At 39.3% G+C, this 72,089-nt stretch overlaps 1 long non-coding RNA gene across 1 annotated transcript; it reads left to right on the forward strand.

Annotated features, from left to right (window-relative positions):
- The first annotated feature begins 364 nt into the window (after positions 1–364).
- Positions 365–45,657, forward strand: LOC134529180 (uncharacterized). The gene is made up of 4 exons (XR_010074487.1): positions 365–409; positions 18,062–18,240; positions 33,824–33,950; positions 43,433–45,657. It is a non-coding gene; the product is annotated as an uncharacterized LOC134529180 (long non-coding RNA).
- Positions 45,658–72,089: the final 26,432 nt, after the last annotated feature.

Below are 72,089 nucleotides of genomic sequence, written 5' to 3' on the forward strand. Positions count from 1 at the left end.
TCATAACCTAAAAATCCACGAGTACCCTTTTCACTTTTCGTAGTAGTACTGCATTCTTTCAGATCGCATTATTTCTTCGCAACATGTGCCAACCGTACATATAAAAATTTAACATCCTTTTTTTCAATAATGTTCTTTAATTTTAATATGTCATAAATAAATACATTACCGTCACGGTAAATATACATCTTGGTTGTTACGGTAACTGTAGTGCAAATGTGGTAGCTACCGTGCTTTTGTAGTAATTATGGTATCGACAAAGAATCTTTAGTTCTTTTTATGGTAATAATCTTAAGATAACAATTGGGTTTGTACTCTAGTTATGGAACGTCATCCATATTTCTTCGTAAGTTGTTGTTCATTTGTCTTTTCATATTTACGTGCTCCATTACTTGGCTGCAGATTTAAGGTGATTTTTACTACTGTATACTATCGTTACTGTTTTTATGGCGGTTTCTTTCTAAGAAATTGTTATTTCTGCAAAATCTTTATGATTAAACGATCATCTATTATCATTTATAGTGACGGGACCACATATTTTGTACGATCAATGCGGAAAAAACGATAATTCGAACATCGGTACAAGCAGACTTTTTTAACCATAGTTGTATGGCAATTTTGCAGGGACCGTAGAAAGTATACGATAAACACGGACAATCGATACATGCGAGTTCGATAGATAGAGGTTTGACTATACTATATTTCTGGAAAGTATACAACTAAGCTAAGTTCACATGCCATGTGTGGTTTCGTAGATATCCAGCTAGAAAATTTTAATGCATATCAGTAAAGAAAATAACTAATAGGGCCATGATATAGGACTTCACACTGAATGTTTACCAAATGTCAAATTTATGCATCATGCATTAGCTGAAGCATTATTTATTTTGGTGTAAAAATGGATTGCCAATATGTTTTTGTATCTTTTTTGTAAGAAGAAAAGTGTGCTTTAAATGCTCTACAATTTCACGCCATGTAGGCGAACCCCATAAATTTAAACACTGAAAAATAAACACAAAAACCTACAATATACATAGTGCTTAGTTTTATATATAGTCTGTCTAACACTTAGATTGCAGTGTAGAGCAAGGACACAAACTTACCAGCCCACACAGTACAAGGACGTCCCATAAATGTCCATATGATATCTGGCATTGATATGACGCATGTCCAGTGTCCTTGCTATATCTACAAAGTAGACATTGGGATATCCTATGGTAGTTCCAATGACCACATTGTGGATATAACCAGCAAGGGTGCCCAAATGATATTTTGTAAGGGGCCCTAGACCTGAGGGTATGTTTTTTTTTTAATATTTTGGAAGTCTTTTGGTGACTTAAGAAGCCATGAAAAAATTCCAGTTCCAACCCTGTTAAAAATTGTTGCCCTGTTATTAAAATATTAGGCCACGTTACTCATATTCTGTAAAAAAGAATAACATATTATATTAACTGCTTGATTGAAACCAGTACATATTTTACAACACAAATTCAGGAGCAATGTTTTAATACTTAAACCACTTCTACATATTATTGAATTTTAAATAATTTTCTTGAAAGAAAAACACCTGATTACACTAAATTTTTTCCTTTATCTGAGAGCTTCCAGGCATGGGCACCCTTGATAGCCAGGACATTCACGAAGGACATCACTAGGACATCCACAAAGGACATCAGCCAGATGTCCATAAGGGAATTTGCCTTATGTCCACAGAGGAATCTGTTATGAATTAAATTGGGTCTTGTGGTAACCCTGTTACTTGCTATCCACTGTTGTCCAATTGTCATCTTTTTGGAAGCAACTGGAGTCTTATGATGGCATGACTTTCTTTTATGGTGATTGTGAAGAATTTTAGAGTAAGTTTGTAGAAAAACAAATTTACTGTACTTAACAAATGGTGCACTAAATTATTCCAAACACAAACTGCAATATTCTACACTAACAAAATGGTTTTATTCTGTATATTTCTGTATGGTCTGTAGCACATTTGTAACCATGAGGTAAATGAATGGTTATGGCTTATTATGGAAGAAATATTGAATGATGAAAATATTTTGATAAATATGGGCATCTCACTGTGTAAGTGAATAAAAAAAAGTTAAATGTACTTAGTTTGGAATGAGCATGTATGAATTGGTAATGATTCTGACATTTCCTGCTAGCTATGGTCTGAAATGCACATGCATAAAATACTTGTATAGTTTGAAAGTTTAATAGGAAATTTTCTTAGTTCAGAATATCAAAGTCAACAAAAATGGATAAAATTTAGATGGTGGTTAATTGAAGGACTTAATTTTTATTCTTTTTACCAAAATGCACAATGGCAGACATTACATGATGAAGCAAATCTCTGATCTTCATAACACAAAACACAAAAATAAATTTAATTTTTCACTGTACCAAGAAATAATATGAATTTTAGAACTTCCCGCTGTTGATGATAAAGAGAACCCTCAGTTACTTCATAACTGGGTATGACTTAGAAATGCCGCGTTCCCAGGCATGTAAATTTACGTGGTAGAAAAAGCTGATACAGAAAACTGTGGTAAAAAAATACATGTTAAATTGGCAAACTGTCATTTGGTGCGAGCAGTTGGCAACGCTGCAAACAATAACTGAACGACTACCTTCCTGTCTCTTACTTCAGACCAATAAAGGTTTTTCAGAACCGAGAAAGTTCATTGTTCCAACTCCCAAAACACATGTGTTGCTCTCTGGCGTACTGTAACAATCACGAAACCTACAGGAGCATTTCATCAAAGTTCTTGAAACAATATTTATAAAAATTACTAAAAAAAACTCAGAAATATAGCATAACTAGAATATTAAAATTACTTATATTCTGACAAAAATTTACACAGCTACAATCAGTAGTTTTTACTTAAATTCTCAAAATGTCTGTATCAATTAAAATAAAGTATCAAAAACCATTCAGAAATATTAAAAATTTCTAATGCACACAAAATTAAGGTCATCGTAACCTTGAACCTATACATCAGTAGACATTAATGAACTAACCCACTATATCATATTAATCTATTTGGAAAATATACTTAAATTGGGTATAAATAATAATGACTAACACACAAAATTACCATACTGCATTATTACACATGAAGCACTATTAACTATGGTATGGAATTTCTAAACAAATATAGAAACCATAAAATTTGTAGGAAAATTATTTAATAACAAGAATTATTTTTGTGCAATATCTTTTCGAGTGCCGACAAACAAAAATCGAATGTATTAAAATATAGAAATTATTTAATAAGTACAATAATTATTTATGATTCAATTTTAAAGACAATTGGATTTTAAACTATTCTCCATTTTAGGATTGAAAATGTCAAAAAATTACAATTATCTTTTTCTTCAGGATTTTCTGTACTTCTAAAGTCAATCTAAAATATATAAAATTTAAAACGTAATCTATTCAACTGGAGCTCTTGGAATAGCTTGTAATCTTTGCATTCTTGTGGAATACATGAGACACATCTCACGAAGAAGTATCTATTCCCTAAAGATTACATTTTGACAGTTCTGAAACTAATTTTATCAAAACCTGCAATATTGCTTTCATCCAAGATTTAAATTACACTGGCAAAGTTGAAAGTCCATCACAGCTACAAAAACCAGATTTTTAAAGTACTGAAAAACCAACTTTGCAGTATTGCAGTTAATGGCCCTTCAAAATGCATATAATCATCACAACTGCCCATGTAACTGCAATGCTCCACTGCATCTTGTGCTGATGAACTTGAATAAATGAGCATCACTACATGAATAGCACTATTTCAATGAAAAATAAGTTAGCACAATATCAAGTATGTTCAGTGTTTTTAGAAATATTGATTTATAGTAAATACAGTTTATTTTATCCCACAATCGCAGATTTCAATCTTTAACTCCAAGCTATTCACGATCTGAAGTGTAAGATAAAAAAAATTAAACAGCTTGTTTACATTTCACATTTTAGGGACTGGGTTTTAAACCAAAGTAGCTATAGTCTCTTTAATTAGGTGTTTGTGGAGCACAAAATAAATGAACACATGAAAAAGCATAGATTTGACATTTTTATCTTATTTAAGGGGCTTAAACCTGTCTTGCAAGTAATCCATCATTGTGAAACATTTCAGGATTAGCCATAACTTGCACATTACCTCCTTTACTCTGATTTCTGAGGAGCTGATCTCACCAAGGTACAGAGAAGCCGGATGTACTTAATACTTTGTTCTCAAAAATGATTAAGTGAGATGATACCAAAATCTGACAGCTTTGCCAAACCAAACCTAACAGTGGGACATCATGCTAAAAGAATGAATTATTAAAACCATCCGAATACTGGATCAATGAACAGGGAATCTATAAGCTACATAAATAAAAAGAACCAAGAGCTGAATGTTGCAGAACAAGTCCTTGTTTACTTTATATTTTCAAATCATCATTACAAAAACATTACTTCTTAATTCTACATTAACAAAGTTATAAATATCTTAAAACTGGCTTTACAATAAAGTAACAATATCTCCTCTTATTTACAAAAATTATGTTTACTTCAGACATTTCTCCAGAAGTTTGAATAAATTAAAACAAGAAGGGTACCTGCACTTTCTCACTGCCAACAAAACATACCTGAATTTACTGGGGCAAACAAATAAACTAAAACCAATACCTTCTGCAAATATCAAACAATAATAAAAACCGTAATTATTACTTTAAAATTCTTAAATTATGGCTGAACGATGGTAAGGGGGGGGGGGGGGGGAGAGCAAGAGAGAGAGAGTGAGACAAAACCACTGCGGTCACAAACTAAGTTTCAACTTAAAATAAACAAACAACACTTCTAATACAGGTATGAACCCTTACAAACTTTAAGAAAAGTTAAATTCCTATACTCAAGTCACAAATCAGAGCAACTTTTATTCTTTTAAATATTTATTCTTTTCTTTGAAAGCGTAATAGTTCCACAATAAATCTCCATTTAATATTTTATGTTACTTGTTTACAAAAATAATATTCCATTTAACATTAAAATTTTAACAAACAATATAACAAATTCCTGACTTTAGTGTACTTCAAAATACAAAAGAGTTATCTGACTGGGATCACACAAAATGACTCAACCGATGTAATGTCTTAAAGCACTCTGTGGTTGTGAAGACCTAACAGCAAACTTTGCTCCAACCTTAACAGCCAGGATTCCCATACATCAGATGCTGCTTCCACCATCCATCAGCCAGGTCACTCTAAGATCCAGGTCACATGGCACCAAGAGCAGTGGAAGTTGCGAACCTGAAACATTTTTATGACAGCATCAAGATCCTACAAAAATCTCTAACACCTGCTTTGTGAGGCAACCGAACTGAACTTGCAAAAGAAAAATGTTTCAGAACAATTGGGAGTATCATTATCTTTATAAGCAACTGCAAGGACAATTTGCGGAGTCCAGCCAAAAATACTCAAGATTTTCCTGAGTTCGAATGGAGTTTGAGTTTAGTTTGAGATAGAATCAGTTGTGATTTCACAACATTTCTTAGCACGTTGCAGAGTCGTCGAACTGAGATTTCTCAATGCTCAGTTGAATTGGTACCTCATGCAGAAATGGAAAAACATTCCTCTCTGTGTTCAGTCTTGAAAAACGTAATATTTGTCATTGTTATGATGGTGACATCGCTCAAAACATCAAAATATTTTTTCCTGTATACTAATTAATTTAATTTAAATTGATGGAGCTGCAGGTGATGAAGTTCAGTGCTGAAGAAAAGGATTTACTGTGCAATTTGGTAGACGTGTGCTATTATATATTTTATTTTATTTGACTTCAATAATATAATATAGAACGTTATAATGATGTTTGACAAATAGTGGGTGATATGTATAGGGACAGAAAAATTAACATGAGTGATAAGAGAACTTTTTGAAAGACTGGTTGTAGTACTGTGCCAGAAATTCGGCATTTCCACACTTTTTTTAAACTTTTATTATAATTTTAAATTATTTTTGGAAATTTTATTTTTTTAATTTATTTGGTTACAATAGGGCGATTTACTCTTTGTTAGGCTGGTGTACGCCACGTAGTTAAACTTTGTGCCAGTGGACCGAAGCACCTTTTTTCAGGGACCTACCTGATATTTTGCTAGTCTAATGTGGACGTGGGCAGCGGGGTTGAAATTTCTCTCGCCTGCAGTCACGTCCCGGGTTTGTAATATTAATTCCCTGCATGAACAAAATCGCATAGAGCAGCTTCTGGCCTGCAAGCTGCTACTTCTTAGAGGCCTGCTGAGACTAGCTAGTCTCGGCACAAACGAGTCTCCCGTGGACCTCCGTTCCCAGCTATCTCTGCGCTTTTCTGTCCACCCTCCCCTCTCTCTCCAACCCCCTTAGTTCTGAGAAATTAGACTAGGAGCATTGCCCTGTGGTGAACCCGCCAAGACGATGGCCTACTCCAAGGATATTCTCCCTTGCCCTGAAGAGCCCCCCCCACGACATCTAGCGGCAGAAAAAGTAACTTCGGCCCTGGTGGCCAGCGAGCGGAGACAACGCCAGTGACACCTGGCGGCGGGTCAGTTCACCGCCTCCGTTAGTTCCCCTTTAGGCCACCAGAGTGCACCACCGGCTACGCCATAAGGCACTGTGCTTTCTAGTCGCGGCCGGTTAAAGTCGATTCTTTGTAGTTTCCTGTTACCACCGGTAGAGAGCGCGCAGGTCGTGTTGTTGTCACGCCCGCCTCGGACTCCTTCGGAAATTTTAAGTCTAAAGCCGAACCTTCCCCCTCCTTTTCCCTAGGGCCCTAGCTCCCGTTTTAATTAGGAGCTTTGTCCGCCATCGCCGGACTTAGTACTCTGACCTCTGCTACTTACCACGTCTTCTCGGCGTCCTCTGTACTAAGAGGCTTTTCGCGGAAACGACGGAATCATCTTCAAATCAAGATGTAGTCAGCGGTATTGGGGGATGTGATCCCAGTTGTACAGTAGCCAGTCAAAAGTAGTCATTAGAAAAAGTCATGTTTTAGTTAAATGTTATTATTCTTCTGTTTTACTAAAAATTTGATTTCTGCCACGTCTTCCGTGGTTTTCTTGGTGCGTGCCATCCTGATGTCGGCGCGAAACACCTCCTGCGCCCTCCGAGCTGACAGTACATAACAGTGAGTGACTTCGATTTTTTTCCTCCCGAATTCCCGTTTGTTGGCCTTTCGCGCTGACTGTGTTTGACTGTCTGGAAGCAGGTCTAATTCGTTTTGAATTTGACTTGTGTTTCAGACAGGGTCCAAGTGCTGGGGAGACAAATTGCTCCCCGTATGTTCTTCGGGACCTCGAGCTCCGAGTCCCCCTAAGAAGAGAGGTTTTCCCACCTAGACGTCATATTTTGAAGACCCGGGTGATATGAGCAAATATTTTCCACTTGCATATAACGAACTAAATTAATTAAATACATACCAGCGAACAGTGCCTTAAAAATGTAATCGACGAGAATATGTAAAATTAAGGAGACTGTGATTTATGTAATCATCGAAAGAAGCTAAGAGGGTGGAATATTTTAATTTTTGTTCTGTGATGATGTTTAATTAGTATAATTTGTTTTAGATAATTTCGGGGCACCCCCTTATTTTTGTTACTTGCTAAGATCTTTATTGTGATATCTAAACAATGCGAAAACAAAACCTTTTCATAATAAACCAGGGAAACATATAGACCAAGCTACTTATGTAGTGTATTTATTTATCATATACCTTATTCTATTTAACGATCCACGAACTCCCAAGTTGCTTGCGTGCAGGGAGTATGAAATTGTCTTGTTCACTGCCTCGTGCCCCCTCTGGTAAATAACTTTAATTTTTTTAATATTTTTGAACCCAGCAGTTTCCAAGGTTTTTTTTTAATTAAGTTAAAAACAAAAAATTTTCACAAAAATTTTGATATATGAAGAATTTTGGATTTAAAAATTTGCTGTCAATGTGTTTGTCAGTTACCATTAGGTAGTTAATTTGTATGTAGTAATTAAGTGTTTACTAAGCATTTTGGATAGTACCTCAAATCATAGATTAACTTAGGTAAACTTGTATAACACACAAGCAAACATTTTGTAAAAGAAAAACATAATTTATCTGTGTGGGTGTTCATGATTGATGATTATAGAAATTTAAAAAAATATATATTAATTTATAAAAACTCAACTTAAGACTTACCTTTAAAAATTTTTTTGCCTCATTTTTCTTATATTCTTCATTTTCCTACTGGCCTTGAGAAAACATATCAATATTTCCATTATCTTTCTTATCATCATCTTCCTCAATTTTGCCATTTTTTCCACCTTCTTGTTCATCTATATCCTTCTCTCCCTCCTCTTCTGCCTCCTCCCCCTCCTTGCCATCCTCCATCCCCTCCTTGTCCATTTCATCGCACTCCTCGTCATTCACTTGCCCACTCTCATCCTCTTTATCATCCTCTTTCCCCTCCTTGCCCTCCTCCATCCCCTCCTCGACCGTCTCCTCGCACTCCTCCTCATTCACTTGCCCACTCTCATCCTCTTTATCATCCTCTTTCCCCTCCTTGCCCTCCTCCATCCCCTCCTCGACCGTCTCCTCGCACTCCTCCTCATTCACTTGCCCACTCTCGTCCTCTTTATCATCCTCCTCCCCCTCCTTGCCGCCCTCCATCCCCTCCTCATCCATCTCCTCGCACTCCTTGTCATTCACTTGCCCACTCTCGTCCTCTTTATCATCCTCTTTCCCCTCCTTGCCCTCCTCCATCCCCTCCTCGACTGTCTCCTCGCACTCCTCCTCATTCACTTGCCCACTCTCGCCCTCTTTATCATCCTCCTCCCCCTCCTTGCCCTCCTCCATCCCCTCCTCGACCATCTCCTCGCACTCCTCCTCATTCACTTGCCCACTCTCGCCCTCTTTATCATCCTCCTCCCCCTCCTTGCCGCCCTCCATCCCCTCCTCATCCATCTCCTCTAACTCCTTGTCATTCACTTGCCCACTCTCGTCCTCTTTATCATTCTCCTCCCCCTCCTAGCCCTCCTCCATCCCCTCCTTGACCGTCTCCTCGCACTCCTTGTCATTCACTTGCCCACTCTCGTCCTCTTTATCATCCTCCTCATCTTCTTTCATTCCAGCCTCATTCACATCTTCCATCTCCCCATCGCCCTCCGGCCTTCTCACCTCCTCCACTGTTGTTTCCATATTCGGGTGGTCATAGTCATTGTTATTCTCTTCCCAGTGATAAACTTCTTCCGAGTCATAACCTTCTACCCAGTCATAGTCCTCTTCCCAATCAGTACTCTCTACCAAGTCATGACCATCCTCCCAGTTGTTGTAACCCTCCATGTTCTCCAAATTCTCTAGATCGTTGAAATATTGTTCCCATAATGCATCCTCGTCTTCTTCATATTCCTCATCATCCTCTTCTTCTACGTCATCCTCCTCTTCCTCTAGGTAATAGTCCTCTTCCTCTTCATCATCCTCATCATCACCATGTTCCCCATTGTCTGCATCACTTTCATCACTGTCCTCGTGATTATTATTATCACAGTTCTCTTCTGAACTATCATCATCTGTATATGTCAGATCACTTTCATTACTGCTGCTCAAATTATAATTATGGCTGCTATAGTAAGTACCTGTAATTGTAAAACATTATGTTAGCAAAAATATATCCCTCCTCACTTCTGGTACATTAACACAACATATATTTTATAACCAAGATACTAAAAAAAAAAAAAACACAGGTAAATTCCTATACACATTTTTATAACTCCTCTATGGAAAACCATACCCGCAGACGTCACATGGAATTCTAGCAACAACAGAATCCCTATTTTATGGCTGTACAATGTAGATTACTGTGTTTGTTCGGTCTGTGGCTGCAATGTAAGTAGCTCTGTAGACTAATTATGTGAGTACTAGTTTTGCTGTAAGTGTGCAATTATTAATTTCTCAATTTTGTTGTGATATTAAATTTTTTTGTTTGTGTTTTATTCATCAATAATTAAATATTGGTTTACGAAAATACCAACTTGTCTTCATCTATCCATAACTCTCAACCTAACGTAAACTGAATTTTTAGGTTAAAAAATGGTTGCGCATAATCTTTAATACTTTTTAGCCTACAACAGTATAACAATGAATCTGAAACTTACACTATTACTTTATTTGGGAATTTAAATAATAATTAATTAAATAATCATTACCTATAAAGTATAATTACATTGGCAATAATATTTTAAAATGAAATACTATTAGTAAAGTTATGAAAAATAACAAATGGCTAAGTATTCGAATATTGAAAAAAATCACAGATATAAAATCAAAACTCATTTTAATTTTATGGTTACATTTATAGGCTACCTACATGTTCTCATGCAACACAATGGCACCCTTTCAGAGTTATCTTTGTAACTATGCTTCAGTAGTGTTGTATATGTGTAAGTGAAAGATGTGACATCAGGGATGTTAGAGGTGTGAGGTTGGCAGTCAGTGTGTGTAATGATGGCGGCGGGTGATGTACATGAGGTGCTTGTACAATGTATGTATCGAGAGACAAGTGTAAAATAAAAAGAGAGAACAAAACAAAACATGGCGCAGTCGGTCAGTCGTTTCGCCCGTACAATCTTTACGTGCCGGGGTAGTTTGAAGGCGTAATCGCATTTGTGGCAATATCATCATCTCCTGAACGTGGGCAACAAAGGCTAACATGGCGGACGCGGACAAGCCTAGCGGGTTGGACCTAACGGGAAATATCAGTGAAAATTGGCGAAAGTTTAAACAAAACTTCGAAATATTCATGGTGGCGTCAGGAAAGTCGGAACAATCATCGCCAGTTAAAGCAGCTGTTCTTCTGAATTTGGTGGGAGAAGATGCTGTTGAAGTGTTCAATACATTTCAACTTGCAAATGAAGATCGCACAGATTACAAGAAGGTACTTGAAGCATTTGAGGCTTATTGTAAACCCAGAAAAAACGTGCCATATGAAAGGTTCTTGTTGTATTCGAGAAAACAAAAAGAAAATGAACCATTTCAGTTGTTTGTAAATGATTTGAAAAAGCTTGTGAGAAGTTGTGAATTCGGTGAACAATTAGACGCAATCGTTAGGGACTGCATATTCATGGGTGTGAGGGACACCAAATTACAGCAAGAAATGCTCCGCATGAATAACTTAACCCTTGAAAAAGCGTGTGAGCTAGGCAAAGTGGCTGAATCAAGCATACAACAAATGCAGTGCTTACAAGGTGACAGAACAAAAGAAGGGATCTATGAACACATGCAGCCCGTGTCGGTAAATGTAGTAAGTTCAAAGCACAGAGGGGGAACCAGTCAGTGGGTGCAAGAGAAGGGTTTCAGTGGCAAGTGCAAGCAATGCAATCTCACCCACATAAAAGGCAAATGCCCAGCATATGGCAAACAATGCCACAATTGTGGGAAGCTCAATCACTTTGCGATAATGTGCAGAAAATCATGTGAAGTAAACAAGGTGAGAATGATAAATAAAAAGGAAGCAGAGAGCTCAGATGAAGATTATTTTGTAGTCAATGGGATAGTAATAGCAAAACAGAATGTTAAGCAGGTAGAATGTGTAAGAAACCAAGAAAAATCAACAAAGTGGTATGAAAACATAACAGTTGAGGAAAGGAAGATAAATTTTAAGCTTGACACTGGGTCAGAGGTTAACATTCTACCAGAGACAATGTTTAGGAAAGTGGATAATCAACTGAAGGTAAGGGACACCAACGAACTGTTGGAATGCTATGGTGGATTTAAAGTAAGACCCATTGACATTGTGAAGTTACGGTGTGAATCAAAAGACGTAGTACAATACATGGATTTTCGAATTACCAATGCGGACAGTACCCCAATACTAGGCTTACAGGCATGTGTAGACCTGAACCTGATCAAAAGGGTGCATCTAATTGGACTAGAGGACACAACAGTGAAGGTTATCAAACAAGACTCATCGCAACCAGAATCACCTCATAGCAAGTTCATGCAAGAAAACCAGGATGTCTTCACTGGACTAGGAAAATTTCCAGATCAGTGCAAAATTAGAGTCTGTCAGGATGCTCAGCCAAGAGTAGCACCACCTAGGAGACAACCGCAAACAATAGCCCCCAAACTGAAAACAACTCTAGAATCCCTAAGGAAGAGAGGAATTATTGAAAAAGTTGAGGAACCAAACTCGTGGGTACATAACCTAGTTGTCGTTGAGAAGCCAATTGGTACACTAAGAGTCTGCCTGGACCCACAACATTTGAATCCTGCCATCAAAAGAGACTTTTATCAAATACCAACGATTGAACAGCTAACAGAGCAACTGTCGGGAAAACTATATTTTTCAGTCTTTGACCTGAAGGATGGGTTCTGGCAAATTGAGCTCGATCAAGAATCCAGTGACTTGTGTACCTTCTCTACACCGTGGGGCTGTTACAAATTTCTCAGATTACCGTTTGGTGTGTCCTGTGCACCAGAAAAGTTCCAAGAACTGAATGAAAGTGTGTTTGGTGATATTGAGGGTGTTGTGGTGTACTTTGATGACATTCTTGTGACTGCGACATCACTGGAGGAGCATGATAAGTGTGTAGCAAAAGTAATACAGAGGGCAAGAGCTCACAACATCATGTTTAATCCAGAAAAACTGCAATACAGACTGTCAAAGGTTAGTTTCATGGGACATGTGTTATCGAATAATGAAATTCAACCTGATCCAGGTAGAGTGATGGCGATACAAAAAATACCAGATCCTAAAAATAAGAAAGAGTTACAGAGACTGTTGGGGATGGTTAACTACCTACGACCATTTATACCCAACATGGCAACAATCACAGCGCCTCTGAGGGAGCTACTAAAAACTGATGTGTCCTGGCAGTGGCTGAAATGTCACTCGCAGTGTGTAGCGAATCTTAAAACAGCTGTAAGCTGCGCACCTGCATTGGGGACATTTGATGCAACCAAGTCCATTACCATTCAAGGAGATGCATCACAGGATGGCCTTGGCTGCTGTCTCCTCCAAAACGGACAGCCCATATTGTTGTATCAGTTAGTCTATGGCGAGTGTGTAAGGAGGAGGTTGTCTTGTACTGAATGTAAACAAGTTGAAATACAAGATTATACAGAAGAATGTACGGCTGTATTAAATAGCAATTAGTTTAGACGAACCCACACAACATGGTGTCAGAAGTGGGATCTCGCGTGTTCGCCGGTAGAAGATTGTGATGGAAAAAAAAACCTGAAGTGTAACTTGCGCCCGAGATGATAAACGTCAACATGGCAGACGGCGGCGAGGAAAAAAAAAGTTGCGAATCATCACTAGTAATTGGGAAACAGCTTAAACCACCGGGGCCTCTGGATTTTACTGACCCTAACGCCTGGTTCAAGTGGAAAGTCCGATTCGATCGTTATCTAAATCTCAGTGGTCAGAACAAATGCAAGGATGAAGAGAAGATCGACTTATTAATGTATGTGTTAGGGGAGAAAGCGGATGAAGTGATAGTCACGTTCGAGAAACCAACGAGTGGGTGGACTTACAAAGAATTAGTGCAGGCCTTTGATAGACACTTCAAGCCTCGAGTAAATATAATTTTTGAAAGATTCAAGTTCAACTCGCGAATTCAACAAAAAGGGGAAACTGCGGAACAGTTCATTACGGCCCTGCATAACCTCGCCGATCACTGTGATTACGGCCCCTTGAAAGACGAGCTTATTCGCGACAGAATAGTGGTCGGGATGCAAGACGTCTCGCTAAGTGAAAAAATGCAGCTCCAGTGTACCCTGACCTTGCAAGATGCCATTAATATGTGCCGCCAGGGAGAGTTGCAAACATCACAGTCACAGCAGTTGCGTGGAAATCAAGAGCAGATAAATTACATACAGAAGAAGGGACCTTCCAGTAAATCAGACACAGGTCAGAATCGTAGGTTCAGTGCCCGTTTTGAGTCAAAAAATCTACGTCGAAGCTTCGATTCCGGGGAACATCAGGGAAGTGGTCAATCATCTATGCAGAACACTGGAAGTTGTGGGAAGTGTGGACGGACGCACAGCAGAAATAACTGTCCTGCCCAGAACATTACATGCTACACGTGTGAACGCCAAGGGCATTTTGCTAGGATGTGCAGGACCAAGAAAAATCTTCATCACATCTGTGAACTCTCGGATCCAGATGGAGAACCAGACTATGTGATAGGAGTTATAAGGGACACTCAACAATCTAACCCATTTAAAGTACACCTACAAGTGGTGGAGCTGGAAAGATCGGTGGAATTTTTGATTGATACGGGAGCCGATGTCACCTGCATGCCAAGCGAGATGATGGACCCAAAAGACTTACAACAAGGAACCAACATTAGTAATGTATGCGGGCCAGATGGGCGTAGTCTGGATGTAGTCGGTTACAGGAATCTCACATTGCAGTATCGAGGGCGTAGGCAATTAGTTAAAGTGTATTTTATTGGAAAATTGCTCCATCCGTTATTGGGTAAACATGCCATTCAAGCATTAGACGTGGTTCAAGTGGTTCACCGAGTGAATGTAGAAGCAGAGTTTCCAAATCTATTCTCTGGTCTAGGTAAATGGGAAAGTGACATGAAAATTCACCTTCAACCAGAAGCTAAACCGTACGCATTGACAAGTCCAAGAATGGTGCCCCTGCCGTTGTTAAAGAAAGTGAAACAGGAACTAGAGAGGATGGTCCGACTGGACGTTATCACACCAGTGGAGGTTCCGACCGAGTACTGCGCTCCTATGGTGGTAACCGCCAAAGGCGATGGAGTAAGGATTTGTGGTGACTTCACTAAACTAAACAGGTACGTCCACCGACCAGTGTTCCCTATTCCAAAGATCCACTATACCTTGGCACAACTGAAAGGGGCTAAGATCTTCAGCAAATTGGATGCTAACTCTGGATTTTACCAGGTGCCCCTGAGTAAGGAAAGTCAACCCTTAACAACATTCATCACACCATTTGGGCGGTTTATGTATAAAAGGCTCCCATTTGGGTTGAACTGTGCACCTGAGTATTTCAGTTCAAAAATAGCACAAGTACTTGAAGGTATCCCTAATGTGGTATATCACGTTGATGATGTACTGGTGTTCGGGGACACGGTTGAAGACCATGACAGAACATTGCGCCAGGTATTGGAAAGGTACAGTGCAACGGGCATTACTATAAACACAGAAAAAAGTGTGTTTGGAGTGAGTAAAGTTACCTTTTTAGGTCATGAAATATCAGCTGAAGGTATTAGGGTGGAGCCCAGTAGAATACAAGCCATTGAAAAATTTGCAGCACCTGAGGGTAAGCAAGCACTGTTGCGGTTTTTGGGAATGGTCAACTTTGTGGGTAGGTTCATCCCAAATCGTTCCGAAGTATTGCAACCACTGACCGATCTGCTGAAGGAGGGTCAGCCATTTGTTTGGGGTAGGGACCAACAGGCAGCGTTCATGAAAGCAAAAGACCTTATTACTCAATCACCTTGCTTATCACACTTTGACGCGGAGAAGGAGCTTATTGTGAGTGCTGACAGCTCATCATTTGGGCTAGGATTTGCACTGTTCCAGCAAAACACAGACGGAACACGAGATACTGTCTGTTATGGCTCGAGAGTTTTATCTAAAGTTGAATGTCGGTATGCTCAAATTGAGAAAGAGGCACTAGCGCTGACGTGGGCATGTGAAAAACTACAAGAATACATACTAGGCCAGCAAAATGTTACCCTAGAGACAGATCATAAACCACTCATACAGATTTTGATGTCCAAAAGTATTGATGAGCTTTCTCCACGACTTCAACGGTTTAGAATAAGACTCATGAAATACAACTATGTGGTTGTGTATACACCAGGGAAGCAGTTAGTAGTAGCGGACTGCCTGTCCAGAAGTCCGTGGCAGGAGGTGAACGTTGAGGACGAGTTGTTGACAGACACGCAGGCACAGATCAATATGATTATTAATCACCTGTCAGTGGCTCAGACTATAATGGACCAGATAAAACAAAACCAACAACAGGACTCAGTGTGCATCAAGTTAAGACAGTATACAAAAGGCCAGTGGCCAAGGAAAAATCAAGTTCCGGTTGAGCTCCAACCATACTATCAGTATCGATGGGATATATCAGTGGGTAAAGGTTTTCTGTTGAAGGGTAGTAGATTAATTATTCCAGAGAAACTGCAAACTTATGTTTTACAGCAACTACACAAAGGTCATCTAGGTATAACACGATGTAGGGCCCGAGCTCAGGAATCAGTCTGGTGGTTGGGGCTAAGCACGCAGTTACAAAATCTCATCCAGACATGCCCAGTTTGTGTGGAAAACCGGGCTAATGGAGTAGAGCCTTTTGTGGCAGAAAAGGTTCCTGACTACCCTTGGCAAAAAGTAGGGGTCGATTTGCTGAAATGTCAAGGGAAGTGGTACCTGGTGGTTGCAGACTATTATTCAAAGTACTTTGAGCTAACCGAGTTGAACAAGTTAACTGAAGCAGTTGTTGTGCAGGAGTGCAAAAACATCTTTTCTCGATTCGGCATCCCAGAGATAGTGAGGACTGACAATGGTCCTCAATTCAAAAGTGCATTTTTGCAGTTTGGTCAGTCATATGGTTTTCAGCACGTCACCAGTAGTCCCCTGTACAGCCAATCTAATGGGTGTGCGGAGGCAGCAGTAAAGACTGCAAAAAGACTTCTGACGAAAGGAGGGGACATTTACGAGGCCTTACTAGCTCATCGCAGCACACCTTTGGCTGGGGGCATGTCGCCCCTGGAAATTATGCTAGGGCGAAAGGTCCGAACATCAGTACCGTCGTTGAACTTACACAATGATACAGTCTTCAAGGGAGTGAAGAACCACTTACAAAAAGAAAAGGAATACCAACGGCAGTGGTACAACCGGCGACACAGGACACGGGACCTGGCCCCCTTACAAAATAAGGACAGGGTATGGGTAATAGACAAAAAAAAATATGGAGTGGTGGTGAGCACACCCGCAGAGCTACGAGTTCCCAGAGCATACGTCGTGGAAGCAGAAGGAGGCAGGTACAGACGTAACAGATGTCATCTGGTTCCCGCCCCTCTGAAGTGGCCACGAGACAGACCAGGGTGCCAAAGTAGCGACTACGAAGAAACTGTATCAGGAGGAGATAGTCTAGGAACCAGTGAAGTTGTCAGTGGACCTAATAGTAGGCATGGGCAAATGGGAAAAGAAGTGGCAACAGATAGTGTCCAGGCAGGAGAGCCAGCCGTGAGCCAGGAATCGGGGGGACTGGAGTCTGACGATGAACCGGAATGGTTGGGCTGGGACAATCGATCCCAGCAGAATGTCGGGGTAAATGTACCGAATTCGAGAAAATCTAGTAGAGTAAAGACCACTCCCGGGTGGATGAAAGACTATTACTAAACTGGGGGGAAACCAGAACAGCACAATGGTGAATGCAATAATGTAGCAGGTATTAGACGAACATAGGTTATATTGTGAAAGGAAGAACTGGGGACTCTCAGCTGTGGGGTGTACATAGTAGTGTGAACTTGACTAGTACGTTAGCATGTAGCAGTGATAGGAATGTATAGTAGTAGGTGAAAGGTAACTGGTGTTTCTGTATAAGGGTTACCTAGTCAAGAGTATTAGTAGACTGTGAAACTTAACAAAAAGGGAAAGATGTTGTATCAGTTAGTCTATGGCGAGTGTGTAAGGAGGAGGTTGTCTTGTACTGAATGTAAACAAGTTGAAATACAAGATTATACAGAAGAATGTACGGCTGTATTAAATAGCAATTAGTTTAGACGAACCCACACAACACATATCATATGCATCTCGAAGTCTTACCGCGACAGAACAAAAGTGGGCACAAATTGAGAAAGAGCTATTAGCCATAGTATATGCAACTAACAAGTTTCATTACTACATATATGGTCGGGTGGTTCAGGTCCTCACAAATCATAAACCTTTAGTAGCTATTATGAGCAAACCAGTATCAAAGATAGTGTCCACGCAACTTCAATGACTCAAATTAAAACTACTGAAGTACAACCTGGATGTTCAGTACCTCCCTGGGAAAATGATGCACATTGCTGATCTACTTTCCAGGGCCCATGGGACAGATGCAGCTGAAGATGATCTGGAACTGGATGAAATAGTGCATAGTGTGAGTAGGCATATTCCCATGACTGAAGTGCGGAAGGAAGAATTTCGACAAGGACTGGCCGCGGACCCAGTGCTGAGTGAGGTGATGAAATGGGTGACGACCGGGTGGCCTCACAAAAAGGGTAAGGTACCAGTGCAGTGCTACCCATTCTGGGGTGTAAAGAGTGATCTTTTTGTAGAAGATGATCTACTGTTTCTAAGTGATAGAATTGTAGTACCTAAAAAACTGAGGCAGAACATGTTGAAAGTTATTCATGAGGGACACCTTGGAGTGGGCAAAACTAAAGCTAGAGCAAGGAGGGTGTTCTTTTGGCCAGGCATGTCGAAGGAGGTAGAGCAATATGTATTAGAGTGCAGGGTGTGTGAGAAATTCAGGACCACAAACCGGAAAGAACCCCTACTCCCTCATGCAGTTCCAACACTTCCCTTTGAGAAAGTGGGAGCAGATATACTAGAATTTGGAGGGAAAAGTTATTTAGTGATTTACGATTACTTTTCAAAATGGCTGGAAATAGTTAAGTTGGAAAGTAAACAAAGCATCAGTGTTATAAAGGCATTGAAAGCCATCTTCTGCACTCATGGCATTCCAAAGATAGTGATGGCTGACAATATGCCGTTTAACTCATACGAATGTACATGCTTTGCACATGAACATGAGTTTGAGATACACACATCCAGCCCACTACATTCACAGTCAAATGGAATGGCTGAAAAAGGTGTAGGAATCGCCAAGAACATATTGAAGAAAAGCTGTGAGGAGGGTAAGGAATATTGGATGGCACTGATGGCATATCGTAACTCACCACTGGCGGGTATGGATGTGTCACCATCAGAACTGTTGATGAGTAGGTTAGTCAGAACACAGATACCGACAACTGTAAATAATCTCCTCCCGAAGATTCAGTCTAATACAAAACCACAGTTGATTGCGAAGCAGAGGAAAGTTAAAATGTATTATGACCAGAGAGCTCCAAGGAAGCCTTTAGAATATATGAAAGGGCAAACAGTAGTCATGCAGAGGGGTGTAGTGTGGGAGCCAGCCACAATTCTGGAGAAACACAGTGCACCACGCTCATACATAGTTAGGACCCACTCAGGTCAAGTGGTTCGGAGAAACACTAAATATCTAAGACCCTCCAACTCTGAAGTACCCAAAACAGCAGCATGGGGGAGCTATAACATTGTTGATGAAACTAGAGGAGAGGGAAAGGAGCAGGAAATCAACTTAGAGTGTGGTGAAGAGAGTGAAGACAGTAGGAAATGTAAATCACCTGACTTCAAAGGGTTTGACCAAGAGACAGGCCAATGCAGTAGAGGGGTGAGGAGTGATACAGCCAGTCAACCTCAGGATAAGGCTGGAGGCTGGGAGTCAGTATACATTACAAGAACAGGCCGAACTGTTAGGAAACCCAATAAGTTTCAGTAATATTAGCTTTGGGAAGAAAGGAAGGTGTTGTATATGTGTAAGTGAAAGATGTGACATCAGGGATGTTAGAGGTGTGAGGTTAGCAGTCAGTGTGTGTAATGATGGCGGCGGGTGATGTACATGAGGTGCTTGTACAATGTATGTATCGAGAGACAAGTGTAAAATAAAAAGAGAGAACAAAACAAAACAAGTAGTATTTCACTGAGTAGTATAATGAAAAATAAATGTTTAATAATACTACAAGTAGTTATAGCCCTTTCCAATAATAATATTGCATTGACTATCTTCAGATATAAAACATTTTTTTTAAAAAAAGCCCAAAAATGAGCATTAGTTATCATAAGTTAAGGGCAAACAATACAGCAAAAGTGGATAGTTTAAGTTACAAGTAAGAGATGTATCAATTAAAAATAATGAAAAATCGGACAAGTAAAACCTTCAACTCAATATAAAATTTTTAAATAAAATAATTTGTTAGAAAAGCAATTTATTTCTGTCTCCTGTAATTGTTTGGCTATAATGATTTAATTGTAAATTTAGATTTAAAAAAAAAACAAAGATTGTTTATTGGTTATTCTGATGTCAATAAAAAAAAATTCCTTTGTCTTAGTATCTGATTGTCGACCGTTTTTTCTTCTTGTGTGCATGGCAAGCCACTGGATTGAAGTGTGATATCATGCACAGTAATATTGCCAAACTGATTCTAATTTTGTGCTCTTCCGAGTTATGGCCACACCTTAAAAAACTAACCCAATGTTGAAACTGCAGCACAACCAAGCATTGAAGAATACAGCATGTGTTATTGGACAAGGGCTAGCAAGATTAAGCTTGTAAATACAAACACATACAACCATAAAAAGAACTGGAAATGATTTGACTATTCAGGAAGTAGACCTATATGTAACACACAATATAACAAGATCAAAAATAACCGGTGAGGAATTCCATTCGTGGTGATGGAAGTGAAAGTGAAAAATCCATGCCATATGCTTTTGAAACATGGTAAAATCACCCAACTGTGTATACTTTACACTTATATTCCAGGCACCTAGTTGTTTTACGTCCAAATAAGTCACAAAGTTTTGAAATTTCTATTAATCTGATTGTTTTACTATCCTTAACGTATTAATTTTGTATTCCATGCCTTTGTTGCTCATACCGCCAATTGATCAATATGATAGAGAAACTGAATTTTGTTCAAGAAAAATTTTTAATGCAGTCTATGGCAAAAAAATTACTACCTAATAAATTTCAAGAAGTGAATGTTTGATTTAAATACCCTACTAATTTTCTTTGAAATTCATAATCAAGCATATTTTTATATAGTACTTTGTTATTTTTTTTGCAACTAAACAGCTTTGTATTAGCTTTAATTAGTACTTTGGGTATACTTGGTACGGTAGAAATATTTAAGCGTTTATCGTCAATTGCGTCGGGATTAGTTAAGCGAGCGATGACGGAAATATACTAAATAAAAGTCCATATATCTGTCTACTAACGGGCAATGTTATTTGAGATCACTATATTGTATTTTGTGTAAAATCAAAATTTAAAAAAAAAATGTAATTTGTTTCAACCATCCCCATGCCAGGGTTGGTTAAACAGTGCCTGGGGACAATTGAAGCACATGCAAATAATACAAACTATAATAAATTAACATGTTTTATTCATTGTGTAATAACATTTGACGACTCGTAATTGCACAGTTGAACATCTCAAATATAAATTTATTAATTTTCAAGTCCTTCATGATACTTATAATCTAGTGCATTAATGTGAATATGTGAAGAGTGGTTATCAAGCACAAGTATGACTTTATGTGAAGGAGAAGCATTTGTATATTTTTTAAAGTGTTTCAGGAAATGAATAAATGTTTCATCCTGCATCCAGCCAGAAGGATTTGCACTTCCAGCAGATCCTATTGGTCCAGCCCTGATAAAGTGATCTTGGTATCGCACTCGCGGAAAGACGAAGAATGGAGGAATAGTGTTTTCCGATGGCATTGACCGCAAAGGCTACTGTGACTAAAGTACCCCTCTCGGCTGAAGTCACTGAACCTACTTGACGAGCAGCACGTCTAGCTATTATTCTGAAGGGTTTTTGCACAGTAGATATGCCAATCTCATCAGCATTATATATATTTTGTGGTTCAAATTTATAACAGTCCATGACAGTAGCCAAATTTTCGTAGAAAGCATCTACATTATTTTTATTAAAGCTAGTTGCCCTAAAAAGACTTGTAGCCTGTGTTGCACGTACCTACAGTTCAGGATTTCTTGTCATTTACATGCAAAATCATTCTTCGCCAGCCATTTCGTTGTCATTCCAAGTCCGAGGTCATAATAAATTGTACTTGAAGGTTAGTTCGTATGCCAATTTCATAACATCCTTTTTAGTTAGTCCAACATATATGTCTGCACATATAATTAAATAACATTTAGGCCTGCACGACATCAGCTTTGTTCCATCCTTTGTTTTCGTAGACAATGCATGTACTGACACACATCCTTGAGCGCCTCTTACTTGGTTGACATTTGTACTGATATTTTGGAGGTGTTGTTGGCCTTACTAAAATGTTAAGTTTTAATGGTAAAAAAAATCATAGCGGGAGCTCAGATTCGTCAATTAATTTTAGTCAAACGAAGACAGCTTGAGTTGTAAAGTTATCTTAATTAATTGGTTTGGTCACATACTAAAACATAAATAAAAAATTTTTTACTAACAAAATTCATTACAGTTGTTGCTTTTAGATTAAAGTATTATGGACGATGCAGCCAATTCAGCACAAAAGAATAAGTACACACAGACATTTCAAGTTTGTCTGTGGTTTATTAAAGGTGTGGTTTATTACAGCAAACAAAACCGGACTATAGGTAAAAACACATTATTTTTTAAGTTGAAAAGATTAGGTTTACTATTTGAAAAAAGTTACAGATAGGGGGTGGCTGGCCATGTTGTAGTTACATTCTTACCTTAAATAGGTTGACATTAGCAAATTGCATAGAAAGAGAAAGTAAATGGAGTTTTAAAAAAGCTAAACTTATCTATGAAAATGTTCTTGATAATCATTTTGGAACCACTACATCCACTCACATTAGATAATTGTGAGCGAGAGAAAGTTATGACTTACCAATTCATGCTACATTGACGTCCCCTTGCCCTAAGGTCCTTAGGTCCCTGTCGAAGAATGTCCTGAAACTCGCCCCAATTGCCCGCGTAGCTCCAGTCGGATAGATAGTGGAGTTCAGGCCAACGTGGCCGGAACGGGAAAGCGTAGGACCGGGAGGGGTTAGGGTAGAGGTTGGAGGTTCTGGTGGAGTTAGTACGGAAAAGCACTGGATGTCCGTTTCCACGAGTGGGTTTATTTCGCTGAAGCCCTATCGCAGCCTGGCCGACACGTTGCGAGACGAACGTTCTCCCCTGCCGCGACCCGGACTCCCGAATTACAAAATAGTGAAGACGCAATCTTGTTGACGAGATTTATTACTGGAATGCCTATCACAGCCTGGACGACCACGTCGTGTGACGGACGTTTCATCCATGCTGCGACCCGGACTCCGTAACGTGTTACCACTCGCGGAGCGAAGCAGGTGTGCTCGGCGCTGCAGCCTGACAGCAACTGACACTCCGCCCCTCCCGCACGCACCGCTACACGCGGGCTGCGGAGGAGGGGAAGGGGAAGCAGACCGGCGTGGGAGAAATGCGAGCGTGCGGCGGGCAGGCTACGGATCTACACGCTAACATAGGCATTGAAATATCGTTACATACATAAAAATACAAATACAAATGAATGACACATTACAATACACAACATTATACAAAATACGTGGCCGTTCGTGAGTGGTCCAGGGCGCACGCGGGTGCGGCCCTGATCAAAAACACTATCACTGCACTGGTAATGCAAGAGAGGGCGCTGATGAGGCATAACGAACTGAAGGAGACGGGAAGACACTTGGGTCGACGTCAACATGTTCATAGAGACCTATCTCAGTGTCAGCTCTGAGGAGAAAATCGTCATGCAGTGATGAATGATGAAAAGCAAGCCCAAAAGGAAAATGATGTGTAAATCGTAGGCTACAGGGATCTGCATGAGGCCAGAGAATTTGGCTGCAGGCTCATCCAAGGAGGTTGACAGGGAGTAAAGTTAAGACCACACCACAAGAGAAAAAGAGTGACGTCCGGTTGCAGTCATGCACAAGAAGACAGCCCCTGAGGGATAGCTGCCATGCCTAGTTAAGGTTAAATGCTATGTGGCAGTCAAAAAAAAAAAAAAAGAGGTGGAGACACTAAGGCTGGAAGTGGGGATACTGTGTTATGCCTGAAAGGGGGTTGGGGGTGTTGAAGATCTTAACAGGTATTAAGTGATCATTGGTATTATTGGCATTACTCTGATGTACTTATTACATTACTTTGTTTACACAACTCTCATATTTATTCCACATTCTCAAATACAACAACACCGACTGGCTAGCCTCTCACGTCCGCCAACCGTCTCTACCAACATTCCCACTCAGTCATTACCAACTTCTACAACACCTTCCCCTTTTCACATTGTTTCAATGAAGCGTGTTGGTTGTCTGCTTACTCTCCCACTGCGCGTCACTTGCACTGTCTCCTGCCTCCTCTTGCCCTCATCTCCCCTGTCTGGACCTCCGGAAATCCCCTGAATTCCTCTTCTTCACCATCGTCCCGATGCTCGTCATCTCTTGCTGGGCTCTTACGCAGCCTCCGTCTGGTCTTCATTCCCCCTGTTCATTGTGTTCTAGTCCTGACTTGGTGGTCTGGCTTGAGGTACAGTGTGGCACTTTCAAATGTGTCTTGCTGTATGCCGCAGAACCGTCCCGCCGTCTGTTATCGCCAAATATGACCTTGGTGCCTCGTGTTTCGTCACTATGCTGCCTCTCCTCCAGGGATCCCATCTTCCTGTGCTGATTAGCACCGTCTCACCAGGTTTGAAGTTTTCCACGCCCTGTTTAGCAGTTCTGTTGTACCAGGATTCTGTTTTCATTTGGTGGTCCTTGGCCTTAGCATTTACATTTGTCTGCACCCTAGGTGTTAGATTCTGTGTGGTCATTGGCAATCCTGACCTCAGTGCCCTACTCATGAGATGTTGCGCTGGTGACGCTTTTAGTGGCACTATGGGCATGTTCCTATATTCTCTCAACAGATTCCTCCAATCTGTACCTGTGGATTCTGCTTTCCTTACGATTGCTTTAGCAATACCCACTGCCTTTTCTGCGTGCCCGTTGCTCTGTGGGTACCTAGGACTTGAGGTCACTAGTTTGCTGTGCATTTCAGTCACATATTGGTGGAACAGAAATGAATTAAAAGGTAGATTATCAGAATAAATTATTTTGGGGTGACCATGAGTGCTAGTTACTGTTTTAAAGGCCTCAATAATAGAGGGAGCTGTCTTATCTTGAAGTGGGATAATCTCCAAACCAGTGAGAGTAGTGGTCTACCATGACAAGATAGTTTCTCCTCCCATGATCGAATATGTCTGTGGACTCTTTCTCCCATGGCAAGTGTGCACCGGGTCTACTACAGAGTGTTTCTTTCTGCTTAGCTGGTAGTTCTGCTTCACAACTCTACACAGTCTGACGTATTCCTTGATGTGCTCATTCATGGCCGGCCAATACACTGCTTGACTGGCTTTTGCTTGACATTTGTCTCTTCCCCCATGCCCGGCATGTAACAATTGCAGTATCTTGCCCCTCATTGCAACGGGGATCACAACTCTTACACAATCCTTCTCAACAACATTTAGTAACACAATTCCTTCCTCTACAAACAAGTTGTGTCTGTGTTTCCAGTATCCGTGCGCTATTTCAGACACCTGGGCAATGTGTTTTGGCCATCCCTTATTATAATATTTAACTACATCGCACAAGACGGGATCTTCTTGTGATGCTCTGATCAACTCGTCTCTTGCTTTGTCACTGAACGGCAATGACTGTAACGAATGAACCACTTCTGCCATACTGGGATCATCACTAACAGGGTCTGTTATGTAAGCCCTTGACAACATATCTGCTACATGCATTTCCTTCCCAGGTGTGTATACCACACGGATATCGTACTTGTACAATTTCAGCCTCATCCTTTTGAGTTTAGTTGACCCAATTGTATGAAGTTCCTTTTGCATAAAAGCCTCCAGAGGCTGGTGATCTGATAAGACGGTGACTGGATATCCATAGACAATGTGGTGAAACTTTTGTAATGAACATTGTATCGCTAGCATTTCCTTTTCCACCTGGGCATAGTTGCACTCACTGTTTGTTAGCAACGTGAGGCAAATGCAATTGGTTTACTGTTCTGCATGAGGCAGCATCCGAGCCCTGATTTTGATGCATCCGTTTGAATTGTTATGGGGCTATTAGGGTCAAAGTGTACAAGTGTGGTTGATGCCGCAAATTTACTTTTAATTTTTTCAAAAGCTTCTGTATGGGTATTCAACCACTGCCAACATGTGTTTGACTTCTGAAGATCTCTAAGTATTATAGTATTTTTTTCCAACTAACTTGTCACTAATGTCACTCAGAGTTGGGATGGGGTAAGGTTTCCTTATTATCACTTTGTTCAGATCTGATGGATCCAAATACAGATGTAACTGCCCATTTGGCTTTTCCACCACCACCAAGTTACTAATAAAGCAATCTGGTGTTACCTCATCTATTGGTGTTATCACTCCCTTCTCCTCCAACTGCTCCAGTACTCTTTGCAGGCGTTCCTTGATAACTCGTGGTTTGCGCATGACTGGTCTCCTCCCCTGTTCAGCATTTGGATCTGTAATTATCCTGTATTGTCCAGGATACTTTCCTAGACCCTGAAATACATCTTGATATTTGGTCACAAACCCATCTTTAGTATCTGGGACACTTTCACTTACACTATCTAGGCGCCGAATTAGTCCTTGCTCTACACACACTTCAATTCCTAGGAGAGGTACCGCATTGGTTTCAATTACCAGGAATTCAAGTTGACCAGATTTTTTCCACTAGTTTGCCTACATCTAAATGACACTTTCCCCACTGGGGTTATCGTTGCCCCTCCATATGCCACAATTGTAGCCCTAGTTTTACTCATGTTACACTCCATCTCCATCTGCTTGAGTGTCTTTAGGGGTAATATATTGAGTTCAGACCCCGTATCGAGCTTGAAAACCACTTCATGATTATCTACCAATATGCACTGTTTCCATTCCTTTCGGTCTCGTCCACTATCGTTCATGGTTTCCACCCTTATATGATCACAGTAAAATGGCTCTCCGACATCACATTCGACACTTACTTCAGCCACTCTCTGACTTTTATTCTGTTTCGCCCTGAAGCACTGCTTTGCAAAGTGTCCCTTCCCCTGACAATATGCACATGTTTTCCCATACGCAGGGCACTGTCCCACGTTATGTGGCGACCCACATCTGCCACATTTCTTGTTCTGGATGCCCTGATAATTAGAATCTTGGTATCTGCGACTTGTTTCATTTCCACTGTACGCACGATGCATTTTCGCTTGATGTCTCCAGCTCCCGGCTTGCACTGCATCCACTGGTGTCTCTTTGTCCTTTTTCTCGGATAGCTTCTTACTGTATGTCTTGCTTTGCTCTGATGCCCGACAGTCACGAAAGGCTTGCTCCAGCTTAAGCTCGTCCACACACAGAAGGGCTTCCCTAAGGCACTTATCTCGAATTCCTATTAGTATTCGATCTCTTAATATACTATTTTCTTGGTCTCCATACCCACAACTCCCAATTAACTTCTTTGCCTCTGTTAGAAAATGGTCAAATGTATCTCCTTCACTCTGGCAACACTGATTAAATACATACTGTTCATAAGTTTCGTTCCGTTTCGGCGCCGCATAGTTGTCAAATGCCGCTATTAACTTATCAAAATCATCAAAGTCATTGTCACTAAGACCAAACGTCACAGACAAGTCAATGGCGTCTTCCCCCGCCACATTTAACAATATGCTTGCTGTAGTCCTTGATATCTTCTTCCTTTCTTCGGCCGTTAAATCTTCTGGCAAGTCGGGATCGTTACCGCTGGCTCCAAGGTACACTATAAAATGGCGTTTAAACCGCAGCCAGTTTTCGTGAACGTTTCCTTCCAACTTTAATTTCGGAGGGATGTTAAGGGTCGTTGCTGCATGCTCTATCTGGTTTGTTGGTTTGTTTCGCAGTCGCGACACGCGGTTCCACGATCTCTGGAGAACTCCACACTGCTTCCTCAGTACACAAATTCCCACGAACCGAGTCGCCGCATTTCGCATTCGTACCTGAAATTTCCGACACCGAGCTACCGACTGCGCCGTGTTGAAGATCTTAACAGGTATTAAGTGATCATTGGTATTATTGGCATTACTCTGATGTACTTATTACATAACTTTGTTTACACAACTCTCGTCTTTATTCCACATTCTCAAATACAACAACACCAACTGGCTAGCCTCTCACGTCCGCCAACCGTCTCTGCCAACATTCCCACTCAGTCATTGCCAACTCCTACAACAAGGGGCATAAAGTTGCAATGGTCCATAAAATGGCACTGCATGTTCAAATTAGAAACTAGAGGGGGCTCAAACACATAGTTGTGTAAACTGCCAGTAGATGGCCCTCAGAGCTCGGGAGTAGGCATAAGCCTGAAGAAAAGAGTCCATAAGATGGCCTCATGGTGAGGGACGTCATAGAGTGGTGGACACCCAAAGAGGCAGCACTCATGGTGATGAACACAATAACTACATACAGTAAACTCCCGGTATACCGCGCCCCGATAGATCGCGGAATCGGGTATATCGCGGGTCAAACCATGTCCCCCAATCAGAAATGAATAATAAATAATAATAATAATAATAATAATAATAATAATAACAACAATAACAGTAGAACCTCGTTAATTCGTGATGGTCGGGACCGAGATAATCACGGATTACTGAATTTCACGGACTAGCGATTAAAAGCCCGGAAGGTCTTGTCAAGCTTCTCAGACACCGGCGTGCAGCTGGGTTAAGGCCAAGGTCATGTGACGTAACATCTACCGAGGCTTACTGCGCCTTGGCAGCAGATGGATAAAAAATAGTAAACTCTCCATTATTCGTGTTAATTGGAACCCGCCGATGCCCGGCTAATTAAAATCCTGTACAAAAAAAAAGTAATAACCCCCGGATAATCCGTTCACGGAAATACGGCACTGCCTAGCCATTAGTTCACAGTCATTTACAACAGCCGAAGAGAGAAAGATAAGATCGTGCTGAACTTGCACACATAAATTTTGGGTAGCCCCCCCCCCCTCCCCCTACTCATCCCACTTCGTCCAGCCGAATGCCAGCCAGACACGTCACTCGCCAGGCTCCTGCCGTGCGTTGGCGGGTGGAAACAAACAAAGGGAGACGGGAAGCAGAAGTCAGGACATCCCCCTCAAGTTTAAAGAGTGACAAATGTGACAGCTGAAAGGGGAGCGACACAAAGGGTCGGTACAAAGAGCGTTGCAGAGTTTGGCGGCCCATGCGAAGGCTTGCAGTGTTTGCGGGCCGCCGGCCCGCGTGACGTTAATTTTAAGCGCTGACAATTTTTACTTCTCTTTTTTTTTCTGCACTTTTAAATCGTCCCGGATTATCTGATTCCCGAATTAGCGCGTCACGGATTAACGAGTTTCTACTGTAATAATAATGGAATAAATGGTTGACAGCCGATTAGGATAATTTTGCGTTGTAACTCACAAACTAAGCATCGGGCAGAAAAAAGCCTAGGCGTAGAAAATGTCCGCAGTGAAATTCTAAACAAGATATCTCCGTACATTATTCCTCTATCTTGTAGTGTTTTCAAATTATGGTCCAATACAGACCAGTGTTATTTTCTGAAACACTAGTTCTTAACATTTTTTTTAACCCACAAATAAAGCATCGGACAGGGGACCCGATAAAGCCCACCGTCCAGCGACATCATCCAGCGTGACTCGGCTGGGGATTGATGTTGGATAGGCTTGGTTGACGGCAAGCGCTGGGAGGGGAGAGGCGCCGCGGCTGGGAGGGGAGAGGCGAGCCGAGAATATGCGACCAAGACACCCGGGTAGACGGAGGAGTAGAATATAAGCGCCAGTGATGAGAGGGGCGATTAAGCCGAAATGGGGGATGTCTGGTGACCTTGAGTAGTTCACTCATTTCCGTCGGCACACTTCTCGTGTTCACGTGTGTTGACAAGCGGAGACATACAAATGTTTTGTTATAACTTGAATCTACAGACGTAATATTATTCGTTGTATTATACACGTTCATCTTTTTACTTTGGTATAATGTTTTAACATTAAATAGTAAAGTAAATCAGCTAGCGTATTTTTAATCTTTGCCGAGGAATTCCCAGTGGTCCAATACTTACGTGAACCATACTGTACCACTTTTGCCGTGAGGTAGTAAACAAGCCCCGGAAATGTTTATGTGTAGCGGCCTCCCGACCTTTAACCAGAGACTGGGGAATATAATACTTGCCGATCCGAGCCACACACACTAAGCAACTCGACACAGCGTTTGATGGAATAAGTAAAGACAACGTTTAACAGACTTTTTAATACGGCGCCACTGATTGCGCTAAAATTATTTTGGCGCAATTTTTGTATCCCACATATGTGACCATTATAATTTACTGTAAGCATGTATAACAAAGTTTAACCACTTTACACGATAGACGATTCTTTATTTTATATTGTACGAATGCTAGAAACGTTTTTCACGTATCTGCTGCATACTTCTGCAAAAGACACGCTGTCTGTAAGTACGTAAATCTAGAATTTTTATTTTGTCAATCAATTTCGATTCATATTCGGTTTGAAGTATTACTATGGCATTTCTATTTAGAAGACTTTGACCACAGAATCGTGTGTAACCGCACACACTGCACTTACTTTGTTACGGACACTCAGACGAAGCAGATACTGTGGCTGACACCACGAGACTGGCAGCAGCTTGTGTGCCGCACGTGTGTATGGCGGCGTGTGGCGCGCTTGTAGGCCGTGCAACAAACTGTGCGCGGCTCGTGGAAAAATAAAAAAAAATTCAACATTTAATATTTATCTTTAAAATTTATTATTTTTATTTTTTCACCCGCGTTTAGTGAAAACTGCGGATGCAAAGTCCGCACAAAGGCGGGCCGTCTATACTGTGCGTGCTTGCCGACCTATTAGTACACAGGCGGTGTTTTATGCCTTTTGACCTTGGTCACATCGAAACATCGCGGTTATGCAACAACGCGGGTAAAAGTTATGTCCCCCGACAACCGCGTTAAATAGGGAGTGTACTGTATATGAGTCACATGTTGGACCAACCATCTTGTCCCTGTGGAATGCATTTGCAAAAGTGTTATTGTATGTAAAGGGCACTATCAACAAAAATGTTTACCAGAAACATCCAGAACAGTGTTCTCAAGACATCACATATTCAGGTGCAGATTGGGGAGGCAACAAGTCTGATCACAAGAGCATTAGGGGTACAGTGTCATTTCACTGCAGCAACCTGGTGTCTTGCAGCTCTTAAGAAACAGCAAGTATGTAGTCGCTCTGAGCTAAGCAGAGGCAGAATACACTTCATGCACCCTGGTAGCATCATAACTACTTACTTGAAAGGGTTTCTATCAGAGTTTGTAGTTGAAACAGGGAATATTATGTGTAAGTGTAAGTTAATGGTATAAAATCAAGGAGTTAATTTCATGACGAATGTAGTTTCACATAAAGTCCTTTAATAACTACTAAGGTAGTTGTCAACAATACACGACTACATAGACGGATAATTAGAAACACTGCTTAGTTACAGATAAAACATTATACACTACTGCCTCGTGTCTGTCGTCCATTATTGCGCTAGTTCACTGTTGCCAACCTAGAAAACCCAACTTATCCACGACAACGAACATCAATGGAAATTCAAAAAAAATTGAAGCATATTGACACAAATTTACATTTTTTGAAAGATATTATCTAAAAGCAGGTCATAAATGTTGGTTATGTAGTATCTAACAAAAATGTATCTGATATATCTACCAGACTGTTAAGTCGTAAATAATTTTGGATGTTTAGAATTATGCTAAGTCCTTGTTCATACATCTCACTGTGTTAACATAGCGTGTAGAGGCTCTATTTATGTACAATTTCAAATCTCTTTTTTAGTACCTACTTATAAATAATGTTAGTGTGTTGTGTGCCCAGTGAGGGAAGAACCTTTGTATCTCAATTTTTTATATTTGCTTTATGTTGCATAGAGGCTTGTGACTTGAAATTGACAGGGATATCAAGAAATGTTGTGAATAGTCAGCCACTAGTTTTGCTTGTAGTCATTAGGAGCACATGTGCCATTTAGCATAGCAAATAAAACATTTGGGCATTTTACCTCTAAAAATCTTATGTGTCATTCCTAATTCAAGCATGTTAGTTTTATATTTTATCTGAGCATATAATATTTTCATCAAAGAAATTACATCAGAAGAACATGACTAGTAATCAGATTTAATGCTCAGAAAGTTTAAGAAGATAGCAGTACACTCAGTGAAACTAAGTGACTTGTCCCAGGCAGAGAGGAGAGGAGCGGGAGCGGTCCCCAAGCAGGGGTCGCTGCCCAAGAGCAGGGAGAGAGCGGGAGCGGTCCCCGAGATGGGGTCGCTGCCCAGGAGCAGGGGGGGGGGGGGGAAAGAGCAGGAGCGGTCCCCGAGTAGGGGTCACTGCCCAAGAGCAGGGGGGGGAGAGAGCAGGAGCGGTCCCCGAGTAGGGGTCGCTGCCCAAGAGCAGGGGGGGGAGAGAGCGGGAGCGGTCCCCGAACAGGGGTCGCTGCCCAAGAGCAGGGAGAGGTAGGAAGGAGGAGCGGTCCTCCAGAGAGGTCGCTGCCTAAATAATACTACTCAAGTATTTTTGCCACTTTTATTTACCCAGAATTACTGGGGAGAGCTTTCCCGCCTGGCTTAGCTCAGCCAGGGTAAATATACAATGTATGTACATATTCATTAGGGAGGGCACATCTGTACCCTTCCTGTGCATACATATTCGAATTACAATACTCTTTACATTCACGTGTATAATTAATAGGTTTCTTGTCACAACACTGGGTATTTACATAATTGTCCTGAATTAGGCTGGGCAGGTAGACAAAGTTTCCTTAATTTACATTCCCCTTTGTCTGCCATCTAGGGGCGGGTTGCGAACTAACTTTCATCCCCATAGATTATGTAGGATGGGTGGCGCACTTGGGGCTTGTGCTATCATACCAGCCGAGGCCAAACTGGTGGACATGACATAAGTTTCTTTTTTAACAGTCAAATGTTTAGGTCATTTTATTTGTTAAGGAACAGGAAACATGATATAAAGGAATTAAAAGCTAACCGAATAATAAAGATTAAGAAGAAATAAAATGATTTTGTTGTTGGTCTTTTAATTCATTGTAGTGGCTGCACTTTTGTTGAATTAGTTAAATATGTATGTTTTCTTTTAAGAAAGCTCAGCTATATTTTTTTCTAATTAAGTTTTGTGATATTGAGTATTCAGGGTGTATGGTAGGTTGCAAAAAAATATATGATGCAAATTTTAATTTTGGCAAAATAATTGGTTTTATATATGATGGTATATTTTTGGGGTAAGAAAGGTTGTCCAGCCAATTGTTCTAAAAAATTGTATAGTGTAAGCATGTGAATTGAAAGATAGTACTAATTGGACTCATTTGAATGCAGATGTTCCAAAATATTAGCAAGAAAAAAATTAAAAAAAATATGTTGCAATTTTTTTTTTCATAGGCTATACTGGCATTTGAAAATAAAAAAAAAATCCTTCATTTTGAAATTATGGTGTTGTGGAGCAGTAGAGAAAAAAGTAGTATGTCTCTAAAATCAATCAAATATGCATATTTACAAAAAAAATACTTTATACTTCCTGACATAATTTGAGGCAAGGTACAGTTTCAACCTGTTTCCTGAAATATTTTTGAAAGAAAAAAAATACCTACGAACAGCTATGACTTGTTGTCATAGTAAGGAGTGGCCTCTTTATCCATTAACTAACATCTCAAGCTTAAGGTTTGGATCTGCCAAATAAGTGATATTGTATTTAACAAGGGTGACAGTGTGGTAACTGAATTAAACAGATTCAAGAGGTTTCCACATTTTATTTGGGGAAAAACTATTCTTACTTTTCATACCTATTTTTCAATTATGTATGATGAATCAAGAATTATCTCAAAAATTTTCTTCTATCTTGTTGCAGTACAGCTATTTCCAACAGTCCAATAATAATATTTCTGTGTTTTTCACATTTTAGAGTTCATGGAGCAAGGTCAAGATGGTGGAGCAATGAGACTCTGGACACATATTTCAGTGGACTTGGGTTCAAATCCCTGTCCAGCTACTATGGTTTTGTGTTCTTCTGTTTCCCGAAATCACTCCAGGTAAATTCTGGGATTATAACTTACTACATACAGGCCATGGTTCATTCTTTGAAAATTATTTCAGTAAACAAGCAGGGTTGAATGTGACCAAATTACAAAGAATTTTTTTTTTAACATTAATGTTTGGTTTTAGAAGAAAACTAGTGTGAGTGATATAACAGTAGATGCAGCCATGTTTGAAAAGAGCTTTTGAATGGACTAAGTTATTAGCCAATACAAGAACATGTAAACTTACTTTCTCATCCTGCCAGAATAATGTATTATAAGACTTTAAAATCCAGGACATTAAAACAGCAGTCTTTATAGGGAAATGTACAAACTTAGGCAAACAGTCAAAAATAATGGTTTTTATATTTTGTATGGAAGACTAAAAATTAATAATCTTAAATATAAAGGCAACAAAGCAGTAGTGGCCGAGTTGTTACAATGAAAGTCCCTGCTCTCCCCAGTTTTTACGAGTATTTGTTAAACGAATAAATATTATGTTTTCTTGATACTAGGTGGGTCAGCAGATTATTTAGTTCTAGGTAATAATGACCTAGATTTTATATTTGTGTTTTAATACTATTAATACTTGTAATTAATTTTGAAATAAGTAGTGTAGTTCCGGGATAGATGGACCACCGGGAGAGACGGACCACTGCTAATATTTCATAAACCAGTCGCTAGAATGCAGCTGTACCCAGTTTGTTCGATGATGGAGTACGCGTAACTGTTGTGATTAAGTTTTTGGAATGTTATGTAACCCAGTTTACAAGTAAAACATGCCTATTGTAACGGGGTAGGTGAAAAACTTTTTAATGCATTCAGTTCTTTTAATGTTTTGACTATTTTAATGCATGATTTTATTATAGTCACATTGTTAAGGGTATATTTTAACTTTCGGCTTTACTGTAAGCTTACGTGGAGCTTTGTTTTCCAAAGAATATCGTAGTTTTTGACTGGTCCATCTCTCCCATAGTTTTGGGATGGATGGACCAGACACATTTAGGGATAGACGGACCACTTATTTTAGTGGTGCACATGGTATATTCGTATATGTGTAGTGTGAACAGGGTATTTTGAAGGAATAGTAGCCTAAATAAAATCATCTGTAGATAAAGATTTTAAAATTATTGTGGATGCCGGTTGTGGCAGAAGGTTTTTGTATATAAAATAACTGGCCTACATACATAAAATCAAAATAACAATTAAATATATGCTATTTTAATAATTGATAAATTATTTAAAAAAACACGTTTGATCCTCCGGCAAACATTTTACTCTTTTAATTATGATAACAATGAATACAGTAATTTAAAACGTTTGTCAGAAAATTATACTCACAGATATAGATACTTGTGATACTTAGGGCACCGTGGTTTGTTTTCCTTAATATTGTTACAGCAGCTAGGTGCATTGCTTCGGAAATTGTACACTAATAAACCCTTATGTGATAATTTAAATAATGTATTTTATTTAACTATGTCTTCTTAAAACCATGAGACATGCTGTTTTTACTAATTTTATCAGTAGACTATAGTAGTTAATTTTTTGGGTCCTTTTTCCCCCCAGGAAAATGCCCACATATTACCAGCGTAAAGGCACTTCCACTCGAGGCCTATGGACAGAGGAGAGTCTACATAGAGCGGAGAAGGTTCATTTATTCCTCCATATTGTATTTTCAAGGGCTAGAACTCTAAAGACGAGTACACATATGGAATGCCTCCGGGATCTGTGGTTAAGATGTCACAAAAATCAGTCTATGTAAATTCTGAAATTTTTTTTATTGGCTTCGAAACCATTTCGCCCCAAGAAAATCACAAGGATATGTTCTACTAAAAGTGGATGGCTATATATCACACACTAGCAACACAGAAATGCTCGAATTTGCAGAGAGCAACGGAATAATTTTGTTGATTCTCCCAAGCCACACAACACATTGGCTCCAACCATTAGACCGGGTATTTTTTAAGTCTCTGAAGTCATACTACTTTAAGGCATGCAAAAACTTCATGGCAAACAACCCTTCAAGAAAACTAAAAAGGCTACAGTTCGGAGAAATGCTGAGTGCTGCCTGGAACAAGTCAGCATCAGTTGAAAATGGCATCTCTGCATTTAGAGCTACAGGAATTATACCTTTCAACCCTAATGTAATCCCAGAACATGCTTTTCTTACAAACACCAATGGGCAGAACCTAACTTCAGATGGGACCCAGCCAGAAACTGAACATGTTGATACACCGACTGAAAGAAGTGTCATCAGTTTTAGAACATGTTTTGTAGTAAATTCAGGAGAGAATATTTCGTCTTTCCAAAGGACTTCTCAAAGTTCTCTTCCAGTATTTTGATAGAGAACCTCTCCTATTTGCCTGTGACTTCTCAATCTTCTCTTCCAGGGACCTCAACAGAGAACATTTCACCGTCCCTTGGGATTTCCGATAGTGAGACAGCTTACGTAAAAGGATGCAATGTTGCTACACCTGAAAATATACCGCAAAACATTTCGTTGAAAGAGTTAACACCCAGAAAAATGTTGTATGATATTTCTCCAGTGCCCTTGGTAACTAAAGCTAAATTAGTACGACGAAGAGGTAAACCAGCACATCTAGCCAAAATTCTCAACTCACCTGAAAACGTAGCAGTGTTAAAGGAGAAGAAAAAAACACGAAAAGAAGAGCAAGAAAAGAAATTGAACAAAAGAGCGGAACGAGAAAAATGAAAACAAGTAAGAGAACAAAAACAAAAAAAGAAAAAAACAGGCCAAATTTAACATTAGGAGGACACATCATGCAAAAGAAGAGGAAAATCAATTTTTCTACGAGAAGAGGAAGAAGAAATAAAGGAAATCAAGTCTGCCTCATTCATCGGAAAGTGAAGACTCTCCAGTTCTAGATGATGAAAGTGACGATGGTCTACGAGAAGAGTAGAATGAAAATGAAGGTGTTGGTTGCGGAGAAGATTATAACGAAACACAAAAGTGCGTCGAGTGGTTTCAGTGTGTAATGTGTCATTATTGGCTTCATGAAAGCTGCAGTCAATATGAAAATGTGTGTCACGAATGTGGAAAAAAATTACTAAAAGGAAGGCGTAGGGCAAAGTGAACATTTCATTTGGAAACACAATATTTTAATATTTAGATTTTAGTTTGATTGATAGTTAACTGTAATTTTTAATGCCGTTTTCCTTGTCAGCTGAAATAAGTTACTAAAATAAATTTTTACTATTGTTTTAAAATCATATTTAATATTTTGTTACTGTCCCTAACAATGCCTTTATTGTACTAAAAAAGTTAAAAAAAAGTGAATGTTGTATTAAGCAAAATATGACTTTCTAATAAAGTTTTATAATTCCTGGTCCATCTATCCCATACCATGTGGACCATCTCACCCATAGGACTGTGGGATAGATGGACCATGCAATCTTTTTTTTAAAAAAAATTAAAGTTATACAAAATATTCAGAATCAACATATTTATGTCCCAAAACGTAAAGGATACATCACTACGCTTCATTTGGACTAATAATATATTTCGTTGAACACAAATATTCAGAATAATATATAAAACAAAAAACATGGTCCATCACTCCCGGAACTACCCTATATTATTTAGAAAAGCATCTTGATAATATTTTTACTGGTGTTTACTTTTCAATCTAGGTTAGTACCTATGTAGATGAGAGTGAATTTCAGGAGTCTATTGCATTTGAATGTTAATTTTATAGTTATTATTTTACTTATGTGTTTCATAGTGGTTTTATAACAGAGAGTATTGTGTTGAGAAAAAGAAAGACAGAAAGACGTGATCGACACAGTAAAGGTGGAAATGAAAGAGACGATACTTTGTCGCATACTGGGTAAGAGAGAGACAGATTTTCGCCAGGACTATGGGTAAGCTATCTGACTGAGGAATCCCAGAATGTCTTAGGTTAGAAAGAGAAGGCAATGTGTGAGAGAACCAATGGAAGCTTTCTGAGAAAGGAATCAGAAATGGTAACTGTAAGAATAATATGTATACCAAATAGGAAAGCTGCTTTTCTGCAGGAAAGACCCCAGTTAAGTGAATTTTCTGTGCGTTTTGCAGTGATGTTTGTTTCGTCAGTCATTGTGCGAGGGCTGGACCATGAGGTCGCACCCGACAAATGTATTTTTTGTTTGAGAGGAATAAATTTCAAAAGTAATAAACTCATTTATTAATGTTCAACACGTAAACAGAATACAGTAGAACCCCGATTATCCACGACTCGATCATCCGATTCGCGGATTAACCGCAATTTATGTCCATCAAGTCCAATTTTTTAGTTACATATAACCAATGATTCAAAATGTATGTAAATGTTAAAATACTATGCAAAATGTATGTTGGTCAAAGTACTTTGACTCAGTTATGTTTATATACACAGAAAGTTTTAAAAAAAATACTAGTACATACATACGTATGTACATAATATTTTTGTGTTCCATGTTACGTGAATAGATTATACACTGGTGCGCGATTCCACGACCGCATGACCGGACTGTACACTTCCGCGCGCAGCACGGCGCTGTGCCACAGAGATTACCCGGCGAATGGAGACAGTCCATTCCATTAGTGTACGTTGTTGAAGCGTTAAGGTGGTGATAATTTTTTGTATTGTAACAGTGATCTGCATTCCGACGGATTATACCGTTGTGTTGTGCGGAAGTGTTGAGCGCAACATTTCATCATGTCATCAAATGAACAGAAAAGAAAGCGAGTGGTACTGTCCATCGACAGCAAAACAAAAATTATAGAAAGATTTCAGAGTGGAGAAATGATTGCAAACTTGCGACTAAGTTTAATGACGGTAACACAACAGTGCGCGACATCATAAAAAATCGCGAAAAAATCCTTCAGTTTGCTTCACAGGCTGACACTTCAAGTGGATTAAATAAACGCAAGACGATGAAAGAATCCACATTTAGCAGCTTGGACACTTGTTTGTTTGAATGGTTTCAACAGAAAAGGTCGGAGGGTGTACCATTAAGTGGCGTAATTTTATCACAGCAGACGTAAATTTAAAAAAAAAAAACTAGGCTTGACAGAAGAACCATTTTCCTGTTATATTACTTCTCCGTTATTTTATGAGCACCGACTGTACAGAAGTGTGTGTGTTGCAACTAGTGCTTGGCACGCAAGATAAATTCAGCCTATCACTTGCTGACGTGGCGCAGTGATACGACGGTGTTTGTTTATTTCAAAACTCAGCTAAGAGTGAACGGAGAATAGATATAACGACCCCTCACGGTTCCCGAGATTAGGGTCGTTATAGAGAGGTGGTCGTTATAAGATTTCCGACCCATCTGCAACACTAAGTCATAATAGGCCGTTTTTGCACTAATTCCACGTTCAGCAAGCTAAAAATAAAAAATCTAACATTTAAAATTCATTCAAATAAAGAGGGATAAAAACACCGTGAATTATACGAGACAGAGACACCGTTTCAAAACCATCAAATCAAGTCTCAATGCACTGGTATGAAAAATCTTATCTCGAAAATAATTTTGAAGGCAGTCGTTCTGTAAAACAATAACCAGCCCGATGGTGTTACTGACAACAGAGCAATGAGCGAAGTGTGGCAGCGTCGCTTACGGGCGATGAAAATAATGCGTGACCTTGGCAGCTATCAGCTGTCTTGGGCCCTCGGACTGGCGGGCGGCTAGTCACACACCTCGGTGCAACAACGACTCGCGTGCCCACGTCTCCGCACACGAAATACTTAAAAACCACTGCTGCCCAGCACTAAGCAGTCCGCTTCTATGTCAACAACGCACACGCACACAAAGCATGTGTATATATGTAATCTCCGAATGTCCACAGATGGCTGTCTGTGGGCTAATGACCTTTGAGGCAAGCATGACTCGGCTAACCGCGATTTTCGATTATCCGACTCACTCGTCCCCTTCATTAACACGGATAATCGGGGTTCTACTGTATTTTACTTAACTACTTGATACTGTCGATGAGACTAATTTTGTTTTTCCAGTGTTTATGTATGTGCAAAGAGCAGTAGTCGTTTTAGCTGTGCAATATTGTAACTTGTTACAGGATGTTCATAGCCGATGGGCATGTGCATGCGTGCTCTTGGTATTCATGAATATATTGGTGTTTTCAACAGTTTGTATCATGCATTAGTTAATATTAATTCTTTTTTCATTGAACAACCTGATTTTTTTGGGGTTTCATGGTGCAATAATGATATTACTGAATGTTTTCAAATCATCTCCCAAGGAGACTGGATCAATAATAGCTGGATGTCAAGATCAATTTTATGGAGGTCTGTAAATTGGTAGACGTCATTTAAACTGGGGAATCGCTTTGCACAAAAGTAGATGACCTTGAGAGTGAACACCTGTGCTCAGGACCTTGCTTATCCACTGAAGCTCTGAAATGGCAGAGATTAAGCAGAAAATTTTTCATACGATATTTGGTCACTTTACCTAACTGTACCCTTTATCATAATGCACTGAGTCTTTTCCTTGGAGCAATCACCAATACTGCTTGAGTATGTGTGCATGCACATGCGAGTTGCTTTGTAAACAGCATGTTGGCAACCTGAGGGTTGGCAACAGTTTATGTGCTTCGACACTGCTTGAATGTGTGTATGTTGGGAATCATGTGTTTAGCTTATTTGATACTATATTTGCTTTGTTTAAGTATCTTGTAATCTATGACCCTATCGCTAGCGTGTGCATCTTCGCACCAGCAAGCACCTTCCTTACACCACTCGCCTTTATAGGCCATTTGGAGTATGACACTACACTCTGGGAGCCTCACTCTTGTTTAAACTGTGTATCGTAATTCAGGTGATGGAAATCTTCATAAATGCTTTCATTTTTATTTCCAAAGCCTACCTCAGGCTGGCCAACTGCTTTACTAATCCTTTTGTATATTGACCAACTGGACTTCAATCAAGAAGTGCAACTGAACTAAGCTTGGCCACGTGGTGTAGAGACTCATCGGGTGTATGGTGGTGTGTAACCAAATTCACATCCAAAATGTTATTTACCTCATTAACCCTGTGTCATCTTATCTCACTAGTTAGTTATAGTGTAGTATATATTAAATATTCCTTCAACATAAAAATTCTCCAATTTCGAAATTAATCAGATCTGGTATCATATCATATTTTGTTTTATCAGTATTGCATCAATGTCAAGGAACAGTTACAGTTTGAATCTAAAGGAATTATATTCTTATTTCAGATGTCAACAGACAATTTTTTTCTTGAAAGCAAGCAGGTCAACAAAATTCTCTTGTTTTAGCGAAAAAAATGTTTTTTTCCTGCACATTAAAATTAAAATGCATAACACAGGCTTTAGCTTCATTCTTGCGCCAATCATAACACAACTTTTTAATAGTGGTTAACATGTGCTGATAAATTTATAATACGTAAGAAAGATAACCTGCTGATAACCCTCTCTTTTTAAACAATGGAAAACATGGCACAGTTTTTATTTAATTTCATTCTTCTAGCAATGACTGTTACATTAAAACTTATTTACAAATTTTTACACTTTTAATTAAGTATTTTTAATAAAAAAGACTTTGTTTGAAATTTTTTCTGAAAAGCTTCTCAACAATGTGGCAAGCCTATGATGTCAAGCGGAATAAATGCACTCTACCCTCTGCCAGTTTTCAGTTACCCACAGCTAGAGTCGTGAAAAACACTGAAAACGTACCAAAAGTAAGTCCTTAGTATCATGTATAAAGTACGTATGAACAAAAATTACCCAATTAAACCTCTTAAATTTTTTATTACTGATATCTATACCAGAAAATTTTTTAATCAGTATATGTGTAAATATCAACTAGAAATTTCCTACCAAAATCAGGTTGTCATTTCTGTAAAAGTGAAGTTTTAAACTAATAATCTTTACACAATTTGAAGCTGTTATTTACTAATACTAACTCTGAAAATGTGAAAAAATAACAAGATTATAGTCATCAGAAGTAGGCCGAGGTCAGTAAATGAATCGAGGCACTTTAAACGTAGGCCTTACTAGTTTAATTTAAAAAAAAACTAACATTTTTAAAGTAGTACATGTATAATGAACTACTATAATAATAATAATAATGAAAATTATAAATACCCATATAACTTTTCATGTCAATTTCTAGGGTAGCTAGTGTTTTTGTGAAATCATATCAAATATCCTAGCATTGGAACCTGGCACAGTAAATCCACGTGATAAGGGCCGGTTTGTGGCAGCCACTGTGTCCATGACAGCCAGTGAATGGTCACATTGGGTGACAGCAATGCTGGCTTGCCTGTCACAAGTCCAGGCATGCTTGTTTGTAGATATGTTGCATGCAAACTAACATTCTTTCATTCAGACAGGAGCAAACACAAACAGTATTTGAAATAAAATTGTGCACTTCTATGAGACATTTACAGACAGTCCCTAGCTTATAACTAATTGATCAAGTGGAATATTCCCAATGACAACCCCATGTAAGACTTTTTAAAATTACTAAAGTTATTACATTTGTAGGCAACAGTTTTAAAAGATTGTTGGTAAAAAAAGTGTACTTTCAACAACAAAAAGCTTTTGGCACTGAAAGATTATTTATATTCAAATGATTCTATCCAGCGTGTAATTTTAACCATGACTACAGTAATAATTTAACAAACTATGCCGTAACACACAAATAGTACCATGTCATTGTCATTAAAACAGATCTGCATCAACATTCTCTACAAATCACCTTGACAAGTTAGACGAAATCCAGTGCCCACTAAGTGACTTTCGCCTCATGACATCAAGCTAATCATAAAGCATTCTTGATCCATTTGAAAACCATGAAATTAAACTATTATAGTATTTTATACTAAATACTTAATACTTGCATGGTTCCAGGGGCGAAGCCAGGGAGGGGTTTTATGGGTTCATAACCCCCCCCCCCCCCCAACATAAATCTGTATTTTAATTTCTTATTCATCACTCAAACAAATATCATATTAAAAATTAATAAAATTTATACCATTACAATATTTAAATTTAAGTACCGAAAACTGCTAAAATTGCACTATTTTACACCTTAAAATCCAAATTTTTTCAGGGGAGGACCCCCGGACCCCACACTTTAATACGGGAGGGCCATGCTTCTTAACACCCCCCATACACAAATCCTGGCTACGCCACTGCATGTTTCGCATTGGTTAAAGTATGTTGGTAAGAAGTGGCTTATAGAGAAGGTAAGGCTTAAAATTTCTGCAATTTAAGTACAAATGTAAAAATATTAAAAAATTATGACCATTATATTACTTACTCGCATCTGGGCCTATATTTATTGCATCATGTGGTTCTAAAGCATTAAAATCTGTAGATTCTTCAACAGATGCAGTTTCAGCTGAATGTTTGATCATTTGTTTGGTGGTAAGTTCTGAAATTACAAAAACCACCATCAATTTCTAGCTACTTTAATTTAAAAAAAAAATTAATGACTGTGTCAGTTAACATTTATATATTGTGTGTTACAGATAGAATAGAAGAGAGGATTCACAAAAATTAACAAAAAATAGTCACCTAAACAAAATACAGGATTTCAAAACAAATGTTAACAATATTTGTAAGTAATCATTGGCTAGTTGGTTGTAGAATTGTGTGTGCGCCAGAAGCCGTTCAAACAGTGGGCCAGCAACCCCGACGGTTGGCAGCAGTGCATGTGTACCAGCAGTGGTTTCATTAGTAACTTTTTATATGTATTTTATGTGTATTTCTTTTTAATAATAATACTGACTCAGCCCGTAAAATCGGGGATAATTAATAAATGAGTCCAATCAAGGAGAGATGATGTTTTTTTGTTTTTGTTAAGGCTATTAGACAAACTCAGTCAAAGTGTAGCATCTCTTTTCTCGCTTCTATATGGCTTTAACGTTAATCAACTATTTTAGATGAATAGAAAAGAAATTTATTAAAATTCACTTAGACTTTATGAGTATTTGTTTTTTGAACATTAAGGTTGACATGTCTATAAGGATATAATCAGGGGCACAACAACAGGGGGGGGGGGGGAGGCAAGGATATTTTGCCCCCACTCTGAAACCTTGAAGTGGGGACAAACAGGGGCAAAGAAAGTGCTGTGTAATAAATTTTTAGATAATAAAACTGCTTAAATAGCACCATTTTCCACCTTAAAATACAAATTTTCCCGGGGGAGGACCCCTGGACCACCCACTTCAATAGGGGGGGATTGAAGATTTTTATAAAAAGGTATATTGCCTCCACTTAGGAAATTTAGTTGTTGCGCCCCTGGATATAATGGTACTTTAATTCATTAGAAATATAGCTAATTCTTTTAACTTGTGGAAGTTAGGTATCAGCTTAAGGCAATTTTATGAAAACTTAAAAGTTACTATGTCTGAAGTTAAATGTTCAGTAATTTTGTCAATTTGAAGAGTAATTTATTTATTTATAACAACACTGACACCAATACTTTAAGGCATCTCTTGTCAAACTCTTAGGGATCAGAAATGGCCTTGCATATGTGAAAAATTCCTATCTGTTCAAATTATAAAGAAAGGAATCCAGTGATGTTAATAGTATCTTGCCACTGCTATAAAATAAAAACAGTTAATTTTAGAAAGGAAATAATATCTTATTCCGTTAATTGCGTTCCACCCATTTTTGTTTTAACAGTTGTTAGGAAAAGAGGATGATCTTCTTTTTTACCTCTTGTTACCATATCACCCATTTTTCACTTTCCCTTTTCCTTCATTCTTACAGAGTTAGGGTGCCAACCAGTAAGTTTGACTAGGCTTAAACATAATTGTAACAATGTACCCTAACTTATATTAATCAGTTCTAAATGGTGCATTTAAAATTTGCTTTTCTGAAGGTGTTATTATTGTTTATGGTAACTGTTTTTTGATACCTACAGTGATTGGCAATCTTGGAACTAATGCTCACTCTGGTGCCGATAGGCATTTGGCTTCCTCCTGTCTTTTTTCACCCGCCATCACATTTATGTGTGTCGCACACTACTGCTGTTCCTTTCGTTATAATTCGACTACAATTCTCACCGAGGCTCTCGGAGAAGTGAGTTGTGAGCATGCTGTTTGAGTTATATTTGCATTATGTAACAAATAAGTGAGACAAACCTCATCACATACTATCATAATTTACCAGAGGTAGAAGAAGTGTGGTATGCTTTAAATATCCTATAATACACAATGTGTAACTGTATTATGTGTGTTTGTACTCTCAGATGGGATATTGCTCTGTACTAATGAACGGAACATATCTTAACAGCCACAAGGTCATCATTATACCCTGAGGTAGAGCATTCCACTGAGTCTTTGTTTGTTCATTCCATGATAGGGGCACTCTCATCAATTTGCACTTAAAACATATGCTTCCCTACCAGACCACATTAACAATTGAATGTTTAAAGTAACCTTAATGTTAAATATTAAAAGTCATTAACATTGAAAATAATTAAAAATAGCATAAAATCTTTACATTTTAAAACTAAGGAAAACTTCATTTAAGTAGTAGATTAGGTATAACATATACAAAATAATATATTTAATACCAATACAGACCCTGATATTGATTTAATGCATTTTTGGAAAGACGATAGCCCACAAAAATGCTCTGGCGATAGCTAAAAAAATACAGGTAACCCTCGATTAGTCGGACCTCGATATTCCGGACATCGGATAAGTCGGACAACCATTAAAAATAAATAAATAAATTTAAAAAATTTGCAACAGACAATATTCATTTCTTTAACGTATAAGACACCACAATAGCAATGGCGGTGTTCAATAATGTGCAAAAAAACAAAGTATGTACAGCGTGGTATGGGCCGATTCTTTGAAGGGGAAAAAAGTGGCAATTCGGATGTCAGAGTCTTGACAACGTTGCCTTGCCGGCGGAGACGAGGCGTCATAGCCGGGCGGCCGCTATTTAGAACACATCCTTCTCTTCCCCTCTTTCGGCTAGCTTATTGTTAACACTCATTACACTTCCCCAGTTCCGCACGCCACGATTTTTTGTGTTATGAACATTCACATTTCAAAATGGGGCCTAAAAGAAAGTACGTGACTTTGACTGTTGCTGAAAAATTAAAACTGATAAAAAAACTTGAGTCTGGTGTTTCTGTGGCGAATCTATGTCTCGAGTACGGTATCGCAAAACAAACAGTGTCGGACGTAAAAAAAAATAAAGACAAGTTTAAGCAGTTTGTGTTCAAGTGTGACTCGGAAAAAATTGTTTCCAGCAGAAAACGGCTTAAGCAGCCTACAGAAACAGATCTTGAAGAAGCAGTTTACAAATGGTATGTACAGCAACGATCAAGTGGCATCGCAGTGCGTGGTGTAGAGCTGCAAGCAGCCGCTGAAAGACTAGCGATGCACCTGAACATAGAGTTCCGAGCAAGTGATGGCCGGTTGTGGCGTTTTCGCAACAGACACGGCATAATCAACAAGAGAATGTAATTGTTTGGCGAAGCCCTAAGTGCTGATACTGCTATTGTTGAGCCATTTAGAAAGCGGCTTAATGATCTACTTGAAGACGATAACCTATCTCGTGCACAAATATACAACGCTGACGAGACGGGGCTGTTTTGGAGATCACTACCAGAAAACACACAGGTTACAAGCATGAGGGTACTGCACCTGGATGAAAACCTAGTAAGGAGAGACTTTCGGCTTTACTGTGTGCAAACGCTGATGGAAGTGATCGCCTTAAATCAGTTGTTGTGGGAAAATCTCGCAAGCTGCGTGTCCTCAAGGACATTATGAATAACCTGCCTGTTCACTATTACAACTCAAAGAATGCGTGGTTCACACAGGAAATCACAAATGACTGGTTTCAAAACTACTTTGTACATGAAGTGCGTAGATTCCAGGAGGATGTTTTGAAGATTTCTCCCTATGAAGTCAAAGCTTTGTTGATCGTCGATAATGCCCCTTCCCACCCCCAAATTTAGAAAATTTGTAGTAGTGACGGCAAAATTAAGTGTATGGCACTGCCTCCGAACATAATATCCCTGATTCAGCCTATGGATCAGAGAATTATCTTGGCCTCGAAGAGATTGTACAAAAAGAAATTTCTTTTTTAAGGTGATGGTTGTATTGGAAGAACCACAAGATGAAAAAGAGGACACACGGGGCCAGAGAACACTGCAATAACTTCGGGCCTACAACATAACGTCAGCCATTTTCAATTGGGCCTCGGCTTGGAGGGAAATAAAAACTTCCACGCTAGTCAATGGATGGAATAAGCTTCACTTCGACAAAGAGTAGAGCACGACTTTAAGGGGTTCGAGGCCACTGATTACCAGGAGACATTGTTGACATGTGGCGAAACTGGCCCCACAGAAGCAGATATCCACGAGTGGTTAGATGCTGACGAGGCAGAACTTTGTTGTCAGATACTGCCTGACGAAGAAATTGTTCGAGTGGTTACGTATCCTAACACAGAACATAGCACAGATGAAGAAGAGGAATTAGAACCACTCTCAAAATCAAAATTATCAAGTGCCAGAGATGCGTTAGATACTCTAATTAGCATTATTTATTCAACCACTGACACTGAACAGCAGCCATTCTATCATCATTTTCGGTCAGCACGGGAAATTGTGATTCGAAAGCAGCACCACAAGACCACGCAGCTAAAGATTGACAGTTTCTTCCAGGCAACACTTCTGTCAACTCTGACAGCTCCCACCACAGTGCCATAGTTGCTTATTTGATACTATATTTGCTTTGTTTAAGTGTCTTGTAATCTATGACCCTATCACTAGCGTGTGCATCTTCGCACCAGCAAGCACCTTCCTTACACCACTCGCCTTTATAGGCCATTTGGAGTATGACACTACACTCTGGGAGCCTCACTCTTGTTTAAACTGTGTATCGTAATTCAGGTGACGGAAATCTTCATAAATGCTTTCATTTTTATTTCCAAAGCCTACCTCAGGCTGGCCAACTGCTTTACTAATCCTTTTGTATATGACCAACTGGACTTTAATCAAGAAGTGCAACTGAACTAAGCTTGGCCACGTGGTGTAGAGACTCATCGGGTGCATGGTGGTGTGTAACCAAATTCACATCCAAAATGTTATTTCCCTCATTAACCCGGTGTCATCTTATCTCACGAGTTAGTTATAGTGTAGTATATATTAAATATTCCTTCAACATAAAAATTCTCCACTTTTGAAATTAATCAGAACCGGTATCATATCATATTTTGTTTTATCAGTATTGCATCAATGTCAAGGAACAGTTACAGTTTGAATCTAAAGGAATTATATTCTTATTTCAGATGTCAACAGACAATTTTTTTCTTGAAAGCAAGCAGGTCAACAAAATTCTCTTGTTTTAGCGAAAAAAATGTTTTTTCCTGCACATTAAAATTAAAATGCATAACACAGGCTTTAGCTTCATTCTTGCGCCAATCATAACACAACTTTTTAATAGTGGTTAACATGTGCTGATAAATTTATAATACGTAAGAAAGATAACCTGCTGATAACCCTCTCTTTTTAAACAATGGAAAACATGGTACAGTTTTTATTTAATTTCATTCTTCTAGCAATGACTGTTACATTACAACATATTTACAAATTTTTACACTTTTAATAAGGTATTTTTAATAAAGAGACTTTGATTTGAAATTTTTGCTGAAAAGCTTCTCAACAATGTGGCAAGCCTATGATGTCAAGCGGAATAAATGCGTTCTACCCTCTGCCAGTATTCAGTTACCAACAGCAAGAGTCGTGAAAAACACTGAAAACGGACCATAAGTTAGTCCTTAGTATCATGTATAAAGTACGTTAGAACAAAAACTACCCAATTAAACCTCTTAAATTATTTATTATTGACATCTATACCGGAAAATTTTTAAATCAGTACATGTGTAAATATCAACTAGAAATTTCCTACCATAATCAGGTTGTTATTTCTGTAAAAGTGAAGTTTTGAACTAATAATCTTTACACAATTTGAAGCTATTATTTACTAATACTAACTCTGAAAATGTGAAAAAATAACATTATTATAGTCATCAAAAGAAGGCCGAGGTCTGTAAATGAATCGAGTTACTTTAAACGTAGGCCTTACTAGTTTAATTTAAAAAAAACTAACATTTTTATAGTAGTACATGTATAATGAACTACTATAACAATAATAATGAAACTTATAAATGCCCATATAATTTTTCATGTCAATGTCTAGGGTAGCTAGGTAGTGTTTTTGTGAAATCATATGCAATATCCTAGCATTGGAACCTGGCACAGTGAATCCACGTGATAAGGGCTGGTTTGTGGCAGCCACTGTGTCCATGACAGGCAGTGAATGGTCACATTGTGTGACAGCAATGCTAGCTTGCCTGTCACAAGTCCAGGCATGCACTAATTAAAAAAAAAAATTCTAGTTGAACTTGCTCTTTAACAAAATATTTATGCTTGTTTGTAGAATATGTTGTATGTAAACTATCATTCTTTCATTCAGACAGGAGCAAACACAAACAGTATTTGCAATAAAATTGTGCACTTCTATGAGACATTTACAGACAGTCCCTAGCTTATAACTAATTTATCAAGTGGAATATTCCCAATGACAACCCCATGTAAGACTTTTTAAAATTACTTAAGTTATTACATTTGTAGGCAACAGTTTTAAAAGATTGTTGGTAAAAAAAAGTGTACTTTCAACAACAAAAAGCTTTTGGCACTGAAAGATTATTTATATTCAAATGATTCTATCCAGCCTGTAATTTTAACCATGACTACAGTAATAATAATATAACAAACTATGCCGTAACACACAGATAGTTCCATGTCATTGTCATTAAAACAGATCTGCATCAACATTCTCTACATATCTCCTTGACAGGTTAGACAAAATCCAGTGCCCGCTAAGTGACTTTCGCTTCATGACATCAAGCTAATTATAAAGCATTCCTGATCCATTTGAAAACCATGAAATTAAACTATTATAGTATTTTATAATAAATACTTGATACTTGCATGGTTCCAGGGACGTAGCCAGGGGGGGCTTTTAGGGGTTCAAACCTCCCCCTTAGCAAAAATCTTTATTTTAATTTCTTATTCATCACTCAAACAAATTTCATATTAAAAATTAATAAAATTTATAGCATTACAATATTTAAATTTAAGTACCGTAAACTGATAAAATAGCACTATTTTACACCTTAAACTCCAAATTTTCCCGGGGGAGGACCCCGGGCCCCCCGCTTTAATCCCTTGGGGGGGGGGGGGGGGGCATGCTTCTTAACACCCCGCATACACAAATCCTGGCTACGCCACTGCATGTTTCGCATTGGTTAAAATATGTTGGTAAGAAGTGGCTTATAGAGAAGGTAAGGCTTAAAATTTCTGCAATTTAAGTACAAATGTAAAAATATTAAAAAATTATGACCATTATATTACTCACTCGCATCTGGGCCTATATTTATTGCATCATGTGGTTCTGGAGCATTAAAATCTGTAGATTCTTCAACAGATGCAGTTTCAGCTGAATGTTTGTTCATTTGTATGGTGGTAAGTTCTGAAATTACAAAAACCACCTTCAATTTCTAGCTACTTTAATTTTAAAAAAAAATTAATGACTGTGTCAGTTAACTTTTATATATTTTGTGTTACAGATAGAATAGAAGAGAGGATTCACAAAAATTAACTAAAAATAGTCACCTAAACAAAATACATGATTTCAAACCAAATAACATTATTTGTAAGTAATCATTGGCTAGTTGGTTGTAGAATTGTGTATGCGCCAGAAGCCGTTCAAACAGTGGGCCAGCAACCCCGACGGTTGGCAGCAGTGCATGTGTACCAGCAGTGGTTTCATTAGTAACTTTTTATATGTATTTTATGTGTATTTCTTTCTAATAATAATACTGACACAGCCCGTAAAATCTGGGATAATTAATAACTAAGTCCAATCAAGGAGTGATGATGTTTTTTGTTTTTGTAAATAACTAAATTAGACACACTGAGGCAACTTATATTAAGTTTGACAGTGACAGAATCACATTAATGACATCAGAGAAGGAGCGAGGAAAATAGGAACTGGCCAGTCACACACCACATGGGAAAATAGACAAATTACGAATGGCACAACACTCGAGCTGATGCTGCAAACATGTTTTTTCGATGATAGCAGGTCATGATGATAGGTATGAAGTTTGAGAAACATTTTAATTGTTACAACAAAGAAAATCCGCTCATCAGAGAGCTTTATAAGCCATGGGAATATAGACATTTAGTCAATCTGTCCAGGAATGTCTTGGTCGACACATCTGACAAGTAACATCTGAATTCAACTAATGGTGAGTAAACAGCATAATTATGGTTTATCAGTATGAGAAAGCAAGGCTACTAGGCTAACTCAGTCAAGTTGTCCAGTTGGACAGAAGTTATTTGACGTGTCAAAGAAAATATTTTGTGAAAGTGATGACGAAAAACTTGCTGAGCATGCAAGTAATCATTGTATCCTTTACGATTGTAGATACAAATACTTCCGCAATATGAATATATAAAATAGTACATAGGTATATATAAAAGAAAGTGACAAATGTAGGGAGTGTGCACGTGTATTTATTATAATAATTTTGTTTTAGAGGTTGGCCTATACATACTTTTTTGTATTTTGTCCACATGATTGTGCAATTTGAGTTTTGTTTTTAAATATTACTATTATTTTAAACAAAATTATAATGGACTATATTACAATAAAAAAAATATGTAGTATTACAAAAATTTAGGTCTTAAACCACAATTTTATATTTCCTGAACAGTAAACTGAAACCAAATTAAAACTCCAAAGGGGGTGGCCTAAATTAAATTCTGAACATCTCTTCATTGTTCATAAAATGTTTTGTTATCATTGCTTAAAAAATCACCCTTTTTCCCCAACACTGAAAAAGTTTAATTGAGTCAATCTCTAAGAAGTGTTCATGTCCTCCTCTACCTCCTCAAACACAAAAACTGTAAGGATAGCTAGAACCATTTTTTCAAAAACATACAGTGAGTGTATTTCTATCAAAGAATTTGATAAAAAAATTTAATAAACAAATAAATATTATAAATCCTTCTTTTCATAAGATTGCACAAAAAAACTAATGAATAAGAATATTTAGTTTTTGGAACAAAGAAATTATGAAATGTAGTGATTTCGAGAAGTACAAAAAGTATTCGTACATTATCAGACCAGGGACAACATTCGATGTAAGGTCAGGAACACTGTTCGTACATTTGGCTACATCTTTCTGTTTGTCCTTCCCTCCATTTCTATTGACAAAAATTGCATATTTCATTCAGTTGTTACTTTTTACATGTCAAAAATAGGTCATAAAAGAAAAGAAACTACCAAGGAAGAAAGAAGAACTATTATTCGGCTCCATAATCAATGCCAAAATCTTGCGCAAATTTCAACGATCTTTGGTCGAGCACGCTCAACAATTCAATCCATAATTGATCGATTTGACAAGCAGAAAATGGTAAAAAAAGGGCACATAAGTGGTCGACCTCATGCTGTTTCAAATACCGATGAAAGACTTATCGTGTGTCTTATCAAAAAAGACCTAAAATACCTGCTCCGACAATTACTGCTACCATGCAAGATCGAAATACAAAAGTTTCAATTAGTACAGTTCGAAATATCTTGCGTAAAAATGGATATCATGGTCGAGTCATGAGGAAAATGTTTTTTGTCAACAAAACTAATAGCGAAAAAGGACCTGAATTCGCCAAAAAATACAGAAATAAAGATAGTGATATCTGGAACAAAGTCGTCTTCTCAGATGAAAGTTAATTTAATATGTTCGGATCAGATGGGAGGCGTACAGTATGGCGAAGACAAAAAACCTCCCAACTGCATCCAAGTCAATTGATAATGACTGTCAAACAGGGTTTTGGTTCGGGAAGAGTGTGAGGGTGAATGAGTGCTGCAGGAGTCGGAAAGTTACATGTTATTGAAGGAACAATGAACCCTTAGATGTGCATTGACATTTTAAAAAAATAATTTAGCAGTGAGTGCAAAAAAACTTGGGACTTGAAAGTAATTTTACATTTCAACAGGACATCGATCCGAAGCACACTGCTTATAATACCAAAAATTGGTTATTATATAATGTACCCGGCCAATTGCATACTCCTCCCCAATCACCGGACCTAAATCCTTTTTAGTATTTGTGGAGTCTTTTAGAAAATTTAATCAGGGAAAGACAAGCCTCAAATCACGCGGAGTTCATCGAGGTTTTACAAAAGGAATGGGAAGAAATTTCTCCTACCATCACCAAAAATCTTGTTGATACGAGGCCACGAAGACTGCAGGCAGTAATCGATGCGAAAGGATGTCCAACAAAATATTAATTTCATTTTTATTAAGAACAAATGTCTGTACAAATACTTTTTGTACTATCCAAAAAAGATTTAATTCGTTATTTTTTTGTTTTGAAAAGTAAAATATTCTTATACATTGGTTTTTTCGTTCAGTGTTATCTAGAAAAAAAGAATTGATAACCTTTATTTTTGGATCACGTATTGTACGATAGAATTACACTATTTTTTGTGAATAAATTTCAGTATACAAATACATTTTACACTCATTGCATATGAACTGTTTTTTGTATTCAAGTGCGCATATCACACGACAGTTGTGGCAAGCAATTTGAACAAAATACTTTGGCAGTCACTGCCGGACTTCACTTCTGTCAGTTACTGCCAACCGTCATGGTCAGCAATTCTACTGAAACAGTGACTTAAGGCGTGATCTCACATTTCATGTAGATATAGGGGAGGACGGGGCAAGTTGACGAGCGGGGCAAGATGACGAATGACTTATTTCCACGTCATGGCACTAGATAGCACCACCTAACAGACACTACTAGCGCTCCACACTGGTGGGCACTAAAGAATCGCACAGTGAAGCCGCTGCCACCATTTAGTTGTTTGTTAGATGATGTTCGTACATTTGGTCTGACGTATTGTAATTTTCAAGAACTTCGAAGTAATATCTCATGGACAAACAGGTAAGATATTTGGATATTCAATGCCACACATTATTACCTTAGACTATATACTTTTCTTAACCACTATATATTGTTAACCTTTTATTTTTTTTCCTAGCGAAAAAATCCAATACTAATAACATTGCTGATCGGGGCAAGTTGACTGGGGCAAGATGACGACTCGTCATCTTGCCCCAAGTGCTTTATACGGTTTTTGTGGTATCCACATACAACTCTTTTATAACTTTTGTTTGATTTTCTGAGCTTTATAATCTCATAAGCAAAATGCAAGTGTCATCACAAGCTCACCCATGAAAGCGATTCTGGTTCAGAGGAGAGCTCAGAGGATAGAACAAGAACTTTTGAAGCAACAAAGACAAGAGTCTAGAGAAGCCAAAAAAGGAACTGTTACTAAGAAACTGAAGCTCGATTCTCGAGAAAAATCCAAGAAGCTCCAACTTTCGACAGGCATGACTTCAGCTCAAATATCCGAAGTGCAGTGTCCAGTGTGTGATGAGATTTATGTCAATCCTCCATCAGAAGACTGGATCGAGTGTTGCAAATGCCACACATGGTGGCACGAGGACTGCTCGAACTTTGAAGGAGGAAAATTTGTGTGCGATTATTGTTTATAAAACACCAACTCTGAATTAGTTATGTAAGTTAACTATTAATTGTAATTTTCAACAAACCAAGCCTTTAATAACATGCCTTATATGTAAAAACGCATGTAACAATGTTAAATTAGTTAGTTTACAGTAGTTTGCATTCTAAGAATAAATATGTTTAAACTTGTGTCAAAAATGTCATCTTACCCCGTAGTCAAAGTCATCTTGCCCCGGTAACGGGGCAAGATGGCACATTTGCATTATATTTTTAAAAGGGCAGAATTTTTGAGATAATATAGAAATATAGATTTTTTTCATGTAGTTACACCACGACAAAAGACTATTCTAATAGTGTCTGGAAAAAAGGAAATCGTATTTCCAAAATTAAAATTATAAAAAATGGTGAACTCTTAACATCGCCAACTTGCCCCGTCCTCCCCTATATATATTTTTTTTTATTCATTTGTGATAACTTTTAATTAAAGACTAATTCTAAAATTTTTTGTTATTTGTTATTAATATTTTCCTCTTATAAACACTTAGTATAAAATAGTGGGTGTAAAAAGTCACGTAAAGGAGAACTCTTTAATGATCCGTCACGTCCGTCTGTCAACAATCCCTGCATACAGAAAATATTTTTACATTTTAATGGTGCCAACTGACTAGAAGGCTTAAATAGCCATGAAAATTTCTCTTATTTGTATTTGTAATCAATAAAGTTAGGTACTTATAAATCATTAAAACAAATATTTTGAGCTCTATTTATTGTTACTTTTTTAAGTTTTAAATAGGTAATATCTTCTATTTATCATGAAATTTTGGTATCAAATATCAAACATAAAAATGTGTTCCAATGTAAGTTCAAAAATCATTACATGGAATCAGTCAAACAAATCTTAACAAACCTTTAAGATAGCGAAGGTTGCAGCCAAGAGGTGTCTTGAAAATATTTTGTAAGTTATTTCATCCATCCGTCCATCAAGAGTTAAACCTTTGTAAGGTTTTGATGGACAGATGGATGGAATTTTCCTAGTCATCATTGGCTGCCGGTAAGGGAGCGTTCAAGTATTACGTAACGCAATTTTTTGATATTTTTGACCCCCCCCCCCTCCTCCACCACATGTAACGCGCCGTAACATTTTTCTGTACCCCCCTCCCCTAAAGTAAAAGTTACGTAACCCCAAGTGACCATTTTTACCTAAAAGTAACAATTATGTGGCGTAACGTACCGGAATAAGTCACTAAAATACCTTTGTTATTGTTTTAATCGCGTTAATGTTATTTATTAACATTTGACATGTCTTGTTTTTAAAAGCAAGAGCTTTCTAATGTTTTTTTTTGTCCTAATAAATTTTTACTACTCAATCATACATTTAGCAATCATACATTTAATTACGTCGTTTTCCTGACTTGGCTCTGTCCTTACTCACTTTTTGCTTTATCCGCCATTGTTCTTCTCATTCATTCTCCTATTTTAGGGTTTTACTAATAAAGCTATTAAAATCAAATAACAAATTTTATTTCTAATAATTATTTTTACCTTTGGCAATGCAATTACAAACATAAAACTAACTGAAATAAAATATATTTGTCAAAATATAATAGTATTTAAGAATACAATCGAACGAAAACGAAAAACATTTAAAATAAAATTAGCCATAATTAAAATAAGTAGATTGTAAAAAAACAATTAAATTGGAGTTTTACTGCTCCTCTGTCCATGGGTTTACCAGCCACTCAGATTCTTTCATTACTGGCATCCGGAGAGCAGACGAAGAGTGTTCCGGAATTTTTAACCCGCTTGCATCAACTTCATCTTCGTCGAGCCAATCGGCATCCTCAGACGATGTTTCACAGCAACGCACAATGCAGAGAAGCTCATTTGCCCTTCTTGCAGCAAGTCGCTGTGGCCGTACTCGACTTTCACGAAGGTATTGGGCAGTCTTGCCAAGCATGTAACGATTGTGCATTTGCACACTCTTGTGGGATGTAAAATAAATCCCATAGGTTGAACATACTCGGTTCTTTAGGTCGGATTGTACTGATGGGCAAAATAAATCGTAAGGCTTAAACCCTTCCAGAGGAGGCGACAGTTCCAACAGACAAACTCACAAGAAGTGGCGAAAACTTGCATGATCCTTTGGCTATGTGACTAGGTACCACGAGCTTGTTTGCGGCTTGAAGGATTGGGCAGGGTGGCGGCAGGAAAGTTTCTGGAAAGACAGATTTTAATGCACTCCTCAAGCGGGAACAGCAGGATTCATCCGCGCATTTAATAACTTGCAAGAAATATTGCGATTCACGGACGTGAGCGCTATACCACGCCATATTAGGTTCTGCTGGATCCTGCAAGCTATCTTCAGGGTTTCTATATTCCGCCGAAACATTGTAGTTGTCAATTTTCATACAGTCGGTCGAGTGCTTGGAGCACATAAACTAAAAGGGTTGCCATCTTGGGAGAACAAAATACAAACAATTCAATCGGGAATCCCCCGTAAAAAATAAACGAAAAGGGTTGCCAATTTGGGAGATTTTAATTCACTAGTTTTTTTTTATTAACCTTTCAAACCAATCGTCTTTCGTACCACAACATTACTGTTGTGATGAGAGAAAATGTCACACATAGAAAACAGTTTATTTTGAATATCAATACCTTTATAATTTCTAATATGGCGATTGGAGTCTACGTTGACAACCAAAGTATAACGAAGCCATCCGAATAGCGGTATTTTTTGTTTTAACTACTTTACTGGAGTGACGAGAAAAACTATCACAGCTGTTGATATATATATATATATATATATATATATAGGCTTTACGTTTGGAGTTAAAAAAACATTATTAACTAATCCTGTAAAGCAACAATCAGAAGCAATTTTGTGAAGGTAAAAAAAAATTTCAGTTATCATTAGGGCCTACATTTAAAATTTTGAGAAAATTTTTTTTTAAAAAATGCGTGAAAGAATCTGTCTCTACGCGACCGTTCTGAAGGGTTAAAAAAAAAAAAAAAAAAAAAAACATAACATCTAGGTCAAACCCTCCTCCCACCACTGTAACGCATCGTAACGTTTTACAAGACCCCCCCCCCCCCCCCCGCCAAATTCGTTACGTAATACTTGAACGCTCCCTAACGTGATTGACGGACGGATAAGACGGAATATTGGGAGTTCACCTTAAGTGTTTATAATTTTAATCAATTCCACAACTTTTTACATGCATAATATTAGACTACTTGAACATGTGTTAGAAAAATTTGTGAAAGAACAACAAATGCAAGGTAGATAGCCTATCAAATTAAAATATAATTAGCACTTAAATAAAAAAATTACTGAAAAAATGAAAAATCAACTTGACGTGTGCATCTGAGACTAAATACTGCTACAAATAGCTATTTACAACTGAGTACCTACAAACTTTTCAACTAAAACTACCTACTTTAAATTTAAAACGTACCTATGTAGCAACCACATTTTTACAACTAGCCAGACCTACCTTGCTAAATGTATTGTTTTTCTGTCCACAATAAACTCTTTAAATTTCACAGTATTAATATGTTTTCTGACAGTGTCTTACAGAAACATATTGACAGAGTAGACCTACATAATTTAAATGGGAGTGCGTCATTTGCCCTACAGGCGTTTGCCCTAAACGCATTTTCGAAGCATATTCTCGCATTCCTCATTCCAAACAGGCGTTTGCCCTAAAAGCGTTTGCCCTAAATGCGTTTGTCCTAAAGTCGTTTGCTCTACAGGCGTTTGCCCTACAGGCGTTTGCCCTACAAGCGTTTGCCCTAAAGGCGTATGCACAAAATTTTTGATAATCACATTCGGACCAAGCTCCGGCATTTGCCCTAAAGGCGTTTGCCCTAAAAGAAGTTTTTCGACAGTCGTTTGCCCTACAGGCGTTTGCCCTACAGGCGTTTGCCCTACAGGCGTTTGTCCTAAAAGTTTGCGAATTTTCAATAATCCAAAAATGAATGCTTGCCGGCGTTTGCCCTAAAGTCGTTTGCCCTACAGGCGTTTGCCCTACGAACCGTTTCGAAGATAGATGTCTTTACGTGTGTCGCCCCTGTTGACAAATGTTGGAACCATTTTCCAAATGAGTACAAAGTACAAAATTCACAAATTAGATGGGAGCACATACGGTTTGCTTTCCCAACGTTGAAGTCTAAGAATGCAGCTGGTAATTGAACCTTACTTACAACAGATGGTGCGCCAATCTCAGTGACTGGATTGTATTTTTTAAATCACTTTTTAACAGAGATGTTGATGATTTAATATTTTCCATTGTTGAGGGGGCGGGGGGGTAACTAGCGAACAAATTAACTTAATTTAATATTGCTGCTATATATAAAAACAAGCGTTAGCAAAAGGAGCTTACAAAATTTTATTATCCTTGCCTGCTGGAATTTTCACTTGAAGTCGTCCAAAAAACGATGACCCTAAAATAATTTAAGGCAGAGGATTATACATATGCATTTATAAAAACATTTTCAGTGTTTAAAAGTTACTGTTAAAATAGTCTTTTAGACCTTCATGCCTATTTTCAATTTTTATATAACATGTGCCCAACTGAATCTGTCGTTTTATTAATATGTTTGTAGAATGCGGTGAAAATACTTCCATCGAGAGTGTGCATATTTTGCTAATTCGCCCAGACCATCTATAGCTTAACCCCTAATAAGTTTTATGGGAACAAGTGAAGTATAATAAAAGACTGATTTAATGTGTGACATCCAATGAAATGTACAACTTTTCAAAATGCATTTAATCATATCATCCATATTGCCACAATATTTGAATGAATGTCATAGGTATGAGTGTAAACTAGAAACGATTTTGATATGTCGTGGAATGTACAATAATGAATTACGTAAAAGTATAATACACAAAGAAAGATCATTAATTATAACTCTGTTTCAGATGCTAATGAATCAGCATATTCGCAAAAAAAGTGGAATTATATTTAATATATTTTCAAAACAATTAAACAAACAGAATTTACTGGAAAATATGTTATTCATAACTTAGTAGGAGCAAGTGACGTCTTTTCACCATCACCTATGTTTAATAAATAAATACGTTATTTGTTATTTTTGTTTTGTCTCATTGCTATGTTCATGCTGTGCTGAAAAGACTTCTAGACTTCTAGATTGCAATGACAGTTTTATTTTTGAGCACGCAGTGTATGCCATGTTGTCTACGTGTCGTCTTTGAAATCGTACAAATGACTTGTAGTTTTTATTAGTTTAGTTTCATATTTTGACATGGTTTATGAATCAAAACAAAACATCAATTTGTATACAACCTTAGTACACATAACATGGTAATTGTATGGTTTCTCAGCCGTATTTATAGTGACATGCGATTACGTAATATAAAAGGTGTTTTCGTGTATGCTGCTGAAAGAGTTCACTCCTTAAAATTTTATTTATGTGCTATGTGATGAATGCTCTATTGCGATACTTATGTAGGCCCTACCCGGCAGCCTAGTATTGAGAGCTAGGGCGGTTTAGCATTGAGCTTGAAACCATTGTCATCAAATCCCACTCGCAGAAAGCAGTGCTTCACTTGTTTTTATTTCGTTCTTATTCATGGACACTATTACTAAAATTATTTAATACCGCGATTTGTAGTTTTTTTATAAGAATATATGTATAAAGTTACACAAATGTTTCAAATTAATAGTTTTTAGGGTATTCCTTAGTAGGCATACTAGGCAGAGATTTGCTTTATTAAGTGTGGTAGGGACGACATTTGGAAATTTCTGTGATTGTTCGGAAAATGTCTTATATATAACATAATATTATTTGTTTATATTTATATATATGCAAGTGATTGATTACTATCATGTGTTGAATATTATTATTACTAATTGCGTGGGCTAGTTTCAAAATTTCCCGATATTTTATAAAATTCATTTTAATTTGTAACTTATGTTTTAATATTTGTTATTAAATATGAATAGGTATATTTTGTCGCATATAAGGCAGGTTTGTTACTAACAAACTCAACATTTTCGGTTAATTGGAAGACAGTACCCTTCCCCCTCCTTTTACGCATGTATGTGAAGTATAATTACTACAGTTCATACTAGGTAACTTATTATCCATCTCAAGTTTCTTTCGACACATAAATAGCGTGACTTAGATAAATCGAAAGTAATTAACCTCACAAAAGCTTTGAAGATAAAGGCTGTATTTTTTTTGTCCTTTTACATTTTGTTTCCGTGTCATACTCATTTGAATCGTAAACAATATGGATCGGTATAAACTGATAGACTGTAGTTGATACCGGCCCAACAATATGTCACATTCATATGAAAGCAGTTAACATTTTTGCATTGTTGCAACGAAAGTATTTGTATCAGGTATTCAAATATGCGCTTTTTTTTTATTTTTTATGTGCCTTCTTTTCTTCCCCTTCCCCTTCTCTCTCTAAGGACATAATGTAACGCATTAAATAACAATACAACGGAGTTGACAGTTGTCTTTCTCGGAACATAACCGTCAAATATTGAGTAAAAAATATATTTAACAATATATAAAGTATTAATATTGTATAAACGAACATATAATTTAACGCTTTGAGTTTATTATTCACACATTAACCATCATCACTACTAATGCATTTTGACAATTCAGATAGGTGCTATATGCGTAAGTAATTACTTATTATGTTTTTCTTATTTTTATTATTAATAACGTATGCTTCACAATTAATACTTAACTTAGTAATTTTGTTTAATTTTTCTTTTCAGGTATCAATATTATTTATTTATTTTTGTTTTGTGTCTGTCAGGTTACACAGCTTGTTTACCTCTTGTAACATGGGTAATTACCTCGGCTACCAAATCTATAGATTATCTATTTTCGAGATGAAAAGTCTATACAAAAGTACTGACGAAACAACTATTAAACGCCTATTTACGTTATTGTGAACTAGAAAATATAGTTTTTAATTTTTTTTTATGTTTGTCTATTTGTCTGTATTTCTGTTCCGGCATCAATTGAAAACTTCTGGTGGTATTTTGATAAATTCTTTTTCAAACAAAGGTCTTCGGATATCGTATATACTATGCTATATGAAATTGCGGAATTCCACCCCTAAAGGGGTGAAAAAAGGGTAAATATGGTTTTAAGATTAACAATTGAATCTCCAAATTTAATGTAGCAAAATGAAAGATATTTGGTACCAATAATAAATGTAACTTACTGGAACTAATAACCGCAAATTTTAATTACAAAATTCAACCCCTAAGCGGTTAAAAAGGGGTGAAAATTGTGTTCATGATTATAATCATATCTTTGAATTTAATAAAGTTTTACAAAATATAATGGGAACCAATAATAAACACACAAAAACTATAAACAACAAAATCATCATATTTCGAAATTCAACCCCAATGGGTGAAAAAGGGATAAATATGGTTTGAAAATTGAAAAATTATATCTCCGAATCTAATAACGCGCAGTAAAATACCATGGGTACTAATAATAAACATTCAAAAACTACCAACAAAAATTTTATCATTTTGCAAATTTCAACCCCTAAAGAGGTGAAAGGGGTACCTATATATGGTTTTAAAATAACAGTTTTATCTGTGAAAATAATCTATTATAAGAAAAGATATTGACCACCAATAATAAACATACTAATTCTACCAACCACAATTTTTCCATTTAGTGGAATTCAAGCCATAAGCTGTGAAAAAGGGTTATATATATATATTTTTTAAGATAATTAAGCATAAAGAAAAGAAATGTTAGCAATAATAAAGACTTAAACACTACTAATCAAACTATAATCATTTAGCGAAATGCAATCGCTAAGAGGTTAAAAAGGGGTGAATATGATTTTGAGGTAATTAATGCAAATTATGGAAACCCCAGAACAAAACGAACTGGAATACTTCTTCATTGTGTACTTCAGCTGTATGTTGTGTACACATTACGAAATAAAATAGTATGAACAATATGTAGGAGTTTAACCGCATTAGTACTATTATGCTAATTAAGAAAATGTTTAACAGCTAGTATTCGCATTATTTACCTATATGCTCGTAATATTTTAAGTAATGATAGCGTAATGCACGTCTGACAGCTGAAATTGAAATAAGCAAAGCCCCGGGAAAAAAGTTGAACCTTTTTCCAGCGATATTTTTGTTAAATCGCCAATACTGTTTTTTTTTTGTCGAAGACCTTACATCACCTTATGTTCCGAAATATTTTACAGAAAAAATATTCGATAACATTGAACTTAGCGCAGGGAACCATCTGTTGGTGAATCTAGGAAGTTCTTACCAAACGAATTCCCACCAAACCTCGATATAGGCTTACATAAGTGCCATCTAGCAACGTTTTTGTAAACTTTGCATTTAGAGGGAAAACATTTATTGAGGTACTGCCACCTGCGGAGGAAATATAAACTACAAGAACACTGTTTGACTCGATACATAATTGAAAAAACCTACATTACCCAAAATAACCTAAACTTCATTTACCCTAAAGTCATTTGCCCTACAGGCGTTTGCCCTAAAGGCATTTGCCCAACAGGCGTTTGCCCTACAGGCATTTGCCCTAAAGGCGTTTACACAAAATGTTTGATAATCCCATTGGGACCAGGCTCCGGCATTTACCCTACAGGCGTTTGCCCTAAAAGAAGTTTTTCGACAGTCGTTTGCCCTACAGGCATTTGCCCTACAGGCGTCTGCCCTAAAAGTTGGTGTGGTTTCGTTAATCCAAAACATAAGTGCTTGCCGGCGTTTGCCCTACAGTCGTTTGCACTAAACGCCATTTGCCCTAAAGTCGTTTGCCCTACAGGCATTTGCCCTACGATTAGGGCAAACGCCTGTAGGGCAAACAATGTGTACCCATTTAAATAATTCTTTTAACTTTCCTGCAAACATGTATCACTGCAAACCCAACGACTGTAACAATTAATTTACAAATTTGCAATAAATTTTTCATTAAGTTGTATTAAGTTTTAATTCTTAAGCTTAAATGTTGATTAACATATAGCTGTTAGTCCGATTTACGAATTCCTAATAAGGATTATATAAGTATTATTAAAATAACACATTATTTTGTCACAAATGTACCAAATAAATCTCTTAACCATTATACCCTAATAGACTGCAGTAAAATTTAGAAGTGAGAAGTGATTAAACAGAAACCTAAAAAAACGCAAAACAAATTCAATCAAAAACTTAATAGTTCATTAAGAGTAACTTACCGATGTAAAAGTAATAATGATTTCAAAAGTAATATAATAAATGTGAATAAAAGCAAATCCAAATTATTACTGACAAAATAAAACGACCTGAACTGATTTGAAGGCAATATCACTGCAAGTACAAGAATGAACAAAGATAAAGCACTTTCAACATTGTAAAACTAATTGACGTAATTTTCAAACATATAGAAACATTCCCACCTAAAAATTATAAATTAGTGAGATTTAAACATTTTTAACTCAATGACATTATTTAGAGGTGGGGAAATAAAATTACTTTTAAAAATTTCAGATTGCAAAGGTAAAACTTAATTTATTATTTGTAAATATTTTTTTTATTCAATTAGTAGCGAATTTTATCATTGAAATGTATGGTTGTTTAAATTTATTTTACAAGTTATATATTAAAAAACCACTTATTTTTTTCATTTGTATAATCTAAACTTATACAACGATTTTTTTTCGTTTTTTTATTATTTAATTCATAGTTATAGTCATGCTCAGTAATTTTCGCTCCTGGGATATTAGCTGAGTTTGGAATATGAGGCTTTCGGCAATGTCCACCAAATGCAACCTAGTGCAATTACTGAATTTGCTAAAAGAATTGTTTTATTCACTTCCTCTTCATAATATAACCTTTACAATCTCAATGCCCTCTTTACCGTTTTATTTAATGAAAACAATAAAATGCAGGTATTTTACTTAACGTCGTACCTCCACTTTATTTAAACTAAAACCCGGGTCACAGTCCTGTCCGTGTCACAACATTCCGGCAATGGCCATTGTAGTGCCACCACTCGTCACCAGATGGCAGTTGTAAATATGAACAATGTATTATATTTATTTTAAGACATGTTATGATTGTAAATATTTATGAAGATTATTAAGTGTTTTGTCTAAGTATGTTTCGTAGCCTTGTAAATAACATTGTAAATGCAAAACATCCAAAGGGATAGCAATGTGTAAAGTTTTAACACGAACGATTGTAGAAGGAAACTGTATAAATCGTGTGGACTAACAGTAAAAAGTAGTATTATTGGCCTAATCCTCTCCTTCTTCTCTCATACTTCTTCTCTGCTAGCGACTCCTAGCGAGACTGCTGGCTCTCCTTCTCGATCTCTCATTGTCCTTCTCTCATGTACCCATCTGCTAGCGACTCTTCGTGAGACTGCGGGAATCCCTCTTTCCTACCTCCAAACTTTCTGCTAGCGACTCCTTCTACCTTCGTTCCCTGAAAGCCCGTTCCGCGCTAGCTCGTCCTCGGTCAGCTGCACTGGGCCGAATGGTCCACTCCTGCCTCAGAGTGTGAGGCTGCTCTACCCAAGAGCTTGCGCCGGGCAAACACCACGACTACCGAACGTACGAGCGACGTCCACCCTGTCTCCACATCTTCATCAGAGACGAGGCCGCGACATACTAATCAAGTGAAGTTGCTCTAAGTCAACCAGTTCATGCTCAATATGCTACAACTCTTTAAAAATATTTCTTAGGGCAATTGATCTGTTTGATTTTTAGCATGATTGTCTACCTTTGTGATCCTTGTAATGTTGAGTGTATTGTGATATTGAGAACAACTGATAACTTATTTTATCACATATTTAAAAATGATGATTATATATTTTTGGTTACTATTTTGTGAATAAAATATTTAGGTTACTTTTAGGTGCGGCCAAAAGCCGACAGAGTGCAGAGGCATGGTGGACTTCATTAGGTTGCTTTGCTGATGATGAGATTGTCGAGATTGTCGTATTTGCATGGCAAAAGATCTGTGGAAGAGTAGCCTTACATTCTAAGGTGGGACTGAACAGTCAGGCCAAGAGTGGCTGATCGAGGACTCAACTGCACTGAAGAAATTTTCTGCGAAAACTTACCAGACTACCATGAGCCCACATGTTCTGACGACTAAATTCGTCACTCTGATACACAGCCAATTTAGAGGATGGAAAAAAACTGGGTTGTAAGGCATTACTCAGAGTTACGTAGCCGAATGTTAAGATGAAAGTTGCTGGAGTCTGTGGGTCCATAAGAATGAAAAACAAAGGTAAACTATTAAATTCTTAGGATCTATGAGAAGGAATATCTGGCCTGGCCAGTCGCCTGTGTTGAACAAGGGAATAGTACTCCATGATCGACACTCCTGCCTGCATTGAGCGGAAGTATCGCCATGAAAATAGTTAAATTAAAAATATTGTTATCAGTCTTTATATAAATGGAAAAAAAGGAAAACAAAATTTGCACCAGTAATTCATTAATAAAGTCCAAATTGCTGAATTAGAGTCTTTAAAACACTTGTAAACAAACACAGCATTGGATGAACTTTGGTCTTGGCAGTGTTGCTTCAGTGCATGATCTGACAGCGGTGGCATGCCATGGAGAGTACTGGGACATGGACTCAAAATAATGCTTCAAGTAAGTACACTTCAGAAACCCCACTTCCCCTCCAGGACAAGAAAGTTTTAAGGCCAACCGTGCACTAACTCTGGCAGCAGGATCAGAACACAGTCTCCCAAAATGGCCGCATTGCACAGTGGTTTAATGGTCTTGATTGCAGCACAAGAATGGCAAATACACTGTGTGATGTGAGGTCGATCATCTGGGCGTAGCGGGCACATACAGAGTAAGTAGGTCACAATACCCATTGTGCTGCAGCCGTCCAGACTGTGCATATTTTTCGGGTCGGGACAAATACCAGCTATAGAAAATGTCATCGCGATGCTTGAATATATCATCGAAACACTTGGAGTATTCTAGATAACTTCTGTCAGTGTTCTGTAATGAGGCGCAGCAGCTCGCAATTCTACATGTTGGTGTCTGGGCTTCTGGAAGGCAAACAGTTTTCATTCATGGCACATCAGGCATTCAGAGGTGAGCAAAAACAGCCAATCTTCCCACCCATACACACTGTTTGTTATTATAGTATCATCTGTCTCTCGATGTGTCAGTACCAAACCACAGTTCATGCCTCGCTATCAGGGTTGGTAGTCGCTAGTTACTCTCCTCTACAGAATAGGGTACGTGGCAAAGGATGCATTCTTGGATATCCTATCGGGTATCTAGCGGCGGGCACTTGCACCACAGCTCTGTCGTGCAAGATGTGCAGGGCAGTGTACTTAATGTGCAGGTAAAGTTCGGCCATGGATGCTGTGTTATGCCTAGCATCACTACAAAGGGCTACTTTCTCCAGAGCTGAATAGCATATTCCATTAGCATTGTTCATATTTATACTCCATAATACTGAACTGGTTGTAGATCGTTTCCCTGGCAGCTGGCATCGCGGCACAATTTATAGCATCAACATCTCTGACATCCCTGGTAAATTCAAGGTTCGAACTGGGTCGGCGATGGATCATCGTGGTTATTTTTAATCACACACACCCACATGCCGATTTCAGGTAGATCAGCACTTTGAGCAGATAATATTTAGCCACTACCTTTGACGCCACTCCCGCTGCCTGTCTAAGTTTTTAAGTGATTATTAATGTTGAAAGTTATCTCGGGGATTTTAACGGGGGTTCGGCCTCGTGGCTGCAGGCAGGAGCGCGTTGAGATTCGAAACCTACCCAGGCTGTTCAGGCCACCCAGGACGCCTTATAAATAACTGGCAAACGAATTGACATGACACTGCACTTTATTCAAAACCGATACACTTATTGGTCCAGGTACTGGCCGTATCTGTTGTCTGACCGCTGCGACACGCGTATCTCTCTGCGTAAACGGTACGCGCGACCAGGATAGGTTGCAAAGTGGTGTACACGGACTTATACAGTGGCCGATTATAAATGTGAAAGGCACGGCAGATAGTCACAGGTCTCCTGTGCTGCAAGAGCTTCTACAGGCAGTTACGTTAACATGGAAAACAACACATGCAAACGGACGTTCCAAAGTAATTTGCAATCTAACCTGTGGCAAAATATTAAGGTCCCGAAAAGTACGTAACCCGGTACGCTGGAAACATACATTTACAGTCACTTATTAATCAGAAATTACTCGGTTAGATTGCACGTTACAAGTTACACATTTACAGACGATGAAAGTTAAAAGATGTAAGTTAGGTAACGAGTAAGAACTCGACACACGTTGCTAAGAGTCTTCGACGATAACAATTAATTGGCTTTGAAGCCGAAACTGCGTAACTCAATTACGTTGTCATTAATCTCTGGACATGAAATTAAAAAAAATGCAAAGCTTCCTGTTGGGATAAAATTAATTAGTTAACGAGTCGCACGAAATATCGTGCGACTGAGTGGGGTCGGCGCAGAGCTGGTAAAAAGGATTTTAAGAACTTACACTATTGCTAGGACTTGGATGTAGCGCGAAAGTTGATGGCTCTGCGTTCGCGGAGCGTCCGACCCCTGCGACCTCCCGACGGTAACTGAACTCGAGACCGCCCTGCGGCCTCACGCCTCGACACGTGCAGTGCGGGAAAACAGCCCCGACTAGTTTTGGACTTAAATGACATATTTCACAATATATGATTATAGAACAATTGGACATAATTTCCCTTGAATTAATTCACTTTTAATTGTTATTAATATGACGCCGACCGCCAATGCTCCTCTGTCGCATAGACCGCTATGCCTCATCAACGTCTCGCAAAAGCGTGTGCACCGAACGCGCCCGTGCGCGCAGCAAAGTGCAGTTCGTGCGACGAGGCGAACGCCATACAACGAGTGCTACACCGGCGCAAGGATCCGGCCGGGTGTGGCATATCCTTCCGCCGCACTACAACAAATTGTTATAATTATGTTTTTCCACAGGATTTTATTAAACATTATTTTTTATTTATTAATAATTAAGTCTTTGCAAAATCATGTTTCAATGTGCGATTTGTCCCGAACCTGGCCGGTTCAGTTTCCCGCGAAATTCACACGTTTCCGCGGGAGGGCTGGCGGGGGAGGGGGGTCGCGCGCGGCGACACCGCTAGTGTCCTTCGAGAGCTCAACCAGGCCGGCAGCCTGCGCGCAACGCGGAACCTTCAACCTTTGCATTCACCGACATGTAGTTTTCCATAGTGTAATTTCTTTTCAACCTTTTGTACAGTTCCGCGGTCGGCCTAAATTTACCATGAGGTACTTAACTTAATTCAATCAGTGCTCACGATGAGTGTTCCACGTCATACGTAAGTACTGTGGGGAGATTATGTGGTTTCACGTCGGCGCTTCACGCCCAACCTAGCCTACCGGCTATTTAGTTTTGGCCCGCACGGGGCAGCCAGCAGGCGACACGTGCTATCAGACTTAATAACGATTCAGTCCCTGGGACACACCTAGACACCACGTAGAGTCGCTGGAGACACGGGCCTACGTGCTGCTAGCCCAGTTTATCAAGTGTAATGTATTAGTGGAATAGTTGTTCGCCTAAGTGTAATTCGTCATGTCAGGGCTTATGTATCACCGTCGTACGGCAGTGCGCCACCAAACTTAATCCAGAGCTAGGTATTAGTGTAGTGTATTGTGCTTCAAAATATCGTGTGCCATGTCAGAGTGTCTTTTGTAACTTTCGCATCACGTAAACGAGTCTGCCCCTCACGCGCATAAGAATCGTGAGCCGCCACTGAGGAAGTGAGCTGCGCGTGTGACTAGTCGCGTCAGGCAAACCGTTACGGCCAGAACGGGCAGCACCATGTATTGGGCTGTGCTGTATTAAATTCACGAACTATCTGAAGAAGTTTTGTGTTATTATTCAGGCGTCCCGAGTGGCCTCAACAGCTCGGGGGGCCCTACTGCGTTGACCCCTACCTCTAGCCACAAGGCCGAACCTTCCCTGAGATCACGAACCGGACAACAATTACGTTTAAATAATCAGAGGTAGCGGGGATGGCGTCAAATTGGCGCCCGACTAGTGTGGCTTTCATTTTCTGAAAATTAATTTCCAAATTTTGTTTCAAATTTTTCAAATTTTTTCTCAAATTTTTCAAATTTTATACTTCAAATTAGTGTACCAGTAAGGGCTCGCGTAGGAAGTCGGGAATCGCGCGGAAACGGACGCGACGCGCAGACAGCCAAAGGAGCGGGCACCTGGCGATAGGCGCGCGTCAAGTTACACGCCAGACGAGATAACGGCTGTGGGAGTGGAAGTCCGCGCGCCTCGCACACGGATCAGGTGGCGCAGCTGTGCAGCTGCTACGCGCCGAACAGGAGCACGAACATGAGCCGTGACGGAGCGGTAAAGATAGACATGGAAGGGGTATGCCACGCATGCCTTCTGCCAGGGTTGCCAATAAATCATGCCGCGGCAGGGGTTTTCGCCACCTGTACCTGCGACACAGATAGGAAGCACAAAACAGACTTTGACGACAGAAAATCAGGGCCGACGTCTACAATTCAGTGCGGCGCGAGGGGATGTCATCGGCGGCCCGATGAGGTGGCGTTCTGCCACCAGTGCGGCACCGTGAGGCACCGCTCGTGCACCGAGGCCCGGGAGTTCCTTAACTTCCGGAATGGGCTATTCATGTGCCGCGCGTGCGAGCTCGCGCTGGACAGACCGTCAGCGACGCCGGCGGCCCCTGTCGCACCGCGCCCCGGCGGCACCCTCAAGCTGCCGGAGTTCGGAGGGCAGGAGCACGAGGACCCCGCAAAGTTCCTGCGGACATGCCGAGACAGGCTGGCACGATACGCGGTGCCTACAGATGAGTGGACGGAGAAGGCGTGCGAGCAGCTGAGGGGGTGTGCCCTTGACTGGTGGACCACAGCCGGAGAATACGGCATGGAGTGGGGTGACTTCGCCAACGGACTGGAGGAGCGTTTCAACGACGCCCGTGCCCGGGCCCGGTGTCAACAGTCACTGTTCTGCCGGCCTCAGGAGGCGGGGGAGAGCGCGGAGGCCTTCATCAGGTCTAAGGCGCGGCTCCACCGACGGCTGGCGGAAGGGGAGGACGACAGCAGCATGCTAGGGGTAGTCGTCCAGCTGATGCTGCCCGAACTGCGGCCATTCCTTAGGGCCGCCACCGACAAGGGACTGGAGACGTTCGTGCGGTTGGCGAACGAGGTGGAGCGCGACGTGCAAGTTGTCCGTCGCAGCCGCGAGCCGCCCACCCGACGGCCAGGTGCGTCGCCACCGATGTTGGCGGCCCCCGAGGTCTCCAGGGCTCTGGTACCGTACGTGGAGCCAGTGCCGAGGCAACAGGGGGAGCAGCCGTCCCGACGTACCGCACCCAGGGAGAACACCGGGGCACCAAACCAGGGGGCTCCGCGCTGCAAGTACTGCCGTGAGGAGCGGTACCACTGGCACGACGTCTGTCCCACGCGGGCAGCTGTCTGGCAAGCCCGTGGGGCGGGCGGCCCCACGTCGGGAAACGCCCGCTAGGGGGTAGTGCCATTGCTGGCCACTGTCCCTGGAACCCTAGCCCGGCCTCCACTGTCACCCCGGCACGCCCCGTCAGGACGGACGGGCGCGGCGCACCCGACTCGTCAGCGGCCTGCACCGGGTCGTCGGCGAGCCGCACCGGACACCAGGTGGCCCCGGCGACACCGGCAGCACCTGCGGTGTCCGCGGACACACCGGCACGCCCCGTCAGGACGGGAGGCGCGGCGCACCCGACTCGTCAGCGGCCTGCACCGGGTCGTCGGCGAGCCGCACCGGACACCAGGTGGCCCCGGCGACACCGGCAGCACCTGCGGTGTCCGCGGACACACCGGCACGCCCCGTCAGGACGGACGGGCGCGGTGCACCCGACTCGTCAGCGGCCTGCACCGGGTCGTCGGCGAGCCGCACCGGACACCAGGTAGGCCCCGGCGACACCGGCAGCACCTGCGGTGTCCGCTGACACACCGGCACGCCCCGTCAGGACGGACGGGCGCGACGCACCCGACTCGTCAGCGGCCTGCACCGGGTCGTCGGCGAGCCGCACCGGACACCAGGTGGCCCCGGCGACACCGGCAGCACCTGCGGTGTCCGCTGACACACCGGCACGCCCCGTCAGGACGGACGGGCGCGGTGCACCCGACTCGTCAGCGGCCTGCACCGGGTCGTCGGCGAGCCGCACCGGACACCAGGTGGCCCCGGCGACACCGGCAGCACCTGCGGTGTCCGCTGACACACCGGCACGCCCCGTCAGGACGGACGGGCGCGACGCACCCGACTCGTCAGCGGCCTGCACCGGGTCGTCGGCGAGCCGCACCGGACACCAGGTGGCCCCGGCGACACCGGCAGCACCTGCGGTGTCCGCTGACACACCGGCACGCCCCGTCAGGACGGACGGGCGCGGTGCACCCGACTCGTCAGCGGCCTGCACCGGGTCGTCGGCGAGCAGTACCGGACACCAGGTGACCCCGGCGACACCGGCAGCACCTGCGGACCGCCTGACGGCAGCGGCAGCG

The sequence above is a fragment of the Bacillus rossius genome, chromosome 2, assembly GCF_032445375.1.
Source record: "Bacillus rossius redtenbacheri isolate Brsri chromosome 2, Brsri_v3, whole genome shotgun sequence".
Lineage (NCBI taxonomy): Eukaryota > Metazoa > Arthropoda > Insecta > Phasmatodea > Bacillidae > Bacillus > Bacillus rossius.